This window comes from Chiloscyllium plagiosum, unplaced genomic scaffold, assembly GCF_037043375.1.
Source record: "Chiloscyllium plagiosum isolate Xiang-an unplaced genomic scaffold, Cpla_swu_hap1 HiC_scaffold_11, whole genome shotgun sequence".
Taxonomy (NCBI): domain Eukaryota; kingdom Metazoa; phylum Chordata; class Chondrichthyes; order Orectolobiformes; family Hemiscylliidae; genus Chiloscyllium; species Chiloscyllium plagiosum.
This window is the reverse complement of record NW_028270149.1, coordinates 52,320,583-52,381,530: the sequence shown is the minus strand read 5'-3', so window position 1 is coordinate 52,381,530 and position 60,948 is coordinate 52,320,583. Positions and strand designations below refer to the sequence as shown.

Sequence of the window (60,948 nt, the reverse complement as noted above, 5' to 3'; positions counted from 1 at the left end):
GATAACAGGTTTTAAAGTGGGGAGTAGAAGAACAATTACTGGTAGGAATGTGGAGTAATCAGATCATTTATGATCCTTTTGAATGTCAGAGCATGGTGCAGGTACCAGGCAGCCTACTACTGCTCCAAACTCATGGGAAAATCTGAGATAGATTTTAAGAAATATCTGAAAGAAGAGCATTGAAGTGAAAATGGAGATGGAAATCTCACGATTTTTGCAGCTGGTTAACTGAAGCCACATTTGATTGTGGGATGAAGGAGGAGAGAACAATTAAGGAATTGGAGTCAGATGAGATGTAACATAGAAGGAGAATACAGAATAATTGTAGCACTGGAGATATTGCTCAGTGACCACTATTATTCAACAACATTCTGTATCGATGATTACACAGGTGGAACATCTTTTTGGCAAAAGGCCAGAGGCAATGTTCCTGATGTTGATCACAATCTCCCCCAAATCAAGCATATCACAACACTGTAAATGAATCAGTTTTAGCTTTTAATCCTTTTATTTTCTATGCTACAGGTATCCCCCTCCCGCCGAGCTCCTCCTCATTGTTACTGTTCCTGAATTATAAAGATGAAACTATTTGGTGCATTAAAGCACCAAGTTCTGTAGGGGGTGCTACTGCCACACAATGAAAAATCATGGTTTGAATTAAATGGATCACAAAACCAACAGAGGGCACTCCACAAGTCTTCAATGTGAAAGCTATATTTAAACAAAAAAGTATTTCACATTACTGGCTTTCATCAGCAATAGTATTTAATTTCTGCTCACTGTTGTAACATCCAGTTGTGGAAAAATAATAGATAACATTCCATTCTTAACAAAGTTTAATTATATATCCATAATTCTAACTGCGAAAAGCTACTCAGAGCAGACCTTTTCTTAGTTCATTTTATTTGACCCATTAAACTGGACGATTGTTATCAACACTCTCATTATTCCTCCTTTTCTGCAGGTATATATTCACACTGAGATATAGTTCTACCGGATTCACTCACCTTTTTGTTTCCGAGCCCATTTCTCACTTGTACTCTCAGTCTTACCCAATTCTCAGGGGAAATTCAAGTATGTGACCAATTTAGACTCACTTCAGTTTAAATCCACAAACAGTGACTGAGATTTCATATTACTAAAAGACACTTGTAAAATACGTCAACTGTGTAATGATAGGGAAACATTTCAGGAAAGGGGAAGAAGTGGTCATTAAAAACCACACCTCTCCATCTCTACTCTTGGTATGGTAGGAGGTACACATTGTAACATTGCAGTTTTATTGGGAGGAATATTGTTCTTTTTAGTACAAAATGTTATGCTTTATACTTTATGGATCTTCCAATCTATCCAGTAGTGTCTTACCATTCCCTGGTGTAGTACAGTCACGAGGCTCTTCTGCGATAGTAGGGGCCATCACAAGTGAGCCTCCCCTGCATAATAAGATAAAGACTTTCCAAATGATAATTATAAAGCTGCTTTTATTGTGATGTGATGTGAGCTGACAGGTTTCTATTTGTTCATTCATCATTCCACTAAAGATGACAGCCATAGGGCTATAGCACAATTTGTGGAAATGCCAAGACAAAATTCTGGTCCGGTTGCTAGATTTAACTACACTCTGTAATGGAATGATAAAAATCCATGATCACCATCAGCTGGACACTCTAGAAATGACATTAAGCAATAATGCTTTTCATCAGTGAGATGATTTATTCTGCATTTTTCTGCGTTTACGAGGGTTCTGTTTGACTTTTGATTTCATAGTTTTCTTCTCTTGAAGCAAATCATCTTCAGAGATTGGTTCAATTATTGTTCCCATTTTTGTCACAACCTTTGGCAGCGTTAACTTCTGCATGACTTTCTCAGTATTCCATGTACTCCCAATAGGGACACAGATACTCTTTTCAAACTGATTCTGATGCGAGTATGGGAAAGGCAGTTCATTTACCTGCATCAAAACAAATAATTCAGCGTTTAGTACCAGACAAAATAATTTATACACTAATCACAAGGTGATGGAGTCTATTCTCATCAAATAAATAATTGATACATAAAGACTTTGTCAAAATAGAACTTAGCAAGGATTATATGCATTTTACTAAAATTACAGTCTTAGCTATCAACAGCTCAGACATGAAAACAGACACAGTAGACTACGTGGCTCGTAAAGCATTTTTTGCTATTCAAGTAATCATGACTCTTTTTGGGTTTTAACTCCACTTTCTTGATCTCTCCACATTCCTCAGATCTCAGAGACCAAAATTTTGTTTCTCATGTGCTTAAACATAACCTGTGACTGAGTATCTTGAACTCTACTTCAGAATTGTAAAGATCACAACCCTTTGAGCAAAGACATTTTTTTCCTGTGTTTTGCACTGCTAAATAATCAACGACACATTCTAATAACATGACTGCGTATTTTAGATTGTCCAGCCAGCAAAAACAACTAACTAATATCTATCCTGTCAAATCACTTCAGAATCTTCTACGTTAAATCAGGTCACCTCATTCTTCCAACTCCACGCAGTATAGGCCTCTCTTAAGACACCCCTTTCAGCCTTAGGATTTATCTAGTGAAAACGTACCATACCATACTGCCTCCAATGCAAGTATATCATCCCTTAAATATGGAGATCAAAACTAGACTCAAATTTAAAGCAGGAGTAAACTATTTGGTGTTTACTCTACCATTCAATGTGATCATGGCTGATCATCTAGCTCAATGCCATACTCCCCATATCCCTTGTTACCTTTACAATCTACAAATATACCTCCTTCTTGACTATATTAAGTGAGTTGGCCTCCACAACCTACTGTGGTAGAGCATTCCACAAGCTCTCCTCATAAGTCACGATTCTACTTTGTTTTGTATTGTCAGCAAATTAATACATTACAATCTGTGTTCACAGGCATTAAAAAACCAGAGTACTGATTTTTGGGGCACTCCTCCAATCACAGACTGCCAACTTAAGAATGACCTAATTACGTTTAGTCTTTGCTTCTCGTCTGCTTTCCAAACACTAATTTTACTGACCAGTAAAAAAAATGGGTCTGCACAGATTAAAAATGTCTCAAGTACAATCTCAAGAAATAGTGATTATCAATTAGGTAATACAAAGTGATGATAGGAGAGATACATTGAGCTCAGCACTCATATGGTAGGAAAAACTGCCATTTCTTCAGTAACCATTGCTGAAAAGTGCATATGTTGATATCAGGAACAGCATGATACCTTCAACTTGTACTGATAAGATGTGCATGAAGACTGCTCAATTGAGTGAGGAATCCATTGACAGAATGCAATGGAAGAGTCACTGACCAGTTATTTAGAAACTGTTTATGATTATTTCAGAGCTGTAACAGTGCACTGAGAAGGTCAAGAAAAGCAGAGATTTACAACACTCGACACATTTAGAGTCATAGAGATGTACAGCATGGAAACAGACCCTTCGGTCCAACCCGTCCATCCCGACCCGATATACCAACTCAATCTAGTCCCACCTGCCAGTACCCGGACCATATTCGACTAAACCCTTCCTATTCATATACCCATCCAAATGCCTTTTAAATGTTGCAATTGTACCAGCCTCCACCACTTCCTTTGACAGCTCATTCCATACATGTAACACCCTCTGCGTGAAAAGATTGCCCCATAGGTCCCTTTTAGAGCTTTCCCCTCTCACCCTAAATCTGTTCCCTCTAGTTCTGGACTCTGCCCACCTCAGGGAAAAGACTTTGTCTATTTATCCTATCCACGCCCCTCAATTTTGTAAACCTCAGCCTCCGACGCTCCAGGGAAAACAGCCCCAGCCTGTTCAGCCTCTCCCCAGAGCACAAATCCTCCAACCCTGGTAACATCCTTGCAAATCTTTTCTGAACCCTTTCAAGTTTCACAACATCTTTCCGATAGGAAGGAGACCAGAACTGCACGCAATATTTAAACCAATGTCCTGTACAGCCACAACATGACCTCCCAACTCCTGTACTCAATACTCTGACCAACAAAGGAAACATACCAAATGCCTTCTTCACTATCCTGTCTACCTACGACCCTACTTTCAAGGAGGAGAAAGTGAGGTCTGCAGATGCTGGAGATCAAAGTTGAAACTTTATTGCTGGAACAACACAGCAGGTCAGGCAGCATCCAGGGAACAGGAGATTCGACGTTTCGGGCACAGGCCCTTCTTCAGGAAGGAGCAGAGAGTGTTCAGCAGGAGAAGATAAAAGGTAGGGAGGAGTGACTTGGAGGAGGGGCGTTGGAAATGTGATAGGTGGAAAGAGGTCAAGGTGAGGGTGATAGGTCGGAGTAGGATGGAGGTGGAGAGGTCAAGAAGAAGACTGCAGGTCAGGAAGGCGGTGCCGGGCTGGAGGGATTCGGCTGAGACAAGGTGGGGGGAGGGGGGATGAAGAAACTGGTGAAGTCCAAGTTCATCCCCTGTGGTTGGAGGGTTCCCAGTCGGAAGATAAGACGCTCCTCCTCCGACCGTCGCGTTGTTGTGGTTTGGCGGTGGATGAGTCCAATGACCTGCATATCCTCGGTGGAGTGGGAGGGGGAGTTGAAATGCTGTGCTACAGGGTGGTTGGGTTGGTTCGTCCGGGTGGCCCAGAGGTGCTCTCTGAATCGCTCCGCAAGTAGGCGGCCTGTCTCCCCAATATAGAGGAGGCCACACCGGCTGCAGCGGATGCAGTAGATGATGTGGGTGGAGGTGCAGGTGAATCTGTGGCGGATATGGAAGTTTCCTTTGGGGCCTTGGAGAGAAGTGAGGGGGGAGGTGTGGGCGCAAGTGTTGCACCTTCTGCGGTTGCAAGGGAAGGTGCCGGGAGTGGAGGTTGGGTCGGTGGGGGGTGTGGATCTGACAAGGGAGTCGTGGAGGGAGTGGTCTCGACGGAAAGCTGATAGGGGAGGGGAGGGAAATATATCCTTGGTGCTGGGGTCTGTTTGGAGGTGGCGGAAGTGACGGCGGATGATGCGCTGTACATGGAGATTGGTGGGGTGGTAGGTGAGGACCAGTGGGGTTCTGTCCTGGTGGCGGTTGGAGGGGCGGGGCTCAAGGGCGGAGGAGCGGGAAGTGGAGGAGATGCGATGGAGGGCACCGTCGACCACGTCGGGGGGGAAATTGCGGTCCTTGAAGAAGGAGGCCTGAACAACTTTTCTTTCCAATCCTCCCACTTTCTCCAAACAAAAGGAGTAGCCATGGGCACCCGCATGGGCCCCAGCTATGCCTGCCTTTTCGTAGGGTATGTGGAACAATCCATCTTCCGCAACTACACTGGCCCCACCCCCCATCTTTTCCTTCGCTACATTGATGACTGTATCGGCGCTACCTCGTGCTCCCACGAGGAGGTTGAACAGTTCATCCACTACACTAACACCTTCCACCCCGACCTCAAATTCACCTGGACAGTCTCGGACTCCTCCCTCCCCTTCCTAGACCTTTCTGTTTCTATCTCAGGTGACCGAATCAACACGGACATCTACTACAAACCAACCGACTCCCACAGCTACCTGGACTACACCTCCTCCCATCCTGCCCCCTGTAAAAACGCCATCCCATTCTCCCAATTCCTTCGTCTCCGCCGCATCTGCTCCGGAGGACCAGTTCAAAATACGTACAACACAGATGGCCTCCTTCTTCAAGGACCGCAATTTCCCCCCCGACGTGGTCGACGGTGCCCTCCACCGCATCTCCTCCACTTCCCGCTCCTCCGCCCTTGAGCCCCGCCCCTCCAACCGCCACCAGGACAGAACCCCACTGGTCCTCACCTACCACCCCACCAATCTCCATGTACAGCGCATCATCCGCCGTCACTTCCGCCACCTCCAAACAGACCCCAGCACCAAGGATATATTTCCCTCCCCTCCCCTATCAGCTTTCCGTAGAGACCACTCCCTCCGCGACTCCCTTGTCAGATCCACACCCCCCACCGACCCAACCTCCACTCCCGGCACCTTCCCTTGCAACCGCAGGAGGTGCAACACTTGCGCCCACACCTCCCCCCTCACTTCTCTCCAAGGCCCCAAAGGAAACTTCCATATCCGCCACAGATTCACCTGCACCTCCACCCACATCATCTACTGCATCCGCTGCAGCCGGTGTGGCCTCCTCTATATTGGGGAGACAGGCCGCCGACTTGCGGAGCGATTCAGAGAGCACCTCTGGGCCACCCGGACGAACCAACCCAACCACCCTGTAGCACAGCATTTCAACTCCCCCTCCCACTCCACCGAGGATATGCAGGTCATTGGACTCATCCACCGCCAAACCACAACAACGCGCCGGTCGGAGGAGGAGCGTCTTATCTTCCGACTGGGAACCCTCCAACCACAGGGGATGAACTTGGACTTCACCAGTTTCTTCATCCCCCCTCCCCCCACCTTGTCTCAGCCGAATCCCTCCAGCCCGGCACCGCCTTCCTGACCTGCAGTCTTCTTCTTGACCTCTCCGCCTCCATCCTACTCCGACCTATCACCCTCACCTTGACCTCTTTCCACCTATCACATTTCCAACGCCCCTCCTCCAAGTCACTCATCCCTACCTTTTATCTTCTCCTGCTGAACACTCTCTGCTCATTCCTACTTTCAAGGAGCCATGAACCTGCACTCCAAGGTCTCTTTGTTCAGCAACACTCTCTAGGACCTTACCATTAAGTGTATAAGTCCTGCTAGGATTTGCTTTCCCAAAATGCAGCACCTTGCATTTATCTGAATTAAACTCCATCTGCCACTTCTTGGCCCATCTGATCAAGATCCTGTTGTAATCTGAGGTAACCTTCTTCGCCATCCACTACACCTCCAATTTTGGTGTCATCTGCAAACTTACTAACTGTACCTCTTATGCTCGCATCCAAATCATTTATGTAAATGATAAAAAGTAGAGGATCCAGCACCAATCCTTGTGGCACAACACTGGTCACAGGCCTCCAGTCTGAAAAACAATCCTCTACCCCCCACCCGTCTTCTACCTTTGAGCCAGTTCTGTATCCAAATGGCTAGTTCTCCCTTTATTCCGTGAGATCTAACCTTGCTAACCAGTCTCCCATGGGGAACCTTGTCAAATGCCTTACTGAAATCCATATAGATCACATCTACCGCTCTGCCCTCATCAATCCTCTTTGTTACTTCTTCAAAAAACTCAATCAATTTTGTCAGACATGATTTCCCACGCACAAAGCCATGTTGACTATCCCTAATCAGTCCTTGCCTTTCCAAATACATGTATATCCTGTCCGTCAGGAATCACTCCAACAATGTGCCCACTACCAACGTCAGGCTCACTGTTCTATAGTATCCAGGCTTGTCCCTACTACCCTTCTTAAAGACGTTAGCCAACCTCCTGTCTTCCGGCACCTCACCTGTGACTATCGATGATACAAATATCTTAGCAAGAGGTCCAGCAATAGTTTAAAAGAATACTGTAAAAAAATCTGCAGTTTCCTTCCAATTTGAATTTACCTATTATTCACAAATGGCAGTGAAGAATCAATGACAACACTCTTATGAAGGTGTAAAACAATGAGACTAATTCTGTGCACCCTCATCACATGCTCCACTTCAGAATTGGGGGCTGGCACAGAGAACTATCACTCTTTGAGAAAACCATAGCAGAGATTCAAATGAACAGTAGGACTCTTCTTCAAGCTCAATTTGCTGCATTTTATTGAAAATTCTTTTTAGCGGTGTAATACAGGATGTGAATTCAAAGAAAATCTTAAGCAGCCCATGTAAGAACGTAAGAACCTCAAATAAAATCTACTTAAAGTCAGTGCTACAGAATTTGACAGCATAATCGGGGGCCTAGATCTGTGCCTGTTCACTAATCTATCCAGTTTGCTTTTGTTCTCATAGTCGACTGTATTTTCTATTCTCTTTTCAATTATTAATTTGCTTGTTTTGAAAGCTTTTGTAGATTCTGCTTCTATTATCTTTGACAAGGCAATATATTAATAACATTTAACTTTTAACATTTTTGAACATCCTACAGTGCTTCAAGGGAGCACTAAAGCAAAATCCGACACTAGGCCAAATAACAAGACATTTAGCAGATGAACAAAAGCTTGACGACAAATCAGTTTTAAAAGGTGGAAAGCAAAGGAGAGAGAATGGAGAGTGGAGAGTTTTAAAAAGGCAATTTCAGAGATTAGGAATTCAACTGCTAAACTGAATTCCCAATTAATGACAAAACAATTAAAATCAGATATACTGCAGTGACTAGAATTAGACAGCGTAAATATGTCAATGAGCTATAGGGCTGGAGGAAATTACAGAAATAGGATGCGCTGGGGGCATGGAGAGATTTGTAAACAAGAATGGGAATTTTAAGGAGGAGCCAAGATAGTTAGGCGTGTACTGGGGTGGGCCGTAAACTGGATTTATCGCAAATTATAGGTTAAGATTCTCTGCATCACACCACTGTTGCTCAATATTTCTTCCCTCCCCACCCAAATCAACTGTAATCAATAATGACAGTAACCTCAAATTTATGGGCTCCAGTTATTAATTTACCAGCAAATATAGTTTTCCTGAATTGACTGTCAAAGTTTTCAAGTTTGAATACCACACTTATTTATTCCATGAAATGGACTGTATATTTATCAATCTTGAAAATAAGAGTGCAAATTCCCCCTCACCTGGTGTGCTGCAACTCCAATGTCTCGATTCTCATTGATTATAACATTTGGTAAATGTTGATCCTTCCTGGGTGGAGGTGGAGCAGCTTTAATGCGGAACCTAGAGAAGCAACAGCGAGAGTACAATTAGAGTGAGGCAAAATGATGTTATCCACAGATACCACTCACACCCCCCCCCCCCCCCAAAAAAACCTTCCAAAATACATTTACCAAATGTTCTGTTTCAATTTTAGATTTGTTCAAATATGGAAATACCATTTTGTTTTGATGCTCTCCCAGATACTGTTCTAAATCACATGATAATCATGCCACACCGTAGAAAACACAAAGTAACTGGTTTCAATCTTCCCTGTGCAATAATTTCAGAATTTTGAACACCTCAATCACACTGCAAGCAATTCTGTTGTAATGAAGACAGACAAAAGAATTTGGATTGTTTCTACATTTGCATTCCCTCATTCCAAACAGCTTAGGAGTGAATCCATACTATAGATTCAATTATTTCAATCCTACTTCTACTCTGTAACCCAAAACTGCCCACAGTACTATATTTACGATCTTACATTCTATACAAAGTTTGTGAAAAGATTTGTAGCTCAGGTGCTCGTTGTTGTGGTTCTGTTCGCCAGAATTACATTCTATACCTTTTGCCATAAAGGCCAGTATTGGCCAATCTTTATTATCTTACCTACTTGAGCAACTGCTTTCAAATGTCTAACTTTGAGAATTTCAGAACCCTCAAAATATGCTTTTACATATTCAAAGCATCATTTTCATCTATTTTTAAAAAGAACAATTACTAACGCTCTTAACAGTTTATCTTACTTCTCAGAATACTTACTACCATTTCCACTTTAGCATCCTTTGCAATTATGGATAACATTTCCTTAAGCTAACAAAAAAAAATATTTTGGATACTGGAAATTGTAAAATAAAAACACAGATGCTGGGGAAATGCGGATCAGACAGCAATATAGTGGGAAGAAATCAAAACAGAGGGAAGACAGAAATGCTAAAGTTTTTAAACTAGTAGAAGGGATGGGGCAGGGAAAACAAAGATGAATTGTGATGGGTGAAGAGAAGGAAAATGAAATAAAAATAGTTCACTAACAGAAAAAAAAGTCATGACAGGTATAATCAAAAGTCATATCCAAATAAAGTGCAAATTGCTACATTAAAAAACATCTGTATACCACGAAAAGATTAAGAAAGAACCCATATTAGACTGAAAAAGCAAAACAAAAGAAATAACAAGATGGAGGCCAAGATATGGTCTAAAATCAATGTTTGATTGCAAGTCTACATAATTCAGACACTGATCTAAAAGAACTTGGTAAAATATTTGAAGCACTTGACACATCTTCAAAATCAGTTTGCAGCTTCTAACTTTTTTCTCTTCATCCACATGGTTTGAAATTAATTTGGAGATACACCAAACTTTCCTCAACACAGGCCTGTAATCACCTCAGTAAATACTGTTTTACATAGTCTTACAGTCATTCTCAACATTTTCCTAATTTTCTGTGCAGTATTTGCAAATCTTAGCCCATTCCTAAATTCTGATCCTAATTCTTGATAGACAGGGCAAGGTACTCTAAGAAAATTATGCAATAATTGGATAAAAATATTGTAATTAGTAAGTTGCTACAAAAATAACATGTCAAGAAGTCAACAGATTTGGTACAATTTTAGGGAGGAACTTTTCCAACCAGTTAAGCTTGGTAAAATAATACTAGTGGAGAAGAACAAATCAGAAATGCTGCAGTGATGTCCATCCATTTGACACTTAGTCTCTTTCCTATTTGGTTTTCAAGAGCTTTGAAAATGCCAGTATTCTGGTTGCAAATGAACATCTTCTACAGCATCATTAAAACTTCTGGTGGCCGTGGAGGTAGGTCTGCCCAATGTTGATTTCCTCATACTATTCTTCACTCTTATGAATGAATCAAATAGACTTTAGACCACTGTAGACCTTTTATTCATGGTTATTGAATCAAATCACTTTTAAAAGATATCAACTGACTTAGAATTAATATTGGTTGCAACTGGAGTGAACATTGAATACTTTATCAGGCATAGGCTAAAATTTATATTGTAATTAACCAGCAGAGAACCGTCCATAGCATGATCATTTCCCAAAGGACCTACCTTTTTCTTTTCTTTGCACTTGGTTGGAGACCTTGTCCTCCCCATTCACCCCACCCCGGTAAGGTTAAGTCAATGTCTTTTGGTTTGCTAGCATCAACATGCTTCTGTTTATCTTTTATGAAATCATCAATGACATCATCTGATGCAAAGGCCTCCTGAATGACCATGCGCTGGTCTTCATATTCTTCATTCTAATAAAGAAGTAGTTGAAAATTATTTCAACAGAGGGTCAATGTAATTTTTAAATAGATGTTCTATTTACCAATCATGTTTTATACCTAAATTTGAAGTATATATTATTAGTAATCCAACATGCAATATTTTAATTATGTATGTTGCTGTTATTTGTCAAAGTTACTCATTGATTTCTTGTTGAGAGCCATAATCTCCATCATTTTGCTCCTGGATCATTCTCAGCGATACTGAAACACAACTACAAGACTACACAAAGTTCTAAGTCTAATTTTAGTTGTGCACATTGAAGCAAGAGACTTCTCAAACATCCAAATCTTTGCTGAAAAGAAAACTTTCAGCTTGATAGTGTAACATGACTCCTTCATAGTTTGTAACAATCTTGCTTACTGTGTTCCAGCCTCTGATACCATTCCGAGGTGCCCTTGAAAAGGTAGTGGTGAGCTGCATTCTTGACCACTGCCAGCCATCTGATGTAGGTCTATCTCTGACACTGGTAAGGAGGGAGTTCCAGGATTTTGACCAACACTGAAGGAGCTTCCAAGATGGTGAGTGGCTTGGAGAGGAACTTGCAGCTGGCAGTGTTCCCACATATCTGCTGCCTTAGTTCTGCATGATAGTGGTCATGGGTTTGGGAAGTGTTGTCTAAGAAGCCTTGGTGAACTTCTGCAGTGCACAGATAGTATACACTTGCTGCTACTGAAGATCAGTGTTGGGGAGACTGAATGTCTGTGGATGTGGTGACAATTAATTGGACTGCTTTTGTGCTGGATCATGTCAAGCTGGAGTGTTTTTGGATTTGCACTGATCCAGCAAGTGGAGAGTATTCCAGTACACTCCTGACTTGTGCCTTAAAGGTGGTGGGGACAGGCTTTGGAGAGTGAGTTACTCCCTTCAAGATTCCTAGCTTTGGACCTGCTCTTGTAGCCACTGTATTTATATGACGAGTTGGGTTTCTGGTCAGTGTTGATTGACCAGAATGTTGATAAGGGATTCAGTGATGGTAACGTTATTGAATGTCAAGGGGCAATCGTTAAGATTCGGTCTTGTGGGAGATGGTCACTACCTGACACTTGTGTGGCATGAATGTTATTGGGACAGGTCTGCCCAAATGGGATATAGACCAGGTCTTGCTTCATTTGAACATGGACTTCAGTACTGAGGAGTCGCAAATGAAGCTGAACATTATTCACTTAGATTGATCACCACTACCTTCCAATGACTGGATTAGATTAGATTAGATTCTCTACAATATGGAAACTGGTCCTTCGGCCTAACAAGTCCATACCGACCCTCCGAGAGTAACCCACCCAGACCCACACCCCTACCCTGTATTTACCCCTGACTAATGTACCTAACACTACAGTCCAATTAATTGTCACCACATCCACAGACATTCAGTCTCCCCAACACTGATCTTCAGTAGCAGCAAGTGTATACTATCTGTGCACTGCAGAAGTTCACCAAGGCTTCTTAGACAACACTTCCCAAACCCATGACCACTATCATGCAGAACTAAGGCAGCAGATATGTGGGAACACTGCCAGCTGCAAGTTCCTCTCCAAGCCACTCACCATCTTGGAAGCTCCTTCAGTGTTGGTCAAAATCCTGGAACTCCCTCCTTACCAGTGTCAGAGATAGACCTACATCAGATGGCTGGCTGTGGTCAAGAATGCAATTTAGCATGGCCAATTCACCTAACCTGCACATCTTTGGACTGGGGGAGGAAACCGGAGCACCCGGAGGAAACCCATGCAGACATGGGGGAGAATGTGCAAACTCCACACAGACAGTTGTCTGAGGGGGGAGTCGAAGCCGGGCCCCTGGTGCTGTGAGGCAGCAGTGCTAACCATTGAGCCACTGTGCCGCCCACTGGTCAGAAGACGAGTTTCATAGCAGCCAAGGAAGGTTGAGCCTAGGATATCACTCACAGGAACTCCTATAGAGATGCTCTGGATCTAAGGTGACTGATTTGTAACAACCACAACCATCTTTCCCCATATGCTAGACATGACTCCGTACACTCATCACCCCTTGATTCCCATGGACTCGAGTTTTGCTAGGGCTCCTTGATGCCAAACTCAGACATTGATGACAATGGCAAACACTCATCATCCCTCTGGGATTCACTTCATGTTCACATTTGAACCAAGGTTCTACTGAGGTCAGGAGTTGAGTAGCTCTCGTGGAACCAAAACTGTGCATCAGTGAGCAAATTATTGCAAAGCAAGCACTGCTTGACTGCACTGGTGATGCCCCCACTTTACTGATATCTGACAGTAGGCATTGTGTGGTGATTGACCATCTCACCATCAAGCCAGCAGATAAAGGGGACGCAGTGGTAGTCTGGCGCACTGACCTCTACACCGCTGAAGCCAAACGCCAACTCGAGGACACCTCTTCCTACCGCTCCCTTGACCATGACCCCACCCCCCCCCCTCAGCAAACCATCATCTCCCCAGACCATACAGAACCTCATCACCTCAGGAGATCTCCCACCCACAGCTTCCAACCTCATAGTCCGAGAACCCCACACTGCCTGGTTCTACCTCCTTCCCAAGATCCACAAGCCTGACCACCCTGGCTGACCCATTGTCTCAGCCTGCTCCTGCCCCCTGAACTCATCTCTACCTACCTCGACCCTGTCCTACCCCCCCCTAGTCCAGGAACTCCCACATACGTTCGAGACACCACCCACGCCCTCCACCTCCTCCAAGACTTCCATTTCCCCGGCCCCTAACGCCTCATTTTCACCATGGATATCCAATCCCTCTACAACTCCATCCGCCATGACCAGGGCCTCCAAGCCCTCCGTTTTTTCCTCTCCCGACGTCCCCAACAGTACCCTTCCACTGACACTCTCATTCGTTTGGCCGAACTGGTCCACACCCTTAACAATTTCTCCTTCGAATCCTCCCACTTCCTGCAGACCAAACGGGTAGCCATGGGCCCCAGCTATGCCTGTCTCTTTGTTGGCTACACAGAACTGTCGATCTTCCGTAATTACACCGGCACCACTCCCCACCTCTTCCTCCGCTACATTGATGACTGCATTGGCGCCACCTCGTGCTCCCGCGAGGAGGTTGAGCAATTCATCAACTTCACCAACACATTCCACCCTGACCTTAAATTTACCTGGCCCATCTCTGACACCTCCCTCCCCTTCCTGGACCTCTCCAACTCCATTAATGACGACCGACTTGACACTGACATTTTTTACAAACCTACCAACTCCCATAGCTACCTGGATTACATCTCTTCCCACCCTACCTCTTGCAAATATGCCATCCTGTATTCCCAATTCCTCCGCCTCTGCTGTATCTGCTCCCAGGAGGACCAGTTCCACCACAGAACACACCAGATGGCCTCCTTCTTTAGAGACCGCAATTTCCCTTCCCACGTGGTTCAAGATGCCCTCCAACGCATCTCATCCACATCCCGCACCTCCGCCCTCAGACCCCACCCCTCCAACCGTAACAAGGACAGAACGGCCCTATGCTCACCTTCCACCCTACCAACCTTCGCATAAACCAAATCATCCGCCGACATTTCTGCCACCTCCAAAAAGACCCCACCACCAGGGATATATTTCCCTCCCCACCCCTTTCCGCCTTCCGCAAAGACTGTTCCCTCCGTGACTACCTGGTCAGGTCCACGCCCCCCTACAACCTACCCTCCCATCCTGGCACCTTCCCCTGCCACCGCAGGAACTGCAAAACCTGCGCCCACACCTCCTCCCTCACCTCCATCCAAGGCACTAAAGGAGCCTTCCACATCCATCAAAGTTTTACCTGTGCATCCACTAATATCATTTATTGCATCCATTGCTCCCGATGCGGTCTCCTCTACATTGGGGAGACTGGACGCCTCCTAGCAGAGCGCTTTAGGGAACATATCTGGGACACCCGCACCAATCAACCACACCGCCCTGTGGCCCAACATTTCAACTCCCCCTCCCACTCTGCCGAGGACATGGAGGTCCTGGGCCTCCTTCACCGCTGCTCCCTCACCACCAGACGCCTGGAGGAAGAACGCCTCATCTTCTGCCTTGGAACACTTCAACACCAGGGCATCAATGTGGACTTCAACAGTTTCCTCATTTCCCTTTCCCCCACCTCACCCTAGTTCTAAACTTCCAGCTCAGTACTGTCCCCATGACTTGTCCTACCTGCCTATCTTCTTTTTCACCTATCCACTCCACCCTCCTCCCTGACCTATCACCATCCCCTCCCCCACTAACCTATTGTACTCCATGCTACTTTCTCCCCACCCCCACCCTCCTCTAGCTTATCCCTCCACCCTTCAGGCTCTCTGCCTTTATTCCTGATAAAGGCGTTTTGCCCGAAACGTTGATTTTGCTGCTCTTCGGATACTGCCTGACCTGCTGTGCTCTTCTAGCACCACTAATCCAAAATCTGGTTTCCAGCATCTGCAGTCATTGTTTTTACCTTGGTGAGTGACCAGGTCAGTTTTTATGCTTTTTCTGTTACAAAGCATTAATATGCCTATGAATTCAGTCACAATTTCTCCACAAATTCTAATTAAAATAATTGAATTAGAATTGTTGGATTAGTTCAATTTAGTTTACTGTTATAATAATTATGGATTACCATAACTGAAAGAATAAGGGGAAAATTTTGGTCAGGTCATCTCTTATTATTTGGTTACTCCAAAATCATCTTTCTACATTCATTTTTAATTAAGCTCAATGATGGCAACTGAAATGCTCACAAAGTACTCACTTGAATTGTACATATTTTTCCGTGACAAATCAAAAGCCTTACAGAACACAAAAAGTGTCTTGGAGACTACCGACCGCAACTTTAGGGACTGGGCTGCACAGAGAGGTAAGGTTTGTATGAAGAAAGCTCCCAACATTAATTTTTTTTAACACCAAGTTAGCTCTCTTATTTCATACTTCATTCCATAACTCCTTTTGTTTCATGAAAAGATGCTGGTTACACCCTGTAGGGATTCTAAAAAGAAATGGGTGGCCCAGGGGCTCAGTGGTTAGCATTGTTGTCTCACAGGGCCAGGGAACCCATGATTGATTCCTTCGGCAATTGCATGTTCTCAGTGTCTGTGTGGGTTTCCTCCCACAGTCGAAAGATGCGCAGGTTAGGGATATTCGCCATGCTAAATTGTCCAGGGTTTGCAGATTAGCCGTGGGAAATGTAGGGTTACAATGATGGGTGGATCTGGGTGGGATGCTCTTAGGATGGTTGGTGTGGACCCTATGGGCTGAATGGCCTACTTTCACACTATAGAGATTCTATGAGTCTAAATGAATATGGCACCAGAGTACTATGTTACCTACAAACGCCATATTACAAGACAGGTTAGAAACAATTTAACATATTTTGGTGTTTAAAGTTTCTTGGAATTTTATAATTCTGAGGGTATCTTGGATAATAATTGAACTTGATTGGTTGAATGTTCAATGTAAAACTCACATGAGAATAACCAGTATAGTTACCCAAAACAAAAACAGTAAAAATAGCACAAAGTCACACAGAAACAGACCCACACAGCATTGCATAAAACTTTCAATCAAATTCAAATTGACAGATAATTGTAGATTTAATTTGCCTTTATATACATACCAAATTGAGAGAAAATGGACCAATGCAGACATAACTAAAATTATTGGTCTTGTTACCCACAGCAAACAGATATGATAATGAGTGCTCAATGCCAAAGTAGTTTCCCAATGCCAAACAACCTTTATAACTGTAGCTGGCAGGGAAAGTTGAGACAAATTACATGCTATATCTTGACAATCTTTTCAATACTAGAAAGTAAATGGAAGTTAAACAATAAGCCAAAAATTTATGATAGGAGGTGATACAACTATTTTAATACAGCTACACAGTTGTTTCTCCTGTGAGGGTTCTGTTCCAACAAACGTCCGTGAATGAAGAAATTCATGTGCAGAGTTTGTTTAAAATAGGACTAAAAATTGCAGATGGGTGATTTTGGCCCATGAAAGTTGATTTTTGTTGCTATTTATTTTTGGCGTGGATAGGCAAATTGGGATTTCACACACAGAGGACTGACTGCATTTCAAAACAGAAATTGTTGGGAAGTTGTTTGCAATACTGCAACAAAATACTAAAGTTAAAACAAATCTCTCTATTAACAGCAACAATATTATATTGGAAAAAAAGGGTTGCCCCAGTGCTTAAGTAGAACCACATCCAAATTTAACTATCATTTACACAATTAGAACGTGTCTTAATTTTCACAATTGTAGAAAACTTTTTAAACATAATGTTTCCAGGATCATTTTTATACATGAAGCAGACTGACAAGATACAACAAAGTGCACCATTGCTTTTGCATTGTTAGTACTGACTCTGGATTAAGCTTAAAGGTAATGATTGTCCTGTTCCTGTAATGATCATTAGATTATACGCCAAAATAAAGCTGGAAAGCGACCAGTGAGCTGAAGAATCAAAAAACAGTAACCAGGAGATCCTTCTTATCTCCATCAATAATCAATTAGTTAACGTATATTAAATTCAGGGAAATCTCATCACTAATTCTCTTACCTCCTCTTCTACTGCTGTAGGAACCAAAGGCATTTTAATGCTTTTGGATGTAACATTCAATACGTTCTTAGGATTGATGAGCTGCTTCATTCTACCTTCAGTTGTAGCATTTGTTTTATTTTCTGAGTCGACTGCATCTCCACTGATCCGTGGTGTATCCAAGGCTGAGGCCTCATTAAGATCATGACATTCTTCCTGAATCAAAGTTTCCAAATCTTCCACTGTCCTTTTGCGCTCTAACTGTTCATCTAGTATGGGTTCTTCTGGTTTTTCTAGCGTCTGCACATCCTCCTCGCTTTTCTCAAGTGCCATTTTCTTATTTTTCCTTTGATACTTTTTAGGGTTTCTTGACATAGGATCAGATTTGTTCTCAAGCAATTTCTCAAAAAGGTGATTAAACTCATTCACGTCTTCAAGATGCTGCTCTTTCTCACTTTGGTCACCAGGGACTGCCCCTCTTTCCTTGTCTTCATTATTTCTCATACTTTCCTCATCTTTGCTCTCATCCACAATAACAGATGATCCAGCCAGTTCACCATCACCTTCTTTATGAATTCTCCGCCGTTTCTCAAACTCTTGCAGCAATAACTCATCTTCAGAAAGGTTCTCCTCTTCATCTGAGCCTTCATTCTCATCAATCTTTGCAGGAGCGACAATCTCAGTTTCTCGCGCTTCAAAACGCTTTGGATTAGCACTCAATTTTCCCAGCATCCAAGGATTTGCTACTGTATTCATCTCAGCATCATTCACAAAATCTGGAACAGTCTCATCCCTGTTGACCTCAGGTTCAACTTCATCCTCACTTTCTGATGGAGCTTGCACTTTTGTTGTGAGCCTTTTATTCAGCTCCAGCTGCTTCCGAATTGCACTGCGGGCCTAGACAAAATAGACCATATTAACAGAATAAGTTAAATAAAATCTGCTTTTGATTTTTTGGCGTACGCCATACAGCTAAGTGATGCACTTCAATTCCATTAAATAATAAATTCATTTGCCAAACATAATTCGCAAATCAGGAATTTTGACAGCAGGTCTCAAAAATACAGTCTTTAATAAAATGTAAGAAATTCCCTGCACTTAGATAGGAGACCACTCAAACTTAACAATTCATTTTCGGCGCTAATCCACACCTTGTACTTCTATCAGTATGCACAATGTGTGAAATGCTCTAATTCATAATAAACTTGATTTCATCAACATACACATTCACCATTCCATTATCATGTGCCATTATCATGTATCAATAAAAGCATCACATTTAGTTAAAAGGAATGATTGATATTGCAAGGAAAGGAGTCTATTGAAAGACAAATATACAATACCACACTTCTCGGAACAAGTAATATTTCTACTGAAATGGAAATTTATGCTGCAAATAAAAAATGTTTTCCTAAACAGCTACAATGGTTGCAATGGAGGCCTTGACTTTGCATATTCAGCTAATAGAGCTGGGGTGAAATGGCTCCAGGCAGGAAAAGAATGCAGAGACAATTAAGACTTGCCAGCTTCCTTCTCCTCTAAATAGTATTTAGATATTTTTGTCAATATTTGGTTTTCTGCAAGTTGCCACACAAAAGGCTAATGTATAGATAAAGTCCCATCGGATTAAAGGAGCAGATCCCATGGATACAAAAGAAAAATAATTGCAATCTTGTAGCCAGAAGGTTGGTCAATGACAGTGACTGTACGATGATACTGAGCACTGCCTAACTCCTTGAGGAAGAGCATTAGCATTTTTGCACTTGATTATAATTTGGATGAAGGTATTCAGGGAATAGGCATTTAAATTCCCGGATAAGAGATTTTGCTGAGGTTGGAAATACAGATGAGAATTAAAGACTCAAATTGGTCAGGTAGCATTTATTGATAACATGTACGATTATCCACAGACATACGACTAGGCTCATATATGCAAACATCTGATGTCTGTTGAATATGTGGAGGACCTAATAAGTTTCCAAAGTTCTTGACCTACACCATAGGGTCTGCTTCTGTGCTGTATGACTCTATGAGCATATAATATTGGCCAAGAGTATTGTACATACTATTAGGACAATTCAATATTTATCTACAGCCTTAAAAATGACTTTGGCTAGTCCTCATCTAGAATACAGTGGACAGTTTTAGTTTGCTCATATAGTAGGAGATATAGAAGTCTTGGTTCAGAGGAAGATCACAAGAATGAGGAACATTTTAAAAGACTCTTGTTAATATTAGATTCCCTACAGTATGGAAACAGGCCATTCGGCCCAACATGTCCACACCGACCCTCTGAAGAGTAACCCACTCAGACCCATTCCCCTACATTTACCCCTGACTAATGCACCTAACACTATGGGCAATTTAGCATGGCCAATTCACCTAACCTGCACATCTTTGGATTGTGTGAGGAAACCCAGACACCTGGAGGAAACCCACACAGACACGGTAAGAACGTGCAAACTCCACACAGACAATCACCAGAGGCAGGAATTGAACTCAGGTCCCTGGCACTGTAAGGCAGCAGTGCTAACTACTGAGCGACCGCGCTGCCCCAAAATGGCAGGCTTACAGACCTGGGTCAAGATACTTAGAGAAAAACTTCAATTTTGGACAGATTTGATTAAAATAATTCGAGGACTAGACTTTGTGTGGATACGCTACTTGAATTAGATAAAATCATAAAGAGAGATTATGCAAGATAGAGATGAACAGAAACAGGCTAAAAGCCAGAAAAAAGGATTTGGTTTTGTCCTGATTCACTGACCTCTAGAACAGGTTTCTTGCTAGTCTAGGGAGTGTGAATTTGCTGCAGTTCATCTAGATTGATTCCTAGCATGAGATGACTGGCTGAAGATGCAAAATGGCCTGATTGGACCTATACTTTGGATTTAGAATGACAGTTAATCCATTCTATCTTAAGATTTTAACAAGATAGATATTTCAAGATTGTTCCACTGCTTTAGAAATTACAAGTAGGGAACAAAGTGCCAGGATAAAGACAGTGCCCCCTATGACTCTTAAGACTGACAGGAGGAAGAATTTATTCACTCAGCAGTTGTGAATCTTTGGAATGCTGCATCCCAAAATGTTGTGGATGCTGCATCATTTAATACGTTTGAGGTGGAGATAGACTTCTGGACTCTAATGGAATCAAGGGGATTGGGCAGAAAAATGCAATGTAAGTCAATGATCAGTCAATAGCTTATTGAATGACAAGATCAGATCTGAAAGGCTGATTGACATACTCCTGTTCCTACTTCTTAGAATCCTATCTAAGGAAGATATCACTGTGTAGAGTAGGGGAAATATTAGGTAACACGCTTTGTGATCACGGATCTGGAACTCATTTTGCTTTTGCTTGGTGGTGGTGGTGGTGGTGGGGGGGGGGGCAGGCATAGGGGGGCAGGTGGAGGAGGAGAATAATTTTTAAAAATTCTTTCTTCACTAAAATTGATTTCCATTCTGGATTCTTGCCATTTGAAGGTTGGAAGACTGCAATCTTGTGTATTTCATAATGCAAGTTAACTGCAAGGCAAGGCTAGATTCTCTGCATGTGTATATAAAGTGAATACAACGATCAACTACATTGTGTAATGCACAACATTTTATGAGGCCTGTAAAATTACAGCTCCAACATGTAAAAATATCAACCTTGAGGAGAGTCGAAACACTTACAAATTGAATTGGAATGTTGCAAAACCACATACCTTGTTAAATCTGTTAAGAGTCAACAAATATCTTTTGTTGCAGGAAAATGTATGGGCATGGAGAAACTAGCTAAAAATTTGGAAAGAACCAAACGTTACCACTGACCAAACTTGCACTTCCAGAAATTTCTGCTTTACTTACAAAGCCACACCTTAGCAGAAACATTCATGGATTAGCTAGATTGTGCAAGGTACAAGGCATTGCTATCAAGTACAGAAGAATACTCTACCTCAGTATCATATTTTGCCATGATAACCTTAGATTTGGCCCACTTTCCACTGTTTTGATGTCGAAGTGTCATTCGTTCCTAACAATGAGAAAAAAAAAACTGTGACAAAAATGCAGCTTTATAACAGATAGATTACCTGTAAATCGTAGACTGAGCATTATAATTGTAGCTAATTTTCCATTTCACAGCTGAAGAGGAAATTCAATGATTTCAGACAAGATCCTGAATTATTAATTCAAAAACGTTGCGCTGATACAAGCTTTTTAAGAGTCAAGCCATCCAAAGACTTCCATAACATAAAAAGTTAACCTCAAACTACATGGTGCAACAAATTACAACCCTCAAAGCAACTCAGTCAGTTGGTTTCTTCTCCAAATTCTCATGTTCCTCATTTATGTCAAAGGCTGATGGATTGTGTTTCTGAAATTAAACAATCTTTTTGCTGTGTCTTTGGATCTTATCACAAACCTTGATGAGCCAGTCTTCCTAAAAAAAAACTTTTTTATAGAAACAATGATGTGTTTTCTTGGGTAAGGCTGAATGAATGTTATGATCATGGTTTCATAGGCAATACTGAATGAATGCTGTGTCAGTGCCAAGCAGAAGCATGAAACTGTGTCAATGTGAAATATTATAAGCACATAAGCATCACTGGTGTCATTATGTACAAGCAACCTAATGATCTGCCAATTACAGGTATCCTTGAGAGGTTGTCTCTGATTATTTGTTTCCTCCATACAAGAAAAATGCACTAAAATATAGAAATGGTGAATTGTTTTGATGTTCTGCTACATAGCACAGAAATATATTCATTATTTTAATCACTTGTCCATGCTGTATAATTTCAGTGAAGTACCAGTTGAAAAGATTCTGAACAGGAAGCATTGTGACCTGATAGCAGATTAAACTTCACTGATCTCTGTACGGAAATTCCTGTATTTTTGAGACAGTTAGTTAGTTGATATTCATACTACCACTACAAATACTTAACAGAAGTCGTTCTGAATCCTTGCATAGCTTAGGTGATATGAAACATGCTCACTTGGAAACTATCCAATTAAAATCAGAATTCCACTCTGCCTCCCATCACTCTCTCTTCAACCTTCTAAGCCCATGCAAATACTTTCTTTGCCTGCATGTGTTCTCTCTCTCTTCCTGCTTTGCTCCCTTTCCCATAGCTCATTCCCGTCTTAGTTCTTTGCCTCATTTCCACTTTCCACACATCTCTTCTTGTTAATGGTAGCTGTTATTGTAAATTTCTTATAACTAAGCAATGCCATTATTCCAAATTACCTGCTGCAAAGTTTTACTCACCTCTTGATTGCACAAAAGGTTCTAGGTTAAATTATTACAAATTATATGCTTGTTATGGTGGCTGTAATTAATGACAAATTATTTGAAAGGCAAACAAACACATTAATAAGTTTAATATCTGGTGCAGCAATTTCAAAACCATTATTTGAAAAGTAGTAAAATTCATTTATGAGCATTGACTTTTAAAGTTGTCATTGTTCCTGGTAAGTTATGTCAATCATCAACACTGTTTGGAATTTAATCTGAGAATGAATAAGAAAACTCCCTGTGCCATTAGCTATCATTAAAACAGAACGAATGAAACATTCCACAACTTTTCACATTTGATTAAATAAGAATGCCGAACATAATAAGGGTTTAACTATGACTTGACATTACTCTGATGAAGGGCTTATGACCGAAACATTTAAATTTATACTTCATTATGTTCAACAAAAGATAAATTCCAAAATGGAAGATTCAAGAAGGATGCATCATTTGTGGTTAACTAAGCTTGTTAAAGAGTGTATCAAATTCAAAGAAAAAGTGCACAACTCTAAAGATGTGATAGATCAGTAGATAGTTTTTTTTTTAAAAAGCAACAATCTATGACTAAAAATTTATTAGGAGAGAAAGCCAGTTAGATTTTAAAAATAGATTGTAACAGTTTCCACAAGTATTCATAAAGGAAAAAGTGAAACACAGGGTCCTCTAAAATGGAATGTGAGGAATTAGTAGAGAGAAATAGGAAAATGGCAGTTTTGTTTAACAGATATCATGCGTCTCTGTTCACTGTAAATACATAATTAACACCACAGAAATAAATATCAACATGGGGGTGAAATGGAGGGAGGAGCTAAAACAATTCCCCACAGATAAGGCACTGAGAAAAGTACTAAAATTAAAGGCTGACAATTTACCAAGATTAAGTGGATTTCACCACAGGATCCTAGGTTTGAGAGACAGTAGATGCATGGGATGCAATTTTCTAAAATTTCCTTTATTCTGCAGAAGTCAGATCTTTCTCATTGGAAATTATCTTTTGTTGAACAAAATTAAGTATGTGCTGAAACATTTGCTACGATGTTTAAACTTTAGCCAGCTGCATTTTCATAAGTTTAAGATGTTACACTCAGACCAAGTCTTCTCTCCTTCAAATTGAAGATGAAATTCAATCATGTTACAATCACTGCCACTTCTTAAAGGCACCTTTACTATAAGATCATTGCACTCAGGGAGATCTCGAATAGCTGAATCTAAAAGATGCAGCTGTCCCAAAACGCCATAAACTTATCTTCCCAGCTACCTTGCTGATCTCTTTCTTCTCAAAATCTCACTACTTTCTATGACTCCTCCCTCCCTAACGTGTTGCACTTTTCAAGACTTTTATTTTTGTGAGCTAATCCCAACTTTTACCTCTCGGTCATCTAGTGTGTTCCCTTGGCTATCTGCTAAACTGCATTTTGACATAGCAAAGCCTTCATTTTTGTATTGCTCCATTAAAAGTCCCATTGGATTGGTCAATTGCAAATATAGCTCTGCTTTTCAACAAAGGAACAAAACAGAAAACAGATAACTGCAAGCTAATTATCTTAACATCTGTCATTGGCAAATTTGTATAATTTATTATAAAGGAGACTAGACAGGGCACTTAGAAAGTGGTAATACAATCAGGTAAGGTCAGCATGATTTTGTGAAAGGGAAATCATATTTGACTAATTTACTAGAGTTAGTTGAAGAAATAATGAGCAACATGGACAAAGGGAAACTTCTAGATGTGGTGTATGTGGATTTCCAGAAGACATTTGTAAATAATGGCACAACAAAGGTTGTGTACGAAAGAAGAGCTCATAGTTAGAGGACAACATATCCTCTGACAGGAATCAAAGAGGGATAAATGTGTCATCTTCTGGTTGGTATGCTGGAGGCACTAATTCCCACAGGTATTTACAAATCATAGAAATCACTTGGATGAAGCAACCAAGTTTAGGCTGGTAAATTTGCTGATGACACAAAGAGAGGTAGGAAACCCAAGCTGTAAAGGGAACGCAACATATCTATATCTCTGCAGACTCCTGAAACAAATGGAGGGGTAAACATTTTATAGACAGAACATATGGAGGAAAACATGAACTTGTCCAATTTTTCAGAAAGAATAGAAAAGTAGCATATTATGTAAATAGAGAAAGATTGCAAAATCTTGAGCACGGAGGAATCTGGCTATCCTAGTACACAATCACAAAGTTAACAAGCGAGGATACAAAGTGATTGAGGAATTAAATGTCATCATTAATTGCTGCTTTTCTATTCTATTTTCCATGCAAAGTTTTGCTATAATTCCAAAAGAGGTATTAGTGAGACCATATTGAGATACTATATACAGGTTAGCTCGCCTTACTTCAGAAATGATAGGCAGATAAGCAATTCAGAGAAAGTTCATGAAACTGGGACGAACAGATTATCTTTGAGGAAAGGTTGGATAGTTTGTGTCTGCATCCATTGTGACATTGAAGAATGAGATTATTGAAACATGCAAGATCCTGAGGGGAACTGTCAGGCTGGATGCTTCCACTTGTAGAGCCGTAGAAAATGGGGGAGATACTAAATGAGATAAAAACAAGGACTGCAGATGCAGGAAACCAGATTCTAGATTAGAGTGGTGCTGGAAAAGCACAGTAGTTCAGGCAGCATCCGAGAATCAGGATTAGTAACCTCTAATCGAGATACTAAATGAATATGTTGCATCAGTATTTACTGTGGAAAAGGATATGGAAGGTATAGACTGTAGGGAAATAGATGGTGACAGGTTGCAAAATGTTCAAATTACAGAGGAGGAAGTGCTGGATGTCTTGAAACAGCTAAAGGTGGATAAATCCCCAGGACCTGATCAGGTGTACCCTAGAACTCTGTGGGAAGCAAGAGAAGCGATGGCTGGGCCCCTTGCTGAGATATTTGTATCATCAATAGTCACAGGTGAGGTGCCGGAAGGCTGGAGGTTGGCTAACGTGGTGCCACTGTTTAAGAAAGATGGTAAGGACAAACCAAGGAACTATAGACCAGTGAGCCTGACGTCGGTGGTGGGCAAGGTGTTGGAGGGAATCCTGAGGGACAGGATGTACATGTATTTGGAAAGGCAAGGACTGATTAGGGAAAGTCAACATGGCTTTGTGCATGGGAAATCATGTCTCACAAACTTGATTGAGTTTTTTGAACAAGTAACAAAGAGGATTGATGAGGGCAGAGCGGTAGATGTGATTTATGTGGACTTCAGTAAAGCATTTGACAAGGTTCCCCATGGGAGGCTGGTTTGCAAGGTTAGATCTCACGGAATACAGGGAGAACTAGCCATTTGGATACAGAACTGGCTCAAAGGTAGAAGACAGAGGGTGGTGGTAGAGGGTTGTTTTTCAGACAGGAGGCCTGTGACCAGAGGTGTGCCACAAGGATCGGTGCTGGGTCCTCTACTTTTTGTCAATTACACAAATGATTTGGATGTGAGCATAAGAGGTACAGTTAGTAAGTTTGCAGATGACACCAAAATTGGAGGTGTAGTGGACAGCGAAGAGGGTTACCTCAGATTACAACAGGATCTGGACCAGATGGGCCAATGGGCTGAGAAGTGGCAGATGGAGTTTAATTCAGATAAATGCGAGGTGCTGCATTTTGGGAAAGCAAATCTTAGCAGGACTTATACACTTAATGGTAAGGTCCTATGGAGTGTTGCTGAACAAAGAGACCTTGGAGTGCAGGTTCATAGCTCCTTGAAAGTGGAGTCGCAGGTAGATAGGATAGTGAAGAAGGTGTTTGGTATGCTTTCCTTTATTGGTCAGAGTATTGAGTACAGGAGTTGGGAGGTCATGTTGCGGCTGTACAGGGCATTGGTTAGGCCACTGTTGGAATATTGTGTGCACTTCTGGTCTTCTTCATTTCGGAAAGATGTTGTGAAACTTGAAAGGGTTCAGAAAAGATTTACAAGGATGTTGCCAGGGTTGGAGGATTGAGCTATAGGGAGAGTCTGAACAAGCTGGGCCTGTTTTCCCTGAAGCGTCGAAGTCTGAGGGATGACCTTCGAGAGGTTTACAAAATTATGAGGGGCATGGATAGGGTAAATAGGCAAAGTTTTTTCCTTGGGGTCGGGGAGTCCAGAACTAGAGGGCATAGATTTAGGGTGAGAGGGGAAAGATATAAAAGAGACCTATGGGGCAACTTTTTCACAGAGGGTGGTGCGCGTATGGAATGAGCTGCCAGAGGAAGTGGTAGAGGCTGGTACAATTGCAAGATTTAAGATGCATTTGGATGGGTATATGAATAGGAAGGGTTTGGAGTGATATGGGCTGGGTGCTGGCAGGGGGGCTAGATTGGGTTGGGATATCTGGCCGGCATGGATGAGTTGAACCAAAGGGTTTGTTTCCATACTGTACTAAATGACTCTAAATAATTAGGCAAGAGTTTAACAAATAAGGACAAAAGTTGTTTTCTCACTGGTCATTGGAATTCTCTTTCCCAGACAGTGCTGAAGACCACTTAAGTGGAAGGATCACTGAATATTTTTAGGGCTGAGTAAAAGAGACTCTTGATTGACAAGGATGTCAAAAGATCAAGGGGGCAGACAAGAAGGTTAAGTTCAGGCCACAAACAGATCAGCCATAATCTTATCAAATGGTACAGAAGGCTTGAGAGATCAAATGATCTGCCCCTGCAGCTAATCAATATAGATGTATGTTTACATGTGACATGCAAATGAATGACGACCCTAATGCTATCAAATAATTCACCAAGGGATAGCACTTAGAGGAGGAAGTGGATGGGTGAGTCAAAAGTAGATCATTTGAGAAATTCACAACTGATGTGGTGGGGATGGGAAGAACCACCATTGTTGAAGATGGCCTCGGATTTGAGTGTTAGGAGTGTGACTAAGCAAGAATAGCCCACCAAAGTGGATAACAGAGGGAGTTGGAAATGTTGGAGTGATTGACTCTGTCTGTGGCCGCAGAGAAGTGAAGGAGGAAGGAGCATTTCTTTCATATAGCAACTCTATTGTGAAAAAGACTTGCACTTACATACACATGTTCACAACTTCAGGGCATCATGTAATTTACAGAAAATGGAGTAATTTAGTTTCTTAATCACCATTTCTGATGAAAACAGTTTACCACTTCAACAAGAGACAGAAATGGATTCTATAAACTAAAACGACTGATTAAAAAAACAATTGTTAAAATTCTAGAACAAAAACAAATCAACGGCAGCGAACAATCTTGGCAAATACTAAGGAAGTTTAGTAGATTTTACCTACATTTGACCAAATTGCCCCTCCACCATGTGCCAATTAATGAACATTTAGTTTTTATTCAAGCTTTAAAAGTTAACAATGGCACCGCTCTTTTGTTTTTGGATGGACTAAATTAACTGGCAATAATGCATATGAAATGTACTATGATTCAGTAGTTGTTGTAATTAAAAGGACTTTTTTTTCCCACCTCCATTCGTCTTTGCTCCATTTTATTCAGTTCTTCAAGAGCTTCCTCAGGCTTAGTTTTTTTTAGTTCTTCAAACTGCTTCAAAATCTCCTTCTGCTTAATTTTCTTCATCACTCTGTGGAATCTATGTGGAGAATATTGAAAAATATAAAAAACTGTTTCCAGGAAGTCAAGTATTCAAAGCATTACAACACAGATACATTTTGACAAAGTACTGTATAGTGCATTGATCTTCTTACACTTATTCATACTTCTGAAATATTCACAAATATTTCTTTAAAACTCAACTTTTCCATGCCACTAACATACGATGTAACGAGTGGAGTCACTTGGGGATCCATGCTAAGCCCGCAATATTTTACAATTTACATCAATGACATGCATAAGGGGAGCAAAGGCATGGTTACTAAATCTGCAGATGTCAGAAAGATAGGTAGCAAAGTATGTTGTGAAGAAGACTTAAAAGTTGCAGATTTCCATCTAGGTTGAGTGAGTGAGCAAAAAAACTTGGCAGACTGAGTACAATGTAGAAAAATGTGATGGATTATTCACTGTGATTGGAAGAATAAAACAGTAGTGTTACTTAAACAGAGAACAACTGCAGAATTACAAGGTGCAGAATCTTAAGTGTTCTACTCCATGATCTGAAAATGTTAGCATGCAGGCATAGCACATAATCAAGCATGCTAATGTAATGCCATCCTTTATTAGAATAAATTATGAACAAAAACGGAAGGATGTTCTGTTTCAGTTATGCGCATTGGTATGACCACATTTTGAATGTTGCGTGCAGCATTAGTCTCCTTATTTAAAGGATGTATGTAAACACATTGGAGACAGAAAGGTTTACCAAAATGGTAAACGGAATGTGTGGATTGCCTTATGAAGATATGTTGGACAAATTGGGCTTGTTTCCACTTGAGTTTAGAAGAATGAGAAGTGGCTTCCTTGAGTTGTACAAGATTCTGAATGGCTCTGGCATGGTGGACATAGAAAGGAGAATCCAGAAATAGGGAGCATCACTTTAAAATTAGAGGTCACTTTTTAGGACAGCGATGAAGAGAAAAAACTTGGAGGGGACTGTGCAACCTTGGAACACTTTGCCTCAGAAAGTGGGGGAGTGGGAGTGGGTGTGGGGGGCGGTGGTGGAGGAGAGGTTGGGCAATAACAACATAGAAATAGGACTGGGACATTTAGCATGCCCAGATCACTCTGCCATTCAATAGAATCATGTCTGATCAAACACTAACCCCTTTTAACCAATGGCATACAGGTTGATGATAATCAGAAATCTATCAATCTCGACCTTAAGCAGACTCAAAGACATGTATATGGTTCCGAATTCCAAAGGCTCATAATCCTCCACGCAAATAAATTTCTCATCTCATACATAAGGAGCATCCCCCTTATTTTTAAAGTGCACCCCAGTTTGAAATGGGATGTATTTTACCTGCATCAACCCTGACTATTTCATTAACTACTTTGTACATTAGGACAAGAACAAGTGTCATTCTTCAAAACTCCAATTTTGCCCAATCTCTCTTCATGGGACAGCCCCACAGCCAAGTAAAAAAGTCTGATGAAACTTTGTTGTATTCCCTCAATAGGAATACATCTTTCCTGAGGTAAGGAGACCAAAATCAAAGTCCAGACCAAAACCAAACCAAGCTCCTATTACTCTTTCACTACACATTGATCAAATTCTCTTGTAATAAAGGCTAACATTCCAGTAATCATCCCAATGGCTTGAAGCACCAGCACGTTAGCCTTCAGTGATTCACCAACAAGGAATCTAGACCCTTTTGCATATCTAACTCCTTACCATTTTAGAAATACTTTACATATCTGTTTTGTGTACTGATGCAGATAGCCTCACATTTTTCCACATTATATATTCCATATTTTTGCTCATTCACTAAATCTAACCAAATTTTCCTGAAGCTGAAGATGTTTTACATCTTCTTCACAACACATTATTTTGTACCATCCACAAACTTGGAAAACATGACATTTGGTCCCCACTTCCGAATCATTGATTTATACTCTAAACAGGTACAGCCCAAGTACCAATCCTTGTAGTACACCACTAGTCACAGTTGTCAACAAGGGAACAAACTATTTATTTCTTCTTAATCTTCTGTTAGCTAGTCACTAATCCATGCCAGTGCATAAACCCTTATGTCCAAAAGTTCTCCTTTACTGATTTTTGTCAGTGACATCTTCAAAAGACTCCAAGAAAGTTCATCAAGTATAATTTTCCATTCACAAATCCATGGTGACTAAGTTCAATCAGCTATCTATTCATTAATAGATCCTAGCATCTTCCCTACTGCTGATGTAAGGCGAACAGTGATCTATAGTTCATAGCTTTCTCACTCGTCCCTTCTTAAATAGTGGGGTGACATTTATTATTTTCCAATCTGCAGGTATCAGTCATTGAGGACTGGAACACCTTCCAGAGCCCTTGCAGAAGCCCTGGAGCCATAGTGAGATCCAATTTGAACAGAAGGTGAATTGCTGGTTAAGTAATATTTAAAATTTCTTTTTATAGCTCAAAATGGAGCCAGACTGTGGTGGCAAAACACCTTTCACTGTATCTTCAAGATGTATATGAGTATAAAATCATCTATTCATTCCAGAATCTATAGAATTTCCGAAGATAATCATCAATGCTCTGGGAAGAAGGAGTTCCTGGATATTTATTAACATTCAGTCATATTAATTTATCCAGTAGAATTTTCTTAATTCTAATTTCACTTAACCCCACATTCTCCTGTGCCACTTGGATCTTTGCTTGTCAGGGGATTTCTGGTATCTTCCTTAGTGAAAATTCACATTCGTTATAGCCAAACATCTCCTTTTAATGCAGCTAGTTCATTTTTGCTTTCTTGTGGAAAATATTCATGTTCTATTCTCCCTTTCCTCAGATTCTTGGTTCTCCTTTGTTGTATTCTGTAAAATTCAATCTTCAGAATTAATGCTAGTTCTGGAAACTTCATAAGCTTTTCTTCTAACCTTATGCAATCATGAACTCCTCTGTTAGAAAAGATTAGTCAACTGTGGCAAAATTGCTGTAAAACATGCACAGATTTTTAAAAATTATTCATTGCCTACAGATTGCCTCAACTGATTTTCCCAGCCTACCTCTGCCATTTACACCTCATCTTTTATATTTTCCAATTCACACTCTTGTTTCACTTCCAAACATAATGAAATATTTCATCATATTACGGTCATTTATCCCAAAACATTCTTTTACAATAAGATTGCTAATTAGTAGTTTTCATTAAATAGTCTGAATTTGTTCTTCTAAAGGATACTGGTTATGCACTTGGAAGATGCTAAGAAAGTTTACCAAATTGCTGCAATGCATCTTATAAGTGGAACACTGGGACGGAGGGGGTGAATGCTTAAGATGGTGGATTGCTGATGGAGTCGGGTGCTTTGTTCTGAACCATGTCAATGCTTGAGTGATAGGAAAAGATGTCATGATACTAAGAAATACCATATGAGCTGCTACAAATCACAGAACCTACTGGTCAAGTCATATCATTCCAAAGATATATGCGCAGAAGCAGCAGCTGGCCCTCAGCCTCTTTTTGCTTTTATAGCTTGCTTTTATTTGTATTTCAATTACTCAAACTCATCACAGAAAGTTATTTCTGGTAACTGACAGCACATGTATCATTTCTAAGGCACAGTAATAGTGCAAGACTAACATCAATCTCTCCAGTCCTATGAAGCAGCTTCACAATACTTTATTGATTAAAAGCTTGGGTTCTAAAATGTAAGAACAATTTATAATTTGAAATTGTATTTTTATTTTGTTGTAAAGCAAATTAGTTTTCTCGTTTCATTTTTGATTTGTTCTGAGTAGTTACAAGATGCTTGAAGGTATGCTTGGTTTACATGCACTTTAATTTGATCTTTAAATCGAGGTGAACAGTTCAGTGCAATAAGGAAGAAGACAGAAGAGAGAAACAAACCGCTGCTGCTTAGTAACTGGACTCCAGTAAAAGAGAAAATCAGAACAATCCAATAGTAGTCAGGCAGTATGCAGGTTCATTCAGACAGAAGACATCCCTATTAACACAGGCTACAAGCAATCTGCGCTGAACAGAAGTCATGAGCAGTTTAGAAATCAGTAAGAGAAAAGCTCCAGAAACAGAAGACTGATGAGGTGTTAGAGAAATAAAAAAAATCTACAAAAGGCAGTTGAAGACATGAGTTAAAGAACACACCTTAAGCAGAGAGTAAGGAGAATCAGCAATTTGTTTAAAGGTCTCAGGAAGAGACCTTGACTAAAGAAAACAGCATCAGTGAATGCGCAAAACCTTGCTGAGAAGGAAACAGCCGTTCCAGCTCAACAAGACGACGGGTAACCCTTCACTGAGGGATGAGTGTCTGAAAAGGTCATAATATGGGTAAAGGGTTGAAACATTATTTCAAATAATTACAATTAAATCGTGACAACTAGTTTTTATAAAGGATAGCACGTTGTTCAAAATAAGTGGACATCCGAGAAGCTTGGGAGTGGAAAGTCTCCTCATCCAAACAGATGAGGTAGAGGCGGAGGTATTGGGAAAGCGGGATGGAGTTCTTGCAGGATACTGGGTGAAAGGTAGTGTAGTCCAGGTAGTTATGGGAGTCTGTGGGTTTATAGTAAATGTCTGATTGTAGACTAATGCCAAACATAGAAATGAAGAGGTCAAGAAAGGGGAGGAAGGTGACCGAGATAGAACACATGAATTTAAGGACAGGGTGGAAGTTGTCTTATTATCTGCCTCCCATGCTGCACCTTGTCAAAGGCCCTCTAGAAACCCAAATAGATTATGTCCACTGGCTCTCCTTTGTCTAACTTGCTTCTTACCTCCTCAAAGATTTGTTCGGCATGACGTCCCCTTGATGAAGCTGCCCCAGCCTATTTTACCATGCACTTCCAAGAATTCCATAATCTCATCCTTAATAATCTTGCCAATAATCAAGGTCAGGCTAACTGGCCTATAATTTCCTGTCTTCTGCCTGCCTCCCTCCCTCCTTAAACAGGGGTGTTACATTAGCCATTTTTCAATCCTTGAGGACCTGCCCGGACTCCAGAGATTCCTCAAAGATCAGTACCAATGCATCTACAATTTCCTCAGCTATCTCCTTTCGAATTCTGGGTACAGTCCATCTGGTTCAAGTGATTTATCTAGCTTCATACTTTTCAGTTTTGTTAGAAAATTCTCCTTCGTTTGGCCACTACACTCACCTTGGCTCCAGAGATTTCTCAAAGATCAGTACCAATGCATCTACAATTTCCTCAGCTATCTCCTTTCGAATTCTGAGTACAGTCCATATGGTTCAAGTGATTTATCTAGCTTCATACTTTTCAGTTTTGTTAGAAAATTCTCCTTCGTTTGGCCACTACACTCACCTTGGCCCGTCTCTCCTGAAATTCTAATATGCTGCTGGCATCTTCCACTATGAAAGCTAATGCGAAATTTCCCACTATTTATTTGTTCCCATTACCACTGTTCCAGTGCATTTTCCAGTGGTCTAATGTCCACTCATCCCCCTCGCTTACTTTTTATATATTTAAAGAAACTCTTGCAATCTTATTTCACATTACTTAGCTAGCTTAACCTCATATTTCATCTTCTCCCCCTTACTGCTTTAAATTTCTCTTGTCATGCGTTTTAAAGACTTCCCAATCCTCTGGCTTCTCATTAATGTTTACCACATCGTCTGCATCCTCTTTTGCTTTTATGCTGTCCCTGACGTCCCTGGTCAGCCATGGTTTCTTTCTTCTCCCTTATGTATTTTATTCTATCTTGGGATCATTTTTTGCTGTGTCACCTGAATTATCCCCAGAAATTCCTGCCATTGCTGCTCCACTGTCTTCCCTGCCAGGTTCCCTTTCCAATCCATTCTTGGCAGCTCCTCCCTCATCTCTAATTAGCTTTACTCAAATGTCATACCATTACATTTGATTCCAGCTTCTCCCCGTCAAATTTCAGGGCAAATTCTATCATAGTACAGTTGCTGCCAAGTTTGATTCACCTTAAGCTCCATAATCAAGTCTGCCTCAGTACTCATCACCAAAATTCAGAAATGCCTGATCCCTATTGGGCTTGATCATGAGCATCTCCAAGTACAAAACCCATCTCTCAGGCAATCAACAGTTTTCTTTTGTTGCGAAACACTACCAAACTTTCCTAGTCCACCTGCGTACTGAAGTCCCCTCATGATTATTTTAATAGTGCATTTCTTACACGCCTTTTCTTTCCCTGATTTATATTATGTCCTCTTGTACATCATTAGCTCTCACTTCCATGAAATCATAATGTAAAAGTGGTTGAAGTTGAAGCATGTAGAGAAATAACAGTGAGCAATTATCTTTCTCCAGCAAGATTCAGCCCACAATTTCATCAACTGAGCATTAGCTTCTCTCAATTATAAAGCTAATTCTGAATCTGAAAGTCTTACTTTTTGCTCTTGATTTTCTTTGATCTTTTTGCTTTAGCTTCATAGTATGACTGAAGTACCCTTGCTTTCTGCAGTTCAGCTCGACGTTCCTTTGCCTTAAATGAAACAGAAAACATGTTCTTATTCTCCCAAAGAATGGAAATGCTGCTGACTTCCTTAAATGCCCTCAGGAAGGGATAATGAGGTGCATTCTTGAACCACTGCAGACCTGATGTCAGGGTAAGATCCAACCACAGTGCTGCTAGGTAGTTCCCGGATTTTGACTCAGCAGCAAAGAAATGGCAGCATAGTTCCAAGTTCCAAGTGTGGTTTAGAGTGGAACTTACATGGGACAGCTTTCCCATGCAACTGCTGCCCTTGTTCTTTTAGGTCATATGAGTGCAGAAGATGCTGTTTTAAGGAATCATGAAAAGTTGCGTTAGTACATCTTGAAGACTGTATACGATGCTGCCACTATGCATCAGTAGGGGGGAAAATTGACTGCTTGTGATGGATAGCAGGCTATTTTACCAACTGTAGGTTCACTCAGTTAGACAAGAGGAGAACATTCCTTCATTGTCCTGACTTGTGCCTTGTTCACAGTGGACAGGCTTTCAGGAGTCAGGAGGATAGTTACTTATTGCAAAATTCCCAGCTTCTGATTTGTTCTTGGAAGTCATTGTATTGATACCAGTTGGTCCAGTTCATAATCAGCAATGGTAATGCCTTGACATGCCACTGTTATGGGGAGACGGTTAGATTTTCTCTTATTGACATGGTTATTGTTCAGCATTTGTGTGGCATGAATGTTACATGCCACTTTTCAGTCCAAGCCTGGAAGTTGGCCAACTCTTGTTGCAAAAGGATACAGGGTGCTTCATGATCTGAGTCACCACTGCTGTAATTGAACATTGTATAAATCAGCAAATATCTCCTTTTCTGACCTCAAGATATAGGAATGATCTGTGGTGAAGCAGCTGAAAGTGGTTCATCCTCAGACATCACCCTGATGACCTCATGCAGCAAATGTTCTAGGACTACTGGTCTCCAACAATCCATCTTTCCTTGTGTCAAGCTAGACTTTGGAGACTAAGGGATAAGGGTTTAAGGTAGCTCAGTTTTAAGCACAAAGTAGGCAAGTGATAAAACTTCCCTGCAACACGTATACATGCTTAGATATGAAGTGTACCTCTTGTAGACTCATAGCTCGGACAGAAGCTTGTTCTGCAGCTGTCAATGCTGGAACAGACACTGGCTGCTTGTTCTTGTGAAGTAAGTCGAAAATCTCCTGTTCCAAGGGTGTCCGTGCCTTGAATAAATAAATTGAGGACAAATTATCTTGTAGAAACAGACAATGAGCACATATTACACCTCACCCATGAAATTGAAAGGAAATTTGGTTGCATGTATGGCAAGAAGGCTAGATTAAAGAAAACAAAATTTATATCAAGACAATGCTCTCACATTGGAAAGACATAGTCATTGTTGAGATTTGTCTTATTAATTTGAGACATGAGTGCTTGAGGCATAGGAATTGAAAGATACTCTGTGAAATTAACTAGGAATTCCAATTTGCTAATGACATCCAATGGCATTATGGCAAATTGTGACAATGGTTTTAAGCAATACAGAACAGCAGAGATGAACAAGCAGATTAGAAAATGTGTAGAAATTAAGTAAATAATACAATAGAATAAAGAGAGGAATTATGTTGTGATGGTAAGATTTTTAGCAATGCTTTTGTGCACAAGACCATGCATGAAAATAGACAAATGGAATCCAAGGGCATTGCAAATTCACTAAAGTCCAAAAGTTACAGTTGTGGACTGACAAGACGATTAGTATTCTTTGAAGTAGCAGCATGTGTTTTGAATAAAAGAGGGCGTACAGGAGTACAGTACTTGGATTTCCAAAAGAAATTTGATAAGTTGCCTCATCAAAGATTACTGGTGAAAATAAAAACTCGATGTAGGAGATTACATATTAGCATACATAGAAGATTGGCTTGCTGGGGAATGTGGAAGTAGGAGAACCTGTTTTAAAATTTGGAGTTGCTTTTCAAGGTAGCGATGAGAATTTTGCTTTTCTCAGAAGGATGTGCAATTTTGCCTCAGAAGGCAGCGGAAACAGGGTTGACAAATATTTTTAAGACAGAGGTGGATAGATTCTTGTTAGGCGAGGGAATCAAGGGTGATGCAGGGTTAGATGGGACCGTAATACAAACAGATCAACAACCGACTTTTGAATCATGAAGCAGGCCCAAAGGCTGAATAATCTTATTTCCAAGTCTGTAATTTTGAAGAATAATGATAAGGGTGGTAACAATTTGTTTCTGCAGATGCAATATGGACATTAAAACATGTAGATAATAAAACAATAAAAAGAAAAAAATTACAATCCAGGACGATTGTTAAAAAGTGCTTGCTACAGACTGTTCTGAAACACAAACCATTAGAAAAAAATTGAATAACTGATTATTCTTTCTCAAGCAAAATTGGAATGTGGGCAAGAATTGGAGGAGTAAAATATCACTGGAAACAAATTCATGGCTTATTTTGGAGGTTTTTTTATAAAATCCCTCATATGACCATTATAAATACACAAGTTCAAAAAGTGAATATCAGCCAGCGTTTTCACCACAGAAAGCATCACAAAGACCAATTCTGTCCTTACTCAATATTTACACAGTTTGCAACAAGGAGTGATACAAGGCCATGGAAATTAATTTCTAATTAACCAATTAGACATCAACCATGGGATGACATTCCTTGCCCTGAGCTATTGAAATCAGCTGTAAGATTGGTTGGCGGCACAATGGCACAGAGGTTAGCATTGCTGCCTCACAGTGCTAGAGACCCGGGTTCAGTTCCCGTCTCAGGCGACTCTATGCAAACTCCACACACATTCTCCCAGTGTCTGTGTGGGTTTCCTCCAGGTGCTCTGGTTTCCTCCCACAATCCAAAAATGTGCAGGTTAGGTGAATTGGCCATGCTAAATTGCCCATAGTATTAGGTGAAGGGGTAAATGTAGGGGAATGGGTCTGGATGGGTTGCGCTTCGGTGGGTCAGTGTGGACTTGCTGGGCCGAAGGGCCTGTTTCCACACTGTAAGTAAGTAATCTAATCTAAAAAGATTCTATGCGCTGGCTCTGGAGAGATCAATTAAAGTCACTATTAATTACTGAAGTTAGAGCCTTTTGATGTTTGGCTCAGTTGCCTGAACTGGACAGACATTAAGTGAGTCTGGATGTAGATTTGCTTGTTGGGCTGAAATGAAAACATCATTTTCAGATGTTTTGTCACCATAGTAGGTAACATCTTCAGTGATCCTCCGGATGAAGCACTGCTGGTTTTTCCTGCTTTCTATTTATATAGACCCATCGTCTCACCACCTGGAATACCAACTTACAGATTGGCCAACGAGCTACACCAAAGACTGAAACACTTAGTAAAAGACTCACGCCACTCAATCCACTCCACCCAAGAATTCCTGAAGACCAAAGACACCAAGATAGAAGAGGATGAAATAGTGGTCTCCTTTGATGTAACAGCCCTGTTCACATTAATCAACATCAACCTGGTCAAGGAATCACTGACTACACTATTAGAAAACCCAAAGACACATCCATCAAACACCACCAGCTTCATCAGCAAGGATAGTACCGCCAAGCTAGTGGACCCATGCCTTACCACCCACTTCACCTAAACCTACAGACAAACCAACGGAACACCCATGGGATCTCCGATATCAGAGATCTTAGCAGAGACAGTAATGCAGAGACTCAAACAAACAGATCTGCCAACTATCCAACCCAAACTCCGGGTCTGCTATGTGGATGACACCTTTGTAACCACTAAACAAAACAAATTAGAGGAAACCTTCAAGATCATCAATAATACCCTTACTGGCATAAAATTCACTAAAGAGGAGGAAAAAAACAACAAACTGCCATTCCTAGATGTCATAGTACAGCAAACAGCCAATGGGGAACTTCAAACCGGCGGCTATAGGAAAACACCACATATGGACCAAATACTGAACTATAGAAACAATCATCCCAACATCCACAAACGAAGCTGCATCAGCACATTATTTTAACGAGCCACAACACATTGCGGCGCAGAGGAAAATCACCTACACAGTATATTCAAAAAGAATGAGTACCCAATTAATATAGTCCACCGATTTCTCAGCAACAACCCCAAACAGGCAGACAAAACATGTCGTGACACCCTAGCCACTCTCCCCTATATCAAACACATTTCGGAAATGACAGCCAGACTACTTAGACCCCTTGACATCATGGTAACCCACAAACCCACCAACACACTAAAACAGCAGCTAATGAACTTGAAAGAATCTATGCAGACAAGCAAAACAAATGTCCTTTACAGAATACCGTGGAGGAATTATAACAAACACTACATTGGACAAACAGGCAGAAAACTAGCCACCAGGATACCTGAACACCAACTAGCCACAAAACGACATGACCCCTTTTCACTAGTATCCTTACATACAGATAAGGATGACATCACTTCGACTGGGACAACACATCCATTCTAGGACAAGCCAAACAGACACTTACATGAGAATTCCTAGAAGCATGGCATTCCAACCAGAACTATATCAACAAAAACACATTGACTTGGACCCCATTTACCACCCCCTGAGAAAATGAACGGGAAGTGACGTCACCACAGGAAACGACATCACTGACCAAAGGAAACCCAAACATTTAAATAGAAAGCAGGAAATACCAGCAGTGCTTTATCTGGAGGCTCACTGAAGATGTTACATAGTATGGTGGCGAAACATCTGAAAATGAACCTTCCAGCTCAGCGAGCAAACCTACATCCAGAACCTCAACCTGAGCTACAAATCTTCTCAAAACTTGCTGTCAATTGAGCCACATATTTCTACTCAGTTATGATGCATATATTTCAGAGAAAGAATGTGCACAAAACAACTGAGAGAAATTGGATATTGCTTTGTATCAATGATTTCCTGTTTGCTGAATTCCCAGCTTGAATGCACTTCCCTGAATCTATTCAAAAAAAGAAATACATACATCTTTAGATCTTAAAGACAATTAGGGCTTTGGGAAGAAAGTAAGAATATGATATTGAAATAGAGAATTATCATGGTCAAACTGAATATTGCTGTAGGCTTGAAGTGCTGAATGGTCTACTCCTGCTCCCAGTTTATAATGATTTTATTTTTGAAAAAATGCCTACCAAATGGTGCTTTTCTTAAAAAAAAACTGTTTAGCACCATAAGCAACTCAACAGAAGTATGAATGCTAAGACTGCATCCACAGGAATCGTACAAAGCTGTTCTTGGCTTTTGGAAAGTTACTTAACAATCCCAACTATATCCAACCCATGATTACATGCTGACTAGGAAATTTTATTTTTGGCTTAATTCATATCATGAGCACAGCAAAGCAACACTTTCCAAAAATCATCTTCTAAGCACCACATACTGCACCATACCTTCCAGCCGGCTATCATTTCTTCCACTGGTTTGACAGTAAGTTGTTCTGCATTTAGTGGAAAGACGAGCTGCTCCGCTTTCCGGTTCTGTAGCACAGTATGATTCCACTTTGTAACCTCTTTTGATGTTTTCTCATATGCCAAAGACCGTTGAATCTTTTGACAAAAACAAAGTTTGAAAATGTTCAAATAATCAATCTACATTGATAAAATGACAAAGTTGAAATAATTTCACTCTTTTGGGTATATACTGTTTATATAATTACCAATATTATATTATGAAAAATTGTTTTCAGAATAATGAGTGTTAGAATTTCAATATTATATACCTACAAATTCCAAGAAATGTATTTCAGATGCTGATGAACATCCGATTCATTCAGAACATTTGATGGTTTTACCATGTCGATTGGACAGACCTAACATATTACCTGTAAAATGATGGAACTATCCTGTATATCACGTGACTAGGCAATGTTTGTTCTAAATTGCCTGGCTGTGCAACAATCCAGAGGCTTCCTACAGGCTGAGCACAAAATGACCCATTTTGAATAACTGCACTCACATGGCCAGACAAAAACTATTACAGGCCCCGCACACTTACGTGAAGAGATAGTACATTACAAAACAGATTTGAGGTGATATTGCTAGTCACTGACTTAAGGAAACATGAGGGCACTGAATAATGTTGACATGTTTATTATTTTTCACTAACGAGTTGAGTGTGTGTTGCTGGAAAAGCACAGTAGGTCAGGCAGCATCCAAGGAACAGGAAAATCTGAAAAACAGGAATTCCTGATGAAGGGCACCAGCCTGAAACGATGATTTTTCTGTTCCTTGGATACTGCCTGACCTGCTGTGCTTTTCCAGCAACACACATTCAACTCTGATCTCCAGCATCTGCAGACCTCATTATCTCCTTTTTCAAAAATGAGTCAAACCTAACAATTTCAGCTTAAAAAAAAAATGAAGAGAAATCACCAATATCTTATTTCTCCTATCCGGAACAGTTTCGTATTTTTAATTCATTTGAAACATCAATTTATTTCTTACCATGCTGATCGTAACACAAAACTCATCACAATTCCAAATGCAACCCTAGCTATATGAATCCTAAAATAATTTACCTTTTCACTTTGCTGTTTGCTCAGAGGTAAATCTAAGGTTTTGTTTGTCTTTTCAAATGTCTTGAGCTGTTTTTTCACTGTACTCAGTGATGAAAGGGATGGTCGAATGGTTCGCAGCAGATCTGATAGCTCAATCTTCTCATTAGCACCTGGAAGAAAGTGTGAGTGTTGATTAAATAAATTAAAAATCTTCAGCAACAAATGGTGAATAATTAACCAATCTAACATGGCATTCATTCAGGCAGCCTGAATGAAATGTTGCTGTGCATAATTTTGCTCATTAGCTTATATAAAACCAAACCTCTTCCCAGACTACTTCTGTCACAAATTTTGTGCACTCTTCCTCTCATGTTTGCTGCAGCAGCACACCAGCTGCTTTCTTGCAACATGCTTTGCCAATTGTCAGAAGGCTACTTATGTGCTGTAGGAGGTAGAATTTACAGCTGAAGTCTCTCCATTTTTTATACCAAATGTCAAAATGCATTCCACTCCAGCAAGCAATGCTGCCTAGTAAAGAGCAGCTATGCCATCAAAATAATACAAGCCACATACTATCTTGAACAAATACTACCACTCTGCAGTTATTGCCAGGTCAGAATTCTGGAATCCCTCATCCAACATTATAATGAGAGCAGCTATAATGAATACTCTAACACTAATTGTTCCAAGAAAAGGCACATCTTTTCTAAAATGTACAATATATGAGGTCTTAGCAGCAACCAACTCTGGCTACTAAACTATAAAACAAATGCAAATTTTCTTCCTTCCTCAACCCAAGGGCAGCACAAATTTAATGGATACATTATGATGTGAACAGTGGAGAACCATGGGAGATAACTCTAGAGCCCACAGAATTAAAAATCACATCAGGTTACAGTCCAACAGGTTTAGTTGCAAGCACTAGCTTTTGGAATGCTGTGCCTTCATTAAACGGTTGCCCTTCTGTAAGAGCAGAGGGTATTAAGCTGTTTTGGATTTTTGATTAAGTTCTACTATAAAGGTTCATACAAAATTTTGCTTTTATGCATGGTTATACTTAAGCACAAAGAATAATTGACACGGTCAGTTCACCCGACTTCAAATGTAGGACATTGACTCTAAGGTTTCTAATGTGGCAGCCACTAATGATATCATATGGCAAATGTCATAAGATGCAAATCCAGATGCATATAAGAGGAAGTAGATATCAGATCATAACATAACATAGAACATTACAGCGCAGTACAGGCCCTTCGGCCCTCGATGTTGCGCTGACCTGTCGTACCAATCTGAAGCCCATCTAACCTACACTATTCCATGTACATCCATATGCTTGTCCAATGACGACTTAAATGTACTTAAAGTTGGCGAATCTACTACCGTTGCAGGCAAAGCATTCCATACCCTTACTACTCTGAGTAAAGAAATTACCTCGGACATCTGTCCTATATAACAAGAGCTGCTCAGACAAACACAAATACTTTTATTGCCTGCTGTTCTACATGGTGTTGAGGTCAAATTCAGAAATGTGATGCGAGGACATTGGCAATCTGTTTGACTCGAGAGAAGTAGACTCAACCTCCTTTAGAAAGCTCTGCTGTATAACCCTTACCCTATCTGAACACAATGCCCACAATGGGTCGCTATTCTTTATCCTTCAAAATTTTTATTTGTCAAATAGTTAGTAACAGAACTGCAATATTAATGATTTCACTGTCAAATATTCCAATTATAGTTCATAGCAAGTATTAAGTGGTGAGAATTTCATTGAGATCTCAGAGTTACCGATCTACATTTAAATGATTAAATTAAAATTAAGTGATATCTTTTATACAGGAAGCTCTCAAATATTTTTTAAAAAGTATGTCCTATTCCACAGTCCTTATTCTTCTTCCCAGATGCTATCTCATCTTTCATCACCCACAGTGAAGGCTGTATTTCAGTGGCTTATTCACAGTTTCATCAAATATCATAAGGATTAGCCATTTGAGAAGTGCAAATGCAACTTGGGCTCATCAATCCTAATTTGGCCGATCACACTTTAGCATCTACTCAGCAGTTCTACGCAGGACCACTGCTTATATTCAAAGGCAGAATTATTCTGTACGGAAGGATATCTCCACAGTACGGCATATAAGTGGTCTTACAACTGCCTTTTGTTGGAATGAAGGATAGTGAATAACTGAGTTTACATGATGGCTGAATGCTAAGATAACATGCAGCTTTAGCATCAATTCCATACATTTTGGAATTTAGAACCAGGTAAGTTTAACTGTATTAATCAAATATTTCAGCTATGAGAAACTCAAATATTTTGGTCTGACTAACGAATGTGACAGAGCAAGAACTCTCAACCCCACAAAAAGGAACAAGCTTTAGCCTTGAAGTCACTGGCACAATTGCACTGAATGAAAATGCATTATGTGATAACAAGATAAAAACATTTCAATTCACAGTTTCAGTCCCAAGTTTCAAAGTATCCACAACATAGATGATACAGACACATTCATGTTTTCATCACATTTATAAAAGGAAGCAGGCTTATAATTACAATTCAGTATATTCTAACTTCCATTAGATTTCTCAGATTGAAAAGCTTAGTAGGTTAATAAACAAAGGCCAGTCTAGTCTATACCTTCGCTGCTGTAGAATAATTTGGTAGCTGCTTTTTGACTGGCTGAAAATGAATGTTCATGTGCAGCAGAAATGTAAGCAAAACAAAATGGACTGCAAAAAAAACTATGAGTTTCTATTACTTTTTATTTGATTTATTATTGTCACATGTACCTAGGTACAGTGAAAAGTTTTGTTTTGCATGCAGTACAGACAAATCATACCACATAAAGTGAATTAGGGTTATAGAACAGTGAAGTTACGGCAGCAGAGAAGGGGCACAAAGAGCGATATCGATATTAATATTAATGTGAGGGGTCCATCCAAATGTCTTAACAGTGGGGAAGACCTTCAATCTGTTGATGCTTGGGTTTTTTTGTATCTTCAGCCCAACAGAAGAAGAGGTTTGACGAGATTATTACTGGGGTGCAGGGGTCTCTGATTATGTTGGCTGCCTTCCTGAGGCAGCAAGAAACACTGATGGAGTCAACGGATGGAAGGTTGACTTGCATGATAGATTGGGCTGCGTTCACAACTCCGTAGTTTGTATAGTCATGGGCAGAGCAGTTGCCATACCAAACTGTGATGCATCCAGATAGAACACTTTCTATGGTGCATCTATAAAAATTGGCAAGAGTTTTTATGGACATGCTAAATTTCCTTAGCCTCCTGAGGAAGTACAGATATTGTTGTGCTTTCCTGAAGCTTTCTGCTCTCAGCCAAGTGAAGCTATTAGGCAACTACATCAGTGTGCGCAAACAAAATATGAATTTGAAATAGTGACAAAGGAGACCAACAGGCAAAGAAAAACAAAAGCATGAGTGCTTAACACATGACTGCATCGTTACACGTATCAATTTTAACTGTTATTTGTGCAGAAACTTTTGAGTACTGTACCTTCTGAACTGACAGTGAATTCTGACACTTGTAAGCTGGCTTCTGTCCTCTCTGCCAATTTCTTCCTAAATTAGAAATGAAAATAATAAACAAAGTCTAATTGTTTATTTGAAGAAAACATTTACATATTTTTGATAAACACTACTCAGATAAAAATCACACAACACCAGGTTATAGTCCAACAGGTTTAATTGGAAGCACATTAGCTTTCGGAGCGACGCTCCTTCATCAGGTGATTGTCACAATGAAGGAGCGTCGCTGCGAAAGCTAGTGTGCTTCCAATTAAACCTGTTGGACTATAACCTGCTGTTGTGATTTTTAACTTTGTACACCCCAGTCCAACACCGGCATCTCCAAATCATGACTACTCAGATAGATTGCATTTGAATTTTGATCGTACACTAATTTAAAAATATAACAGCAGATATATAGAATGGTGAAGTGATCAGTTCCCATGCTGAACATTATGAAAATTACACAAATACATAGCTTTACTCACAATGTCAACATTAGAGCATTGCAAGCTCACTGCAAAAGATTAATTTAGCTGTTGTGTATAGTGAGGGAACAATCCTATTCTATATTTTCACTATAAGCTTCTCAATAACAAGTACAATTGCACGCCTTATTAGGGTTAATATTTGTTCAATAATTTATAAACACTATTTGCCACACACAAACGGTCATCTCTATTTTTACTGTGGCTTGAAAAGACCTTTGATGTCCTTACTTTCTCTCGCCACCGAGGGAACTAATTGCCTCCAATAGTTTTTGATGCCTCCTCTCATCATCACTGCCGTCCTGAAAAATGTAGAAATTAATAACATGAATCAGTGACTCCATGAAAAGGATAACTGTAGCAACAGATTAAGCAATCAGTACTAGAGGTGTAGGTTCAAGTTTTGCAACCGTTACAGTTTAAGCTGTCTTCATCTATCAGGAAATATCAGCACTATTATGGAATCTAGGATTCAGTCACATGCAAATCAGTACAGCTCAATTCCATTTCTGATTATATTCAGTCATAAATTGCTTGAAAAATGAGGGACAGTGCAGAACATGTTGTTTAAGTGATATTTAGCTCCCCTAAGTCCGCACTAACTCTATGCATAGGCGCATTGCCTTTCTAACATCATCAATTTTTATAACCCAAAATGTGCATCTCGTCTGAGGTTATGCACTTCGGCAGGTAGAAGAGAGGAGCTGAATATTACTTAAATGGCGAAAGACTGCAGAAGCTACAGAAGAGAGGGATTTGACGGTCTTCGTCCATGAATCGTAAAAAGCTAACATCCAAATTCAGCAGGTAATAGGGAAGGCAAATAGTATGTTTATTTTAAAGAAATGGAGTACAAAATTAGGGAGGTAAAACTATACAAGGCACTAGTCAGACCAAATCTGGAATCCAGTATTTTGGGCCCCTTATCCAACGGAAGATACATTGGCATTGGAGGCAGCATACAGAATGTTCACTACTTTGAAAGCAGATATGGAGGGCTGTCTTATGAGGATAGGTCGAGTAGGTAGAGCTTCTGGACAATATATTGGTTGGAAGAGGTTAGGCCTGGAATTAGAATTTAGAAGAATGAGATGTAAACTTATCAAAACATACAAGATTCTTAGGGGAGTTGTCAGCGTAGATGTGGAAAGATTGTTTTCCCTCATGGTAGTATCTAGGACTGGAGGGTGTAATCTCAGAATAAAAGGGTCACACGTTTAAGACAAAGATCAGGAGGAATTTCTTCCCTCAGAGGGTAGTGAAGTTGTGGAATTCTTTACTACAGAAGGTTATTGTGGATGGCTCATTAAGTATATTCTAAGCTGAAACAAATAGATTTTTAGTCAGTAAGTGAATCAAGAGTTATAAGGAAAAGACAGGAAAGTAGAGTTGAGGATTACCAAATCAGCCATGATCTCATTGAATGGCAGAGTATACTCGATGGGCTGAATGCACTACTTTTGCTCCTCAGTCTTTTGATCACCTAATTCTGTATGCACCAAATCTTTCTTCATCAAAATATACTGATCTAAATATAAACCCAGACACTCCTTAGCCTAAAGGCAGTAGCAACTACTGAACCAGAATTAGCAGCAGTGAAAAGTTTCTTTTAAATACAAGCACACCAAGAAATTCAACAATTACAGGATAAAGAATTGTAACAGATAACTGACAGTTGAATTTCCAGTTCTTCTCAACACCCAAGGATATCCATTGGTTACAATCTGATCATTAATTCCAAAGTTCTCACTTTGTTTTTGTTGATCGGGCTGGTGACTCCTGCGATGGCCTTTAATTTCTCAATAATCACACAAATATTCCAATGACAATGCTCCTTTTAATTTGTGTCATCAAGCTGCAAATGTCAAGGGGTTTTCTGTTTCGTTGTTTCACCAATAAGGCAAGAGTACTAAGAACAGTTCCTTCCACACCTTCAACCTCTTAAACCTGAACAAGGCAAACTGGTGATTAAGACACAGAAGCATTCAGAAAGAGTTACAAAAGCTTTAATGTTCAGATTTCTGATGCTTGGAGCATACACGTCACCCATGAACCATAATTTGATTATTCCTGCTTTACAGTAACAAACCTAAGTGATGGATTAAAAAAAAACTTCCGAGAAACAAAGTAGTACCTCATCCTCACTGGCAGTCAAGACATGTTCAGTTTGAAGCAAATCCTCCTCTTCCATTCCAAGTGAAAGTAAATCTCTGAGAGTCAGAAATATACAAGGTCATTGACAGTCACACAGATTGAATAATCCAAAGCTAAAACATTTATAAAAGAACAGTTTTGTTTTGAGAGAAGTTGGGTAAATTGACATTAATTAAATTATTCTAAAGGACAGCTGAACTTTTATGAAACATGTAAGAATTTTAGAATGTTTTCTGGGCAAGAATAACATAAACCAATTCCTGACCCAGTTTTGTACAACCATGGCACTGCTTTCATAGGTCGGGAATACCATCTTAAGGAGTGACAAGCATTGAATAATGGCAGTCATTCTGCTGTCTGACAGCTTCATCTCTTTGTCAACTCATATAGATCAACAAAATATACAGTACAGTATTAGAGTCAGAGATGTACAGCATGGAAACAGACCCTTCGGTCCAACTTGTCCACGCCAACCAGATATCCAAACCCAATATAGTCCGACCTGCCAGCACCCGGCCCAGATCCCTCAAAACCCTTTCTATTCATATACCAATCCAGATGCCTTTTAAATGTTGCAATTGTACTACCCTCCAACATTTCTTCTGGCAGTTTATTCCATACACATGAAAAAGTTGCCCCTTAGGTCTCTTTTATATCTTTCCCCTCTCACCCTAAACCTATGCCCTCTAGTTCTGGACTCCCCCACCCTAGGGAAGAGACTTTATCTATTTGTCCTATCAATGCCCCTCATGATTTTATAAACTCCTCAGCCTCTGACGCTCAAGGGAAAACAGCCCCAGCCTGTTATACCTCTGTAGCTCAAATCCTCCAACCCTGGCAGTATGCTTGTAAATCTTTTCTGAACCCTTTCAAGTTGTTTGAACAAACCACCTCATAAATATATCTTATATCGGAACTGCAAAAATGCAGCTGACAGCAAATGTTATGCTTTTGGCTGCAGGGAGAAACAAAACTTCCAAGATTGCAGTTTCCTACATTATTGTCAGAATCTTCAGCTCTGATTTTGTTCATATCCACGAAGAACAACACCTGACAGAACATAATTCAGCAGAGGAAAATGCTCAGAGTCACTTGCCGCTTATCTAAACAGACCGTGAATGCTCAGATCACACGCAAAATGCAGTTACACAACATTTGAATGGATTTTGAAATTGTGTGACAACTCTTGTTCTGTATTCTGCAAACATTGTATATTTTTTCCTTCTGCACAGAGGAAGATGAAAAGAGACAGAATTCGGAGAGGTTTAATTCCAGCACTGGCAGCAACTGAAAGATTACATCGACATTACAGCAAATAGATTTGGAATCAGGCCCACAATACAGAAGGGGAACCAGATCACAGACTAAAACTGCTTCTGCTGGTATCTGAGGATACTTATTATTAATCTGATCATAATGGATAATGAAAGGAACATGATCAACGTATGCAGAAGTTCATGAAGTTACCAGGTGAATGAAAATGAAAAACAGGTACTATAGCCTTCTAATTTACCCAGTCTCTTACTTTCTGTTATATTGAATACAACAGCTCAGAGTCGAAGAGTTGGGGCTAGAAAAGGACAGCTGGTCAGGCAGCACCCAAGAAGCAGAAGAATCGATGTTTTGGGCATAAGCCCTTATCAGGAATGAGGCGTGTCGGCCAAGGGGGCTGAGAGATAAATGGGAGAGAGGGGGAGATAAAGGGAAAGGTAGCTGGGAATGTGATAGGTAGATGAAGGGGGAGGTGGGACTGATAGGTCAGAGAGGAGGATGGAGCGAATAGGTGGGAAGGAGGATGGACAGGTAGGAAAGGACAAGAGAGCGGTGCCAAGTTGGAAGGTTGGGACTGGGATAAGGGGGAGCTGATGAAGAGCTTATGCCCGAAACATTGATTCTCCTGCTCCTCGGATGCTGCCTGAGGGGCTGTGCTTTTCCAGCACCACACTCTTCGACTCTAATCTCCGGTACCTGAAGTCCTCACTTTCTCCTAGAACACCTCAGAGTCAATTTTGAATTATCTAGGTTTCTGAGTATGCGAACTTAAATAATGGAAAGATACATGGCTCGACGAAAGAAATACAAAAAAAATCACCTCTTCAAAAAACAGCAATTGGATCTACAGATTTCTTGAAGTAATATCCCCAGTTTCAGCAGAAATGCTTCATAAAAGCAGATAGAAATTTTCGTACTAAACAAATTTATAAACACTCAGCCCCTCAGAAAATATTCTTCAGACTAAGGAGACACCAAAGCTAAAAAAAAGTACTTCCTCAAACCTTGGTGACAGGTGGATTTTGGGAAGCCATTTTTAAAGAAATGGCAGTGAAGTATAGCAAAGGAATTTCAGAACCTCGGACTTAAATGTTGCCGAAAAGGCAGACCCGTTACCAGAGTTTTTTGTCATACATTCAACAGAACACTTGCAAAAATGCCACACTTCAAACAAATACAACAATTAACATTACTAAAGACATAGGTGCAAGGGAGGAATGCATACTCTGCGAGGTCAGAATTAGAGCAACAGAGAGTTGAAAGAGCTGGATATAGAACTGGAGAAGGTTTTTGAGACAGATTGGGAGAGATCATGCATGATTAAATAATACAGATGATATGAAATTTAATATAGATCTTATAGATCAGCAAAAATATGGATGTTTATGAATGGAAGTTACCAGAAATTTTACTAATTGAATTTTATGGATAGTGGAAGTAGCAGAGCCACACTTAAGCAATCTTTTACAGAAGGAAACAAGTTTCAGAGTGAACGGGGTAGAGGTACAAAAGAAAAAAGTGCTGTAGAGGTGCCACATGGCAGGTCGATTAGCGAATCAGGAATGTTTGGGATTGATAGTTCTTTGGCAGCATGGATTAGATGCTGGCTGAAGGTTAGGAAAGAGAGTAGGTATAGATGGGCATTTCTCAGAATGGAGATGAGTTGAACGCAGTGTTCCCCAGATATCAGTGTAAGGATCCTTGCTTTTTCTGATTTATATAAAGGATTTGGAGATGGGTGTTAAGGGCAAAATCTCTACATTTGCAAATGATACTAAGCTCAGGAGAATAGTAAATTGTGGGTATGATACCGAGTGACTTCAGAGGGACATTGACAAGTTGGCCATATGGGTAGACGCCTGGTAGATAAAATTCAATGCACAGAAATGTGAGGGAATGCATTATGGCAGAAGCAATACAGAGAGACAATACAAGCTTAATGGTACAACATTGAGGGGAGTACGGGAGCGGAGGGACCTTGGGGTGGCCAGGCAAGTTGAAGCAGCTGTGAAAAGGCTTATAGGATCCACAGGTTTATAAATAGAGGTAGAGAATAAAAGCAAGGAAGTGATACTATACCTCAACAAATCATTGGTCAGGCCACATTCAGAGTATTGTGTTCAACTCTGGACACATTATGTAAGGAAGGATGTTATAGCCCTGGAAAGAGTTCAATGGAGATTTTCTCGAATGATACCAAGAATTAAGGATTTTAGTTGTAAGGAAAGATTAGACAGACTGGGCTTGTTCTCCTTGGAGCAGAGAAGAACAAGCGGTGACCTTATTGAAGTGTTCAAAATTATGGACAATTTTGACAGGGTAAAAAAGGATCTTCTTTCTTCATTAGATAGTATGTCAGGAACTAGGAGTCACAACTTCAAGACTGTTAGCAAGACAGCTAGAAGTAACATGAGGAGAAACTTCTTTACTCAATTGTTAAGATTTGGAATGTACTGCCTGGGAGAGTGGAGGAGGCAGATCCCATAGGAAGTTTCAAAAGAGAACTGGATTTATATTTGAAAGGGATAAAGTTAGAGGGCTACGGAGATAGGGCCGGAGAACAGGACTTACTGGTAACTCTTTCAGGAGCCAGTACAAACAATGGGTCAAATGGCTTTCTTCATAGAACCATCGGATCCCTAGGGTGCGGAAACAGTCCCTTCAGCCTTAAAAGACCACACCGACCCTGTGAAGGGTATCCCACCCAAACCCATTCCCCTACCCTATTACTTTGCATTTAGCCCGAATTAAAACATCCCTGAATACTATGGGCAATTTAGCATAGCCAACACACCTAACCTGCACATCTTTGGATTGTAGGTGGTAACTGGAGCGAACCCATGCAGACACAGGGAAAATGTACAAACTCCACACAGACAGTCGCCCAAGGCTGGAATCGAACCTGGGTCCCTGGCGCTGTGAGGCAACAGTGCTAACCTCTGAGCCACCATGCCATTCTGTACTGTAAAATTCTATGTTCCAAGGTAGAGATCAGAGTAGCCTCGATAACAAATAAATGGAGTCCAAAACTTAAGATTAAAGTTGAAAAGGACACCTAAATTGTGAATACTTCAGTTGGCCTGAGATAGTGCTAAAGGGAAGACGCTCTTGGAAAGAAAGCAGAGTCGGCCTATGAGTTTGAACTGAAGTCTGTTTTTCGTTGGTAAAGAGGAGGAAGTTGATTGAAAACAGAAATGAGTAGCAATTGACCTTTGAATTGTGTAGGCTGGCTGTGCTAATCATTGTCATTGAAACACCAGGTTGGACCCTCTACTTATCTTCACCACCCTGCTCCACCTACACTATCTGCAGCTTCCCCTACACCCACTCCCAGTCCTGAAGAAAGATTACACCCGAAATGTCGACTTCTCCACCTCCTGATGCTGCCTAGCTTGCTGTGTTCTTCCAGCCTCCTGCCTGTCTGCATTGAAACATGAACAGCACTTTGTTCTTTAATGGACTTGCGAGCACAGGAGATCAAAACACAGATTACATAAAATACCCTCCCACTTCTGAACATGTAACTATGAGCAAACTGTGCATTGCAAGAAAAGAATACTGGGACTTCTACACTATGTCTCAGTCATCAGAAAAATTAATAACGCTTTGAAGCAGAGATTTTATCACATAGGCAAACAATGCTACAATGATGTCTTGGCAAAACTCAAATAATTGGAAACTTTGTTTTCGGGTAACAATCACTGAATAATTCATTCTGATGATGGTACCTAAAAGATGCATGTGCTTCATCTGGCCTATTATAGCATATCTCTGAAAAGAACTATTTGTTCAATTTACTTTCTAAAACTAACTTGCTCCAACGCTTGGGAGAAACGCCACGAAGCTGCTGGAAGCGCTGCTATGCCAACAGGTGAACTTATTTTAGTTGGAGGGACGAATTCAATCTCAGTTCCACCATGTGCTACGTTGTCACCAGCCGTTAGCAGATGTGATTTTATGTCCAGAGATGATCAGAGTCAGTAACGTCACCAATAAAGGAGCAATTTGACTTTAGCCCAGGGAAGTGTAACAGCCTTGCGGACCCTCTCTGAATTACTGACTGATGTGTCTTCACCGAGACACCTCCTATTGCCATAAACATGCTGCAGGATCATCGACAGAGCCCACTCAACATAGAGTCCGGTATGCCGGAAACTCGATCTTACCTGCACAGTCCTTCCCCCTTTCCCTGCTCCGGCTCCGGCTCCGGCTCCATTTCCTTCACCATCTCTCAGGCCCCGCACATGGATCCAACTACCGTCAAGCCATACACTTCCGGTAACGACCAACTGTCGCAATGAACAGGCGGCCTGCCGTAAATCTGGTCAGGCGTAAGGGTAACCATGGGAACAGGCTGACAGCTTGGTCCAAGGGCTGACTTCAACGGCGCAGATGTGCTGCAGGAAAAGGTTATACTGTGACACGCTACAAGAATAATCTCTTCAGATCTCTTATGAATGTGAAGCAGGTAGAATGCATATAGCAATCAAGTGAGCTTTGTAATTCAAAAACATTTTAAATATTTTTTAAACAAAGAAATGCGTCAAATTAGGATTTATTTTATAATTTAGGTTCTGAAAATCGGACTGTTTCAACTCATTGAACAAGATTTGACTGCTATGTGTAATATTGGCTATAATATTTGATGTTTGTTTTAAAGTTGCAAACGTACTTGTTAAAAATGACAAAAGAATAATAAAGATATTTGCAGTAAATATATTTTGCATAACTATAAAGACCTACTTGAACAAAACAAATGTAGGAAAGTAACTTTTGGAAAAATGCAATTTGAGATGTTTTTAGATCAATCAATTCAGAGATATTGTGACACACCTCTAGAACACGTGGGACCTGAACATAACCTAGAGGTAGGGACATTCTCACTGCACCATTTGAGTCCCTCAAAATGCAGTTGTATATATTTGTTAGTCAATGTATTCAGGTATGTTATTACACCTATAGGGCCGGTGGGATTTGAACCCAGAGGAGACAACACTAACGCGTCACAAGACCTCTGCATATTGCTGTTCAGATGTGTAATGCCACACTTCTTGGACCAGATGACACCTGAACTGAGGATGTGACCACTGCACCACAAGAGCCCCTCCTAATTCTACTGTAGGCATTTTCTAATTAATCTGTTCAAAGAGTAAGGAGTAAGTAGGACTTGAAGCCAGACTTCCTGGTACAGAAGTAGGGGTATTATCATTACACGACAAGAGCCTTTCAAAATGTAAAACAAATAAAATTACAGCACAGGAACAGGTCCTTCGGCCCTCCAAGCCTGCACCAATCCAGATCCTCTATCTAAACCTGTCATCAATTTTCCAAGGATCGGTATCCCTCTGCTCCTTGCCCATTCATGAAAGATCCCTGCCCATTGATGAAAGAAATTGTACCCTTAGTGTACTGGCTAGCTTGTCATGTGAACTGTACCTATGCTGTCAATGCCTTGTGTGTAGTCATTAAAAACATTTCAGTTGAAACATAGTGTCAAAACAGTGTGCCTGAAAATATGTGGATTTTCAAAGCTGCAAGAGAACCAGGAACTAAAAGTAACAGAAAGGAAGATTTTTTAAAAAATAAGGCCACACATTTTTCACTTCATGCTGCTGTGGAAATGAAAGGAGATATGAAACAGAATTAGTTTTTTTTCCACAACTTGATTGGCAAAACCATGAATTAGCTACAGACTTAATTTTGAGCAATTAAGAGTAACAATCCAGCTGTCGATACTAAAGAAAGTGTGGTACCAGCTGTTTGTGGCTTAAATCTCTAAGGAGGAGAAATGCCACATAGAAGAAATTTTTCAAATTTTGAAGACTTAGCAGCAGTATCTATTCAACAACCGAACTCGATGGAGAGGAAGACTATGAATCAGCGTATGATTGCACTGATACATCTCATGGAATCCTGAGAACTTAGACAACTGGAAGATGACCTCCTTAGATCTGCGCGAAATAGGTCACGCAAGGTGCTGATCCAAACTAAAGCCCACAGTGGTGAGCTTGAGGCTGCATGGTTATAAGATACTCATCCCAAAAGAACAAATAAAGCTGAGAGCCCAATAGGATGGGAAGAATAAAGATCCACACAATAGATTTTCAGCAAAATCCACCAATCTCAATTGAAGCAAGTCTAAAGCTTGGACAAGTAACTCTGATGTGCTGGTGGTTCATGATAATTTATCTGTTGCTAGAGTCTAACTACTTGTCATAAATAGTAATTCTATTAGGTATGGAAACTGGTCCATGCTTTCTGTCAATCTTGGTCTAAAATAAAGGTAAATTGGGGAAAAAAAAACAAAGAACTGTGGATGCTGAAAATCAGAAACAAAAACAGAAATTGCTGGGAAAAACCAGCAGGTCTGGCAGCATCTGTGAAGAGAAAGCAAATGTAATGTTTCAGGTTCACGAACCCTTCTTCAGAGAAGAAATTAGGACTTTCCACACTTCAAAAAAATCTTTGACTTCTCTGAAGATTCTAAGAGTAGCAGGGCTTTATTTCCAGTGTGCCACTCCAGTGAGATGTAATAACATCCAGAGAGAGAACTTTTGTCTTTCTTGTGAACATTTTAATAAATAGCTAGGAGAGAAAAAGTGATAGTGGAGCATGACCGTAATCCACTTGAAAGATGAGGTGACAACCTGAACTGTCATCTTGTACAAAAGAAACAGTCATTTTCCTCAAGGAATGCAAAAAAGATGCTGAAGTGCATCTATGCAAACCATCAAGTAATTGACTCAAATCTGAGGAATGCTAGAGAATAGTTGTACTGCCTAAACATGAGCAATAAGACTGAAAGACCACATCAGCCAGTACAATGACACATAACAAGCTATGATGGCTAACAATGTGTTATGATGTGTGACATTGCAGTCAGACCATGGATGAAGTTTGAAATAGACCATTTTTTGTACGAATTGATTATCTTATCACCGTTGACTACTGTGCTGACTATTAGGAAATAGTCCAGCTAACTTCAAAAACTACCAGTGAGATTGTAGCATACTTAAAAGCATACTTCAGTCATTAAGGCTTTCCAGATATTAAGATAATTGATAACTAATTATTCATGAGTGAAGAACTCAGCCCTTCACAATAGATTGGGATGTTCAACACTACTTCATCTCCAGATTATCTCCAGTCAAATGGAAAGGCTGAGGCATCAGAGAAAATCACCATGATGATCATAAAGAAAACAAGTAGTTGTAGCTCCCTTTGTTCTTAGAGTTTCCTATCTACTATTTTCCAGCTTGTCCTGCAAGAAAAATTGGAATTGCTTAGTGTCACCCTGTGAATGGGGACTAAAGAAGTCCAAAGCAGTGTATCATGTTGAATAGCAATGTGTGTATCCAAGAGAAGTCTCTGCATGGAAGCAAATTCTTCATTGTGAAGAATAAAAACAAAGTGAAATTCATTCAAGTGCAATCAAGAATGGTATCTTAAATCACCTCTGGAATTCCCAAAGAGCTTTTCAGCTGATGAAAGTGTGTTTGAAGAGTTGTTTTATAGGGAACACAAATTTGAGATCCCATAAGTGGCAATAAGGTAAATGATTGGATAATTTGTTTTGGCAATGTTGGTTAAGAGATAAACATTGAAGCAAGGGAAAGTCATGTTAGGGAAAATGCATGATGTTACAGGACATATTCAAAATAAGAAAATTGGCATGACAGGTGTTATCATGTTCAGCCACGTTTTGACGAAAATATTCCTCTTTGTCCTAAATTGTTCACCTCACAGCAATCTTAAGATGTTAGCACCATACAGCACCTTTTTTTAATATAGATATATAGAATGAAAGATTATATTTTTAGGCTAAGGGATGGCAATTTTAAAACAGAGATGATGGACAGTTATTTATTTCAAAGGGTCGTGAATCTATCGAATTCAATGTCCCAGTGTGCGATGGATGTCAGGACACTGTATAGATAAATTTTTAATTAGTAATGGATCAAAAGGGTTATGGGAAGCATGCAGGAAATTTGAGTTGAGGCCAAGATGAGGTCAACCATGATTGTATTACATGGGGGAGTAATAATGAGGACTGAATTGCCTACTCATGCTCCTAGGTGTTATGCTGTTATGGGTTTTGGGTGTTGCTGGCTAGTCCAGCATTTCTTGCCCAATTCTGTGCCCTGGAACTGAGTGGTTTGCTAGGTCATTTAAGACAGCTGTTAAGAGTGAACCACATTGCTGAGGGTCTGGAGTCGCACGTCAGCATATTGTGGAAGAAGGTAAATTTCCTTCCCTAAAGGACATTAGTGAATCAGGTTGGTTGATATACAATTAACATCATTTTCCATGGTGCAATTGAAACCTATGTCTACAACATATTATCCCGGGATTTTGGATAACTAGTAATATTACCACGGTGCCTTGTCTCCCCATTGATATCATGATGGCTGCTCTAAAATTATTATTTTCCTGCAACCTCTCAATATTTTTTCCCAGTTATTCATGGGATATTGGAATCACTGGCAAGCCCAATATTATTGTTCATTCCGAATTACCTTTAGGAAGGTAGTGGTGAACTGCCTTCTTGAACCAACACAGTCCTTGTGAAGTGGGTACTCTCAGTGTTGTTAAGAAGGGAGTTCTGAGATTTTGGTTATTTGATATTGAAGAAACAGCAATATATTTGTGAGCCAGAATGGTATACAGTGTGTTCTTGTTTAACGTGACAGTTGCATTTGTTACAAGGTTTCCATGCCCTTAAGTTTTTCCAGAGAGGGGGTAATTGGCTAGGCTCCAACTATGCTAGGTTTGAAAGGTTTATTGAGGCCCTTTTTGTTTACCTCTAACGGATAATACCTCCGACCTAAGACTTTCATGTCTTAAAAGAAAATGGTAAATCAAAGGGGAATGTATAGCTAGCCTTCGTTTAGATTAGAGGTTTTGATTCAGTTCAGCAGCAGTGTGTGTGACGAAAGCCTGCTGGTTCTTTCCCTCCTTCTGCCCTTCTGACTTTGTAACCTAAAAGCTTTTTGTGTCATGTTTACTCTTTGTGCTAAGGGGTCTGTTTATGGGGATTGTTGCGTGTATTTTCAGAACAGCATCATTAAGTCGGGATAGTCTGTCGGGTTTTTGGATAGGATAAGTTATCCGATATTCTATTTTCTGTTCTTTGTGTTTCATTCTGAAACTTTGTAAATAAAGTGTTTGTTTAAAACTTGGCGGTCGAATCAGCTAATTCACTCCGGGAATATCCAATATACATGTACCTAAATAAATAACAAAGTTACAGTTTCAGCTTCCTGCTTAAAATGTTTTGAGGGGTCAGGTCTGGTCCATAACACATTCTTCTACACCCTCCTGTTTTGAAAAATTGTGCTATGGAAAACCGCTAAAGAAAATCGTGCTGTAGAAGATCGCTATGGAAAATCGCTGTACCTGTTCAGTAGAAAGTTCGCATTATCCAAACAGTGTCCACAATTCGTCAGTTGTACTATAGCCAATTCACATTGGACAAAACATGCATTATGATGGGAGGGGAACTTGTTGGTATTGGTACTCCCATGTACCACCTATCCTAGGTTAATAGGAAGTAGAAGTTTCTTCTTGAGAGTTGTTGTCAAAGAAATCTGGATAAGTTCCTGAGGTAAGTGCAACATATTAACAGTACAAACATGGTGTGAAGCTAATGAAAGAAGTTAATGTTTAAGGTGGTGGATGGGTGGTGGATGGTCAATGAATGTTTGTCCTGAATGGTGGAGAGCTCTTTGAAAGCATTAGGAGCTGCACTCATCCAGACAAGTGCAGAACATTACAACATGCAGATGAATTATGTCTTGTAGATGGAAGAGACAATACTGATGCATTTCTAACCTTATTCATAAATACTAGGTAGATCATCTATCTTCTCCTCAGGTCTCTGACATCACAGATGAAAATCTATTGCCAATTTCATTCATTCCACGTGATATCACAGAATGACTGGAGGCATTGTATGCTATAAGAGCTACAGTGCCTGACAACATTCTGACAATAGCTCTCCGTACAGTGACATTGCTGGCATTTACCTGACAAAATAAGTAATTGCTTAGGTAAGATCTAGCCAGATAATGCAGCACAGATTCAATCCAAGCTAATTATTGCCTTATTGTCCTCCTCTCAACTATCAGCATATTGCAGGGAATAAGTTGTTGACAGTGCTATCAAGAGATAGCTTTAACCTGCTCACTAATGCTCTGTTTAGATTTCACAAGAGCCACTTGGCTCTTGACCTCATTACAACCTTGGTCCAAACATACACAAAAGAACTGAGTTCCAGAGGTGAGGTGAGAATGATTGTCCTTGACTCTGTGCAGCATTTGACTCTGGCTGGAAGAATTAGACTCAATGGGAATTATAGGAAGATCACTCCACCAATTGGAAAAATTGTTAGATGTATATCATTTCATTTCCAGGACATCACTGCATTAATTCCTCAGAGTTGTTCCCTAGGGACAGCCATCTTAAGCTGCTACATTGGTGTCCTTCCCTCCATCTTAAGGTCAGAAGTAGGGATGCCTCAAGGACTGAAGCAGTCCATATCTATGAGCAGCGCTTCCTGGACAAGATGCAGGCTTGGGCTGATCAGATGGAAGTAGCATTCACAGTATTAAAGTCCCAGGTAATGACTAAGAATTCTCTAAGAAGAAAACCTAATCATCTTCCAAAACATTCAATGGCAACATCATTGCTGAATCTCCAACAATTAATATCCCTGTGCTATCACTGTTCAGAAACTATAGTGGACGAATCATATAGATATTATGGCTACAATGTCAAATACTGGGAATTCTGAGGTAAATAACACTTTCTGATCATCCATTGCTTTATTATCAACCAAGTCTGGATTGAATACTCCCCACATGGAGGGGTGAAGCTCCAACAACATTCAAGAAACTGGACACTATCCAAGACACAGTAGTCTACGTAATTGACTCCACTTCCACAAGCATTCACTCCCCCCAACTAATGATACACAGGAGCAGCAGTGTGTACCGTGTACAAGATGCTCTGCAGAAATTCACCAATGTCCCTGAGACAGAGCCTTCTAAAACCATGACCATTTCCATCTAGAAGGACAAAGTCATTAGATACATGGGAACACCACCACCTGCAAGATCTCATCTAAGCTAGTCAACATTATGACTTGAAAAAATATTGCCATTCCTTAAGTGTCATTTGGTCAAAATTCTGGAACTCTCCCTAATTGTATTATAGTATACTATTATGGACCAGTCCAAACCCCTCAAAATAAATTAAGAAGATACTCTAGACCCTAACATTTTCTTATTTTAAAGGCAAGTGCCAGCCATTGCATTCCAAATACAATTTGATTGATCAAACTACCAGTCTTGAAGCAAAACACATTTTATTCATAGACTATAGTTAAAATGCAATGAAAAAAAGAAGAAATTGGAATAACAACTCTATTGGAAATCTTAACAAAACAATAAATTATTTAACTACTAAACAGTAACTGTTCCAATACAGTAATATCCCATAAACACACCTTTGGCAAAGGCAAATTCAGTAAAATAGATTGTCTCATATGCAATTCTCCAGTCCAGGAAGAAAAAAAATCAAGAGAAAACTCTGAGAGCGTGATATACTGCAGCTTCCAAACTCAGCTTCAAGAACCCAGCAACCATTACTGAAAAACTAAAATTAAAATTCTTGGTTCTGTGGGAGCTTGGCTCCACCCATTCAGGCTACTTCTATTATTTCAACTTTAAAAAAACTCCAAGGCCTCACTAGTTGTTCACCTTACTGGATTCAAATAGACAGCTTAATCCCTCTGTCATAAAACTTCATATTAAAAAAAAGATAAAATACACCCCTTAAAGCCACAGTATTGTTACAGTACTGACACCAAATGGACAGCAGAGGTTCAAGAAGATAGTTCATCACCATCTTCTAAAGGGCAACAAGAAATGCAAAATAAATGCTGCCCTTGCCAGCAACACCCACATCACATAAGTGAATGAAACAAAACATTTCTATGGTAGACTTGTAAGATATGCAAAAGATTGGCAATAGTCTAACTACCAAATTTCATCTAGAATAGAATGGAAATTGGGTGATCACTATATCAGACACTGATCCACAATGTGGTAAGTTGAAAATCTAGCTTATTAATAGCGAGATTGCACACATTCAAATAATTCTATTAGTTTTAAAATAGTGATGGAAAAGGATAGACCAGATCTAAAAGTCAAAGTTCTAAATTGGCAGAAGGCTAATTTTGACGGTATCAGG

General features: G+C 40.2%; 1 protein-coding gene across 1 annotated transcript; it reads right to left on the bottom strand.

Moving 5' to 3' along the window:
- Positions 1–743: 743 nt before the first annotated feature.
- Positions 744–53,089, bottom strand: LOC122557220 (U3 small nucleolar RNA-associated protein 14 homolog A). Its single transcript, XM_043704671.2, has 14 exons — positions 52,863–53,089; positions 47,405–47,480; positions 45,502–45,572; positions 44,772–44,836; positions 41,283–41,431; positions 40,156–40,311; positions 35,851–35,970; positions 34,683–34,777; positions 28,215–28,338; positions 21,442–21,519; positions 17,523–18,398; positions 10,780–10,970; positions 8,632–8,731; positions 744–1,951 (listed from the first exon to the last, which is right to left on the bottom strand). Exons 1-14 carry the CDS (start codon positions 52,922–52,924, stop codon positions 1,700–1,702), a joined length of 2,415 nt encoding a protein of 804 aa, XP_043560606.2. The 5' UTR covers positions 52,925–53,089; the 3' UTR covers positions 744–1,699.
- Between the last annotated feature and the right edge of the window lie 7,859 nt (positions 53,090–60,948).

Excerpts from the sequence above, each read along its gene's own strand:
- LOC122557220 (XM_043704671.2), bottom strand. The coding sequence starts at position 52,924 with ATGGTGAAGGAAATGGAGCCGGAGCCGGAGCCGGAGCAGGGAAAGGGG. Across the intron at positions 28,339-34,682 it reads AAGAAAATCAAGAGCAAAAA|ATTCCACAGAGTGATGAAGA; the intron begins GTAAGACTTTCA and ends TTCTCCACATAG. Across the intron at positions 1,952-8,631 it reads TTGGAGTTGCAGCACACCAG|GTAAATGAACTGCCTTTCCC; the intron begins GTGAGGGGGAAT and ends GTTTTGATGCAG.